The sequence below is a fragment of the Mus caroli genome, unplaced genomic scaffold, assembly GCF_978045245.1.
Source record: "Mus caroli unplaced genomic scaffold, Mus_caroli_1 scaffold_1, whole genome shotgun sequence".
Taxonomy (NCBI): Eukaryota; Metazoa; Chordata; class Mammalia; order Rodentia; family Muridae; genus Mus; species Mus caroli.
The window spans coordinates 80,064,007-80,136,095 of NW_028227256.1; the positions used below are offsets into that span (position 1 = coordinate 80,064,007).

Consider the following 72,089-nt stretch of genomic DNA (forward strand, 5'->3'; position numbering starts at 1 on the left):
TCCAGAAGCTTCTTGCTAGGGGTTCAGAGCAAGGGGCTGATCCAGATATGCAGCTGAGCTGTGCCAGGCATGCTGCAGGCTGGAGGTGAAGCTGACAGTGGATGGGGTGCTCAGAATGCCGCAGCCACACACTGTTCCAGCTTTGTGCTGAACACGTGACCATCAAATGCTTGGATGGATGTTGTTCTGAGGGCTAAAGTGTTAGCTCAATGGTCACAGCGCTTGCTGAGCAAGGATGAAGGCTTAGTCTGGAACCCTGATACCCATGTAAAAATATGAGAGTGGTGGTACACACCTGACACCCCACAGCTGGGAGACTGGAGGATCCCTGGGCACTGCTGACCAATCAGTCTAGACAAATAGGTGAGCTCCAGGTTCACTGAGAGTTCCTGTCTCAATGTGTAAGGTTGGGGATGTTTGAGGAAAATGCCCAATGGAAAACTTTGCCCCTACTTGCACACACATGCACATGTGTTTCAATACACACGAACCCATCCACATGCATGGTGTGTTCACATACATACACACAAGAAAGTTGTTTCCTCTATATGTTACATTTACCATGACAGAAACGGTGTGTAGATCCAAGGATACACATGGAAGGGGGAGGAGAGACTGGGCATAATGAATAGTCCTTTCTGTTCACCTGTAACCCATTCTTCTGTTTTATGTGTCTGTTGGGCTGGGCATGCCCTCCAATTTATCTTTTTCCTCCTTCCACACTCTTTTGTTTGTTCCCCACTACTACTGAGCAAGGAAGCTGGCTTGAACAGACGCCATGGTTAGATAGCAGCCCTGCTGTTAACATGTAGACACTGATTTCAGGTGTGTCTCCAGGAATCGTCAGAGAGCAGCACTTGGGGAAATGTAGTTTGAAGTTTGATAGCTACAGATATCCATGACTAATAGTAAAACAAAAAGGGGCTGGGAAAAGGGAGGGAAAAAGAGTAAAGCAAGACCGGGAAAGAAGTAGGCACATGGGCTACAGGTACGAGGGACAAGAGAAAATGCCATAGAGCGGAACAGGACTGCCATAAAATGTGTTCTGGAAAGATACAAGCCAACACAAAGCAAGCAACTAGAGTATAGGTGTATGCGGTGACAATTTTAGAATTTCAGTTTCTTAAAAAAAAAAACCCACAGAAATATTGTAAGATTTAACTCTCATCTTAATCCCAGGTGTGGGGATATGGGGCTGCATTGGACTGACTACAGCTATGATTTGCCTTATGCTGTAGCCAAGGTATGGCTTTGCCAGATGCAGATAGTTTCTGTGATTGTGTGATGTTTAGTATATAAATACTAGTTCCCTAAAAGGTAGTGTGGGTAGTTGTTGGTCATTTAGAGGGGATGTTGAGGTTTGATAGCAGTCATGGTCAAAGAATAAACAAAAGAAATTAGATTGAGGAATCTCTCTCTTTCTCTCTCTCTCTCTCTCTCTCTTTCTCTCTCCTTTATCCTTCTTTCTCCCTATCTAGTGTTACATAAAACTGGGGGTGGGGGTTAAAGGGTAATAAAAGAGAAGAACCCACACCACAAAGTAGCTAAAATCAACTACAGTTGTACAGATAAAAATACAAATATAAAAGAAAATAGAAAATATAAATAAGTGGAAGATATTTTTATAGCCTCAGTCATTGTCTTCCCCCACATAGTTTGAAAAGCCCAGTCTTCATTTTGCTGCTCCTAAGGAACCCCATCTAAAAGAGGAGTGCATTTCAACAGCTAGACTGACATTGTCTGGGGTCTGACATGCCATCCCTGTTGGTCTGTCTCCAGCTCTCAATTCCTGTGGCATCCATGTCTTCAAGGGGCTGACCTCAGCTCAGGGCGAGCAGTGCACCAAGCCTGGGCATTGGTTGGTCTTGTTCCTATCCTTTGGCTTCAAATGAGATTTTCCTATCAAACTCCCAATGGGGGAATTGCTGCCATTGTCAAATCTGAAGCTGGATTGAGGTTTTTGGGAACTGTGGGCTTGCCATGAGGGTGTGGCCAGCCTCTCTTCGTTGGGGCTGCCTGTGGATGTATTTTGGGTTTCTCCAGTCCACTTCTATGTCTTATCACTACTTTTGTAGATTTCTAAGGATTTTCTTCTCTTACTTTCTTTTAAGTAGTCTATTTTGTTCTGATCCTTTTTCTCTTTTATTGAGGCATAAAAGTGACAGTTTTCAGCTTATCATCTTGCCTGGAAATTCCCTTTTCTATTTTAAAAGGATTTTTCTTTTGGTTCTCTTTTTAGATAATTGTTAAACACTTTCTTTGTGTGTTTGCATGTGCGGAGTGTGCACTTGTGATGTTATTTATTGTGGTGGGCAGAGGACAACTTCAGGGATGGTTTCTCTTCTGACCATATAGACTCAAGGAACAGAACTCAGGTCATCAGGCTTGGTGGTGCCCTTACTGCTGACACAGTTCTTTTTATTTTTTGTTATTAAAACAAATTTTAAATTAAACATATTTTGATTGTATTATTTTCCTCCTCCTAGTCGTTCCAGATCCTCTCCCTACCACCCAGTTTTTTCTCTCAAAAAAAGAAAAACCCAATATAACCAATTCCCTTCAAATCAAGAAAATACAATAAAATCACACCCTCAATGAAAAAAAAAAGAGGCAAAACAATACTAGCTATGATCAAATAAAAGTAGACACACAAACACTTATGGGATCCATTCTGTGTTGGACTAATTAATTCTGAACATGTCTCAGATTGGTTGATACACCCTATTGGAGAAAACTGATTTTCCCCTCACAGTAGGTTTAATGGACAGTTCAGTTGTTAACTTTTATCCTGGTGGTTAGTTATTCATTCACTCATTCATTTAAAAAATAAAAATAAAATATAAGGTGAAACTAAAACTATCACACCAAGTTGGACAAGACAAGCTAACAGAAGGAAAAGAGCCCAAGAGAAGGCATAAAAATCAGAGACCCACTGTTTGCATGCCCATGAATCTCATAATAACACAAAATTAAAAACTGTAATATAAGCACGGAGTTCCTGGGGCAGACATGTGTAGACCCTGTGCTTGCTGCTTCAGTCTCTGTGAGTTCATATGAGCATTGCTCAGGTTGATTTAGAGACCTTGTTTTCTTGGTGTGCTCCATCTCTTTGGCTCTTATACTCTTTTTTGCCTCCTCTTCCAAGGGGTTCCCTAAATCCTAAGGGGAGGGATTTGATGGAGATATTTCACTTAAGGCTGAGACCTAGTTCTTTTTCATCTTTCAAATAATTGTTTTTAGTAGTTCTCTGGTAGAATGTGGAGTATTTTTCCTTAAGGGTAGCATTAAGTTTATAAATTGATTTAGGAATGTCTTGTATCATATTTTTTTCTTCTAAATCAAGAACAAAGGACAACTTTATTTAGATTTAGGTATAATTTCCTTAACCTTGAAGTGTGAAACCTGAAAAGGTCTATTTCTGTGCTTCATATGTTTAATAGAGGAAAGGAAATATTTACTGTTTTGTTTCAGTATAAGTGGACTTTTTACCAATCAAGTTGTAAGCACAGCTGTTGTTTGGGTGTACTCTTGTAGCTTTTTGGGCAATTTTGCTTCTTTTCCAAATTTTGACTTCTGATTTTTTTTTCTTGTCTCATTTTACTGGCTAGTATCTCTAGTAGATGTTCATTAACTAGAGCACATTCTTTGCATCTAGGTAGGTTTGTTATTAGTTTTGTGGCGGTTTGACTAGGAATGGCCCTCATAGACTCATGTGTTTGAGTGGCACTATTAGGAGGTGTGGCTTTGTTGGAGGAAATGTGTCACTGTGTGAGTAGGCTTTGATGTCTCATATGCTCAAGCTATGCCCAATGTAGCACACAGTCTCCCCCTACTGCCTACAGATCAAGATGTAGAACTCTTAGCTTCTTCTGCAGCACTCTCTCTGCCTGTTTGCTGCCATGCATCTCACCATAATAATGGACTAAACCTTTGAAACTTTAAGCCCACTCCAATCAAATGTTTTCCTTTATAAGAGTTGCTGTAGTTGTGGTGTCTCTTCACAGCAATAAAACCATGACCTCCAGTGGATGGTGAAAAAATGGATAGTAATGGAATCTGCATAGGCTATGTTTTACCCATACATACATACATACATACATACATAATACATACATACATAGTTAGTGTCTATTTTGTATCAATTCATTCCCAGCATCCCATCCAGCTTTAAGAAAAATAAGTTTCCTTGAACATCAGCACTGAAATAGAACCGCAGTTGACCTGAAGACTGGGAAGACCATGATGGAATACCATGACACATTCCACACAGGTCAGGGTGTAGAGTGAGCTTTTATCTGTTCTTGTCAGAACAGTATACAGTTTAAATTATGTATTGTTTATTTCTAGAACTTTCCCCTTGATATTTTGGACTGTGGCTGACTATAGGTACTGAAATCACAAAAACCAAAATGGCAATTAAGAAGATATTGTTTTTGGCCTATAAGATACATTTTATTTTCAATCTCATTGAATGAATTTTGCAATTTGGAATAAAATATATTTAAATTACAAATCCTAAATCAGTATTTTTTTTCTCCTGTGGCAGACTGTTCAATAAACACCCCACTGTGTTTACATGGTGGAAATTCTTGGAGAACACTCAGAGACGTTCATAAATTTGGAATTGATCCTGTCTAAAGGAAATGTAGGGAAAAAGAGTGGAGCAGAGACTGAAAAAAAGGCCATTCAGAGACCACTCCACCTAGGGATCCATCCCATCTGCAGACAACAAACCCAGACACTATTGCTGATGCCAAGAAGCACTTTGCAGACAGGAGCCTGCTATAGCTGTCCCCTGAGAGTCTCTGCCAGCATGGGGACCCCAATGGAAGAGTGAGGGGAAGGACTGAAGGAGCTGAAGAAGATTGCAACCCCATAGGAGGAACAAATATCAACTAACCAGACTCCCCATAGCTCTTAGGGACTAAACCACCATCAAGAGTACACATGAGGGACCTATGGCTCCAGCTGCCTATGTAGCAGAGGATTGCCTCATCTAGCATCAATGGGAGGGGATGCCCTTGGTCATGTGGAGGCTCTATGCCCCAGGGGGATGCTAAGGCAGTGAGGTGGGAGTGGGTGGGGGAGCACCTTTAGAGAGGCAGGGGAAGAGGGATGGGATAGGGAGTATGTGGAGAGGTAACTAGGAAGGGGGACATTTGAAATGTAAATAAATGAAATAACCAACAAAAAGAATTTTAATATTTTGTTGAACATGATCTCTGGCATTTAAAAATTAAATCCATGGGGCCAAGGATATAACGTAGTGACAGAATGTTTATCTAGTATGATCCCTGGATTTGACCTTTAGCACCAAACATATAAATAAATTAAACAATTAGTATTTAATTTCTGTAAGTGTTTTCTTATGTATCAAAGCTGCTGGAAAGCTGCGGAAGTTCCTTCAGAAGTGTTTTACATCAATGAAACACTTATCTAGGGTCATGGTGGGAAGAGGGGGAATCATCTTTCCCTGGCCACTGGGAATAGATGGGAGAGCATTCCATGGGTACACAGGAGCGTCTGGAGTGACTTCTGGAGTGACCCCTGGGGGGAGCGTCCACACAAAGTCCAGGAGGACACAGAGGATGAAAAAGATGAGAACAGTGAGACTATCCAGCAACAACCTTTGAGTAGAACGATGATCTTTTCAGGTTTGAAGAGGAACTCTCAGCAATGGGACCAAACCTAGTCATTCCTTCAGAGCACTGGAGGTTGCAACAGAAGTACACTTAGCGAAAGAGGAAGAAAATCATCCCAGGTGCTGCCTTTTTAGATCCACAAAGTACATAAGCCAATTGTAGGTCAGCTCTGTTGGTATCCGTGCTCACTTGGGGGATCGTCATCCTTAGGGAGTTTCTTTATGGCTTGTTTCGACGCCCATTGGTTGTTCTTAGAACTTGACAGAACTAGAATTTCCAAGTTATTGATATTCGTGGGGACCCCAAACAAGGGTTGTCAGCTGTTAATATTGGCGGTTAATATTGTCAACTTGACAAGATCTGGAATCTGACGATATAAGCCTCTTTGAATATGTATGAGGGATTCTCTGTATTAGGTTCACTTAGGTGGGTAGATTCACTGGAAATGTGGGCGGCACCATCCCCTTGGCTGGGGTAGTATGGTGAATACAAAGGAGAGTGATCTGAACACCAGGTTTCATTGTTCCTTACTTCTTGATTGAAGACGCAATGTGTCCAGTAGCTCCTCTGTCCTGCAGTCATGTCTTCCCTCTTGTAATGGAATGTATCCCTTCAAACTGTGAGCTAAGATATTAAGTTCCTCCATTGAGTTGCTTCTTGTTAGATATTTTGTCATAGCATCAAGAAAGTAACTAATACAGCTGCCATGGCCATATATGGAGTGCTTGCAGTTCGTTGGGCAGTTAGCCTGAGGCTGAAGTTTGGTTGTGGTTTTGGAATCTCTACTGATAGAGTGTGCCTGTGTGTGGCAAAGCACGTCTGGCTGCCCATCTTAAGATCCTGCCCATTTGTGACTGGAGTTGACGTAATTGGGTTAGAATGTTGTTGACACGTTGCTCGGCTCTTGTGGGTGTGGCTCATCAAGGCTTTGGATGGTAGCAAGGTTCTGAACTTCCTTTTGGCACTTAGCTGAGCAGAGAATGTATATGCTTCTCATTAGGAAGACCCCCGCAATGACAGTGAAGTAACTCCCATAAACTAAAAACTGGAAGAAAACAAACAATTAGCCATTTATAAAATCTGACCACGTATGTCATTGGTAATATATAACAGTCTTTCTTGTTTGATTGGACTATGGGGTAATTGAGATCCTGAACTTACCATGGGTCATTCTGACTAGAGACTACCTTCTAATATTTCAGATAAATCAAGGTGAAGAATGTAAACATGTGGAGTAGTGACTAAAGGTCTGGCTTAGCAGCAGAATGCTTAGCTTCCAATTCTAGCTATTTCAGCAATGGTAGAGAGAAACCCCAGGAGATCTCAGGGCTCTGTCCACATGTCTTTGTTTGAAGACTGGTCCAGTGTTATGTACCAGTATCTAATAATGACTTTTAAATGCAGAGTTTACTTCTTACCCACCTTCTTCAAGTAGATACGAATCTAGTTGCTGTATATTTAGTTGGTGTTATAAATAAGGGCTGTATACTTAAAATTGTTTATAATTGAAGAATTTCTAAACAGCCTTTGACATTGTTAATTGTAAGATTAAGCCATGTTGGAGGCAACCTGGTTATTCTATATTCCTAGCTACTATGTCAATAGTAGTATAAACTAGGTTAACATACTAATAGGTAGCAGAGTTAATTATTACCTATATAGAGTTAGTATATAGCTATCTATACAGAGTTAGTGCATACCTATTATGTACACACAGTTACTATAACACAGTAAGAGTTAACAGAACTTCTGCAGCTTACCTGAGTAGTGACTGGCAGTTGGAGCCCTCTTTGATCTGCCACAATCATAGTCATGATGGTCTGAATCACCAAGGCGATAAAGGTGTCTATGCCGAACACCAGGGCATAACGTTCTAAGCTCAGGTTAACTGCAATCTGAAAGCTGTCATTAAATGTTGAGTTAGCATTCAACCATAGCATACTTAAAGTTCTTATCTAAAGGATAGGAACTGAAACTGGGCAAGGTCGTGAGTTCCTATAATACCTATAATACTAGCATTCAGGAGGCAGGAGGGATTCAAGACCATTCTTAGCCACATAGCAAATTCAAGGTCATCTTGGGTTGTGCCTGAGACCAAACAAGAAACCAGAACAAAACAAAAGAGTCGAAAACAGTGTTGTTAAGGCATGTCCTACTTAACTTTTACCCAGTGCAGACAAATAAGTAGAGCAAAGAAAAAGAGGTAAATATTTCTAAATGCTGGATTCAAGGCACTGTGATAAAATCCCTCCTGTACAATCTAGTACTTTCCAGAAATTAAACTTAAATGTTAACATCTCATAACTTGAGAATATTGGATGTAAGTTGCTTTCACACATGTTTGCAATGAAGTTTTATAAAGCCACAAACATCATTCAATCTGAAGACTTTTAAAAATATATTCAGTTGGCTCTCTTTCTGCCTCCATCTTGGTTCTGTGTTCTCCGCACAAAATGCCCAGTGAAGCCACAGAAACCGTCCCTGCTACAGAGTAGGGGTTGCCACAGCCTCAGGCTGAGACAGGGTCGGAAACAGAGTCTGACAGTGATGAATCAGTGCCAGAGCTCGAGGAACAAGATTCCACACAAACAGCCACAGGAAAGCCACAGACAGCCACAGGACAAGCCCAGCTGGCAGCCGCAGCTGAGATTGACGAAGAACCTGTTAGTAAAGCCAAGCAGAGTGGGAGCGAGAAGGCAAGGAAGGCTATGTACAAACTGGGTCTTCGACAGGTCACAGGAGCTATGAGAGTCACTATCCGAAAATCTAAAAATATCCTCTTTGTCATCACAAAACCAGATGTCTACAGGAGCCCAGCTTCAGATACCTACACAGTGTTTGGGGAAGCCAAGATTGAAGATTTGTCTCAGCAAGCGCAGTTAGCAGCTGCTGAGAAATTTCAAAGTTCAAGGTGAAGCTGTTTCAAACATTCAGGAAAACACTCAGACTCCAACCGTCCAAGAGGAGAGTGAAGAGGAAGAGGTTGATGAAACGGGTATGGAAGTTAAGGACATAGAGTTGGTCATGTCACAAGCAAACATATCAAGAGCAAAGGCTGTCAGAGCCCTGAAAAACAACAGTAATGAGATTGCAAATGCTATTATGGAATTAACAATGTAACTATTTGACAGAAAGGACCCCCCCTCCCCTTTCTGCCCTTTTTGGTGTTTGAAAAGTGGTACTACAGCTTGGTTTAAAATTTGTACTGTTTCTACCATTAATAAAGTTGTGGCTTCTTGTTGGATGGAATATATATATATATATATATATATATATATATATATATATACATACATGCATATATACATACATACATATATAATTGTTGATGTCCTACAGTCAGAAGATGCAGACCATGGTTGTTTGTGCAAATGACTGAATCTATAATTAGTTTTTAACTACAGAGATTTCAAAGTCTGACTATATTTCTTAGAATGACAATAAAAAGCTTTGGATTTTGAATGCTTTTTTTAAATGCAAAGGAATAATAATAGTTCTACCTTTCAATTCTCATTATAAAAAATGAAACTAGACATTTAAGTTTGATTCATTAAACCAGGATATTTCAGTAAAAATCTTAGCTTTCTGTGATGGTTGATTTCAATTACCCATTTGATACAATTTAGAATCACCTGGGAATAGAGTCTTAAAGAGGGTCTATCTAGATTAGGTTAGCCTGTGAACATGTATATGGGGGCCTGTCTGGATTAATGTGAGTGGCACCATTCCCTAGGAAGGGGAGCTGAACAGAGGAGAAACCTATTTGAGATAGAGAAGCAAGAACACATTAGTTTTCTCTGCTCTTGACCATGGCTATGTGACTTTACCCCCAAAAAGTTGAACTATAACTTGGAATTATAAACCAAATTAATAATTTTCTAACTTCTGATGCTTTTTGCCAAAGTATCTGTCACAGCAACAGAAATGAAACCAGAATATTTGCTAACTAGTGACATCTGCATTTTCTCATGATCTTTGCCTTGGGACTTATATTTTATTGTTTACCAAACATTTTTCACAAGTTAAAAATAAAACTTGAGGGACTGGAAAGATGACATATGGGTTAAGAGCACTGGCTGCTCTATCCAAGTATCAGGATTTGATTCCCAGTACCCACATGGCTGCTCATAACCCAGTAACCCCAGTTTCAGAGCATCTCAATGAGATCTTCTGACCTCTTCAAGTACTGCATACAAGCAGGCAAAAACACTCATATATGTAAGGTTAAAACAAGATCTTAAGAGGCTGGAGAGATGGCTCAGTGGTTAAGAACATTGACTTCTCTTATAGAGGTCCTGAGTTCAATTCCCAGCAACCACATGGTGGCTCACAACCATCTGTAATGGGATCCAATGCCCTCTTTTGGTGTGTCTGAAGACAGCTACAGAGTACTCATATACATAAAGAAATTTTAAAAGTATAAAATAAAATCTTAAAAAAAAGAAACTCGATAAAGCTAGTCAGTCTTTCTCAGATGTAGCATGAAAGTAAAATGCACATCTTTTATCTCCTTTTGGCTAATAACAAAGGACACTAGCTATACTCTTCTTTTCACTTTCTCTGAGACAAGATGCATGTGGCCCAGGCTGGCTTCAAGCTTGCTATTTCGCCAAGGATAGTCTTGAACTTCTCATCCTTCTTCCTTTACCTCCCACGATCTGAATTATAGGAATGTTCTATCATGTTGGTGTACAGAGTGCTGGGAATCATGCACAAGGCCAAGCATGTTACCAACTGAGCCTCACAGCCTGTTCCCTAAGACAGTTCCTTGTAGTCAGTTTTAACTCTGTGTGTGTGTGTGTGTGTGTGTGCCACATGCTTTTAAGTAATTTCTTTCTTAAATAACAAAGCAAAACAAAACAAATTTCTTAAAAAGCAGATATAAGTATTAAAGGGAACTCTGACTTTCAGAGACCTTATCTTAAAAATTATTCAAAAGGACACAGTCCCAACTACAGGTGAAGCTGGAGTTTTCTTATAATCTTTGCTTCCTTCCCCCTCCCCACTGGTCCAACTTTTTATAACTTTCCTGAGAACGTTTTGTTCCCAGAAAAGTATGTGCTTAGACATCTTATGCGACTAAATGAGGCTACAGGTAAAATCTAAACCTATGCATTTGAAATTAAAGAACACTGGACCTTATTATGAAGAAAAAAATCATTGGAAGTAAGAAGAAATCAAAAGGAGATCATGGACCCTTGTTTTTTGGTTCCTATGGCATCCAGATTTCTTCCTTTGATGACTCAACTCTATTCAGCGAAAGGAGAAGATGGCTTCACTGAATTCCACTCAATATGTAGTTAACATTTAACACTGCAATGGACTAAAATCCTTCTGAAGTTCCCAGAGAGTCTTTTGGAATCCACAAGGAGTAGGGAGGAATGGTAGGTATACTTACACTGCGATGGTTATAAGAAACGAATAGCTAGACTTGACCAGTAGATACCCAGCATAGCACACCCAGATGCTGCGTGTGTAATTCATGAGAAACAGAGATCCTGCGATGACAGCTGAGAAGACAGCCAGACCCAGCTCTCCAAGAAGATCCCAGTTGACCTTCAGATAGCCCACTGAGAATGAAGCCAAAGCTCCTGAAAACAGACAAAGGGGAAGAATCAACCTATTGACTTTGCAGGAAGGAAATACCAACGCTCCAAGCAAGCAGACAGAACTCAGATTTCAAGCAATTCTAAAGACGAATATACCATTACACACACACACACACACACACACACACACACACACACACACACACACACACACGATCCACTTAAATGGAGATTTTTTCTAAAAGTACTCCCCCACCCCAAGTTTTCTTTTTTTCTTCTTCTCATTTCTTATTTGTTTTCAACCCAGTTTGCTATTATACTTTTAATTAGCATTAACTACATATCAGGCAAAAGGGATAGAAAGAGCCTAAACACAGCAGTGTGGGGTGAACACAGTATCCCAGTCGTTTAAATAACATACAGGATAGCATGTAAATGCCTTGGAAGTAAAGTTGCTCTGTTGTTTTAGATTGTATGTTTTGGAGCAATGGGTATCCCAATTACCTCCCTCCCTCCCTCTCTCCCTCCCTTCCTTCCTTCCCTTATTCTTATCCTTCCTAGATCTAGGGGACCTTGGAGATCTCCTTAACTCCTGGGCTCCTGATCTTCTGCTACAGCTGACCTGATTTCCTTGAGGGTTTGGAAAAAAGGATCTGTACTGATGTATATAGTTTGAAAAGTATTACCATTTAGCAACCAGGGTTTTCTTTAACTGAACAAAGGGCTCAAATTATTGACACCTGGTCAGTTATTTTCTGGTAGGTTATCTGTGATAGAACTGTCTCTAAAAATAGCTCTCCCCAAGAATTTCAGCCATAAGTGCAATAATTTCAGAGATCCAATGATTCTGCCTCAGCCTTGGCTTTCAGGGGCTAGCTGAAGCCTTCCAAGATGGAAACAAAAACACAGAGGCTACGTGCATTTCTGAAGCTTTCTGTAGAGGAAGGTGTGGAAAAATATCCCACTTCCTAAAACACATCTTCAAAGTCTTGGGTAACATTTCCATTTATGACTACATAAATATTTATTTCACAGTGTGCTTCAAAGGCAAATTTCTTTTTGATATTAGAATCCTGAGAGTAACACCATGGAATTATGTAATTTCTAAAATGTGAAAATGGTTGGTATGCAGCCTGGAGTTGTGAAAGTCCCTAGGAAGACTCTCTGGGTAAGAGTCTGGAAACCTCCATGTATTTTCTAGAGTTAAAAATAAAAATTCTGCACTTTCTCTTTCCTTTCTATGTTAGAAACAGTCTTGACTCTAGTAGCTCAGGAAATAAGGGCACAAAAGTCAACCAGTGAGGCTGTGTGAAATTCAAGGCATCTGCACGGAGAAGGGAAGCAGTTGTGTGCAGTGGATGCCTATGGAATGTGAAGAAAGGCTTTGCTGTTCTAGGGCAGATAGAGGATCTGTGTCTGCAATACACTGAATCCAAAACACTGAATGAAACATCAAACAACTAGGAAGGGAACGGAAGGGAAGGACACAGAGGCACAGGGGGAAATGTGCCCAGCACACTTGTACACAAGCTTAAAAAGACTAAAATAACCCAGCAATGCTGGTACATGCTTTTAATACTAGCACTTGGGAGGCAGAGGGATCTCAGGGTTCAAGGCCAGCCTGGTCTACAGAGTGAGTGCCAGGGTAGCCAAAGTTAAGTTGTGAAACCCTGTTTCAAAAAACAAAAACAAAAACAAAAACAAAAAAGGGCTGGGTTAATTTAGTGAGTGGAGTCCTTGCCTTGCAAGCATGAAGATCTGAGTTTAAGTCCCTGCACCTACATAAGAAGCTGGGCATGGTAATATATTGTATTCCCAGTAATGGGGCAAGTAGATCTATAGAAGAAACTGGCCAGACAGTTTGGTCTATTTGGTGAGATACAGGCCAATGGGAAACCTTGCTTTAAAAAAGGAAAAGAAAAAAAATGGATGGACCTAAAGGACAATACTTAAAGCTGTCCTTTGGCCTTCACGTGTACCTGCATGTGCAGACATGCATATAGACACATACACACACACACACACAAGAAAAAGATAAAAAAAAATTGAATGTATATTGATGCCACTCATCTTTAAACTAACAATAAAACAAATTATCAAACTTTAAAACGTGAACATAATACTGAAAGAACAGGGCACATTATTAACACTTATTTTAGTGAGATGGGATCTTACACTAGTGGTTCTAAGCTTTATTCTTGAGTTATTTGTAACTGTAATGTATAGTATAAAAATCACTGTACTCTATTTTTCCAGTGCCTTCTATTCTTGAGTGGGAAGATGGCTCAGTAGGTAAGAGGTCTTGTTATGGAAGCTTGATGACCTGAGTTCAAATCCCCAGAGAAACTGTAAACCATTGGCTGTGCTTATGCATACCTGTAAGCCCAGTGCTGAAGAGAGTGGGGACAGGAGGATCACTGGGGCTTGCTGGCCACTAGCCTAGCTCTGGGCTCAGTGAGAAACCATGTTTTAGGGGACACTTAACACCCTCCTCTGGCCTCTGCAAACACAGCCATGTACACATATGTATGGATACCCCCTCCCTCAACTAAAATCAAATCAATCTAATTTCTGGTTATAGCTGATTAACTACCATGAAGAAGTTTAGCCTCTGGAGCATCTGGAGAGAGAGAGACAGAGACAGAGAGAGAGAGACAGAGACAGACAGAGAGAGAGACAGAGAGACAGAGACAGACAGACAGACAGACACACACACACACACACACACACAGAGAGAGAGAGAGAGAGAGAGAGAGAGAGAAAGAGAGAGAGAGAGAGAGAGATGTACACTTACCTCCAAATGTTGCTATGGCCTCTACTGCTCCATTATAGATGGAAGAATCTTGGGAGGGTGCCTTGTGTTCCCATAGGACTTGAACATAGTTCAAGATTTGGTTATAACCTGCTGTGGCAAAAGCCCACCAGAGGGACCAGTAAACAAGGTGCTTAGAGGAGTAGCACTCCTTCAGATCCTGGAACCAATGCGCAAAGTGTCTCAAAGCTGAATTTTCTGGATCCAGGTTGCTCATCTCTCTGTCCTCTAAATTCTTTGAATTGGCAAACAATTCTGAGTGAGTTCTCTTGTTCTGGGCTTCCCTGAGCACAGTACATTGTTCCAGTGGCTTTGGACAATCGTCTCTATCAGACTTTGTATGGAAAAACATGCTCTTCTTAGGCATTGGTAGAAAAAGTGAGAAAAAGAAAGCCACAGAGACACAGGCCAAGGATATATAAAAAAGGCTAGAGTATGGCAGGTTCGTCAGGGATACCAGGAGCTGGGCTAACACTGAGCCTGCTGTGTAGGCCACCAGTGTGATACTCCGACAGTAGCTGCTCACTTTCTGATAGTGTTCTGGGCTGACCATGCTGTATATGTAGGCAAAGTAGGCTATCTCTGTGGCCGAGACAACCCCAAAAAAGAACTCGGCTGTTTGCATGAGCATCACACCTTGGCCAAACAAGAGAAACAGGTAGCTAGTGGCAAAGGCCACAACGTGTAGCATGATGACTGGTTTGTAGCGCAGGTAGTCGGTGAGGACAAACACGGGTGGCAGCGTTGCCAGGTAAGAATATGTCCAAACAGGAAGGATCTCATTTGTCATCTATGAATTTGATAAGTAAGTATGGTCAGAAGCACAACACATTTCAAAAGGACAAATGGTAACTGATTTGTATCTCAAAGTCATATCTAACCAGACATTCTTCACGTTATGGGGAAAAATAGAAAAACTGATCTATAGGTAAATCACTAAGAAAAACTAGTGTCTTTGTTAAATGAAAACAACAAAAATAAGCCACCATGGAGTTGTTGGGGAGGGACAGAAAAAGGAAAGAAACCAAAACTCCAAGCAACTTACATACGTAGGTATATCTCAGGAGAGTTCTAGAGAGATAATATGTCCTCTGGACTGTATAACAAAGTTAAGCAACATGTAATGGTTGACTAAATTAGTGAAAAAATTTTCAAAATAAGTTTAAACTTAAATACTCTGAACTTCTGAGATTTTCAAGTTTTTAAAAAATCCCAACTTAGCAAGCTGGAGAGATGGCTCAACAGTTAAGAACACTGTATGTTCTTCCAGAGGACACAAGTTCAGTTCCCAACACCCACATGGCAGATCACAACTCTCTGTAACTCCAGTTCTAGGGGATCCAATACTGTCATACAGACATACATGCAGGCAAAATACCAATGCACATGAATTAATAAATGAATACATTGAAAAAAAAATCCCAAACTACTCTTACAAAGATGATCAGCATTAAGTATAGGGCTCTCAATGTAAAGAGTAGAACATGTCTCTTTACTTGCTCCATCACTGCCTCCCACCTGTCTGAAATCTGGGTATACACAAACATACACAAACACACACACACACATACACTCACACACACTCACACACACTTATAGAGTGAATGGTTTTGTCAAATTAGCTTGGGCTCACAAGCTCCTCTAACCCTATCCAGGGCTATAAGATGTCACTGCTAGGTTGAGTTCAATGTGGGTCACATCACTCTTTCATGGCAAACACATGGACACTCAAGTTTCATAGGTAGATTTTTGTTTTGTTTTTGTTTTTGGATTTTGGTTTTGGTTCTGGTTTTTTCGAGAGAGGGTTTCTCTTTTAGCCCTGGCTGTCCTGGAACTCACTCTGTAGACCAGGCTATCCTCGAACTCAGAAATCCGCCTACCTCTGCCTCCCAAGTGCTGGGATTAAAGGTGTGCACCACCACGCCCGGCTAGTTTCATAGGTAGAAAGGACTCAAAAGATTGTGAATGATGGGTAAGATTCAGAGTCTTGGATTACTGAACTCTCCCTCATTGACATGTGGGCCCACCAATGTCACAGGAGGGCCCACAACTAACCTATGGTTCTGAAGGAGGGTTTACTCACTGTCCATAGTGTATACAGGCACAAACCTGGTGGGCATGTTGAGTTCATTCTGCCCCATCTCTGACCTTTGTCTTAAATGTGACAGGCTTCAGTCCAAGAAACTCTGAAGCCATTGAGGTTTGCTTGGCTTCTGTCTTTGCCAATTAACTATTGATAATCTAGCACCACTTAGTTTTCAAGTGATACTACCTTCAGTATGACAAAATCATTGTTGTGGTTGGACATAGTCAACCAGTTCAGGGTGATTTTTTTAGTTGGGTTAGTGCATTTTCCTCTTGTCTCTTTTTAGACAGAGGAAAAGACAGGAAGGGAGGGGATGCATTCCTGACAAAACTGAACAGGCTATGGAGACCAGACTGGCCTCAATGTCACAGAAATCCATCTGCCTCCTGAGTGCTGGGATTAAAGACATGTGTTGCCATGCCCAGTAAGAAGTATCTTTTTAATATTTTTATTACATATTTTCCTCAGATACATTTCCAATGCTATCCCAAAAGTCCCCCATAGCGACCCCCACTTCCCTACCCACCCATTCCCATTCTTTTGGCCCTGGCATTCCCCTATATTGGGGCATATAAAGTTTGCAAGTCCAATGGGCCTCTCTTTCTAATGATGGCCTACTAGGCCATCTTTCCATACATATGCAGCTAGAGACAAGAGCTCCGGGGTTCTGGTTAGTACATCATGTTGTTCCGACAATAGGGTTGCAGATCCCTTTAGCTCCTTGGGTACTTTCTCTAGCTTCTCCATTGGGAGCCCTGTGATACATCCAATAGCTGACTGTGAACATCCACTCCTGTGTTTGCTAGGCCCCGGCATCATCTCACAAGAGACAGCTATATTTGGGTCCTTTCAGCAAAATCTTGCTAGTGTATGCAATGGTGTCAGCGTTTAGAAGCTGATTATGGGAAGGATCCCTGGATACGGCAGTCTCTAAATGGTCCATCCTTTCATCACAGCTATGAACTTTGTCTCTGTAACTCCTTCCCTGGGTGTTTTGTTCCCAATTCTAAGAAGGTGCATAGTGTCCACACTTTGGTCTTCATTCTTCTTGAGTTTCATGCGTTTAGTAAATTGTAATGAAGTATCTTTTTAAGTAAGAGAATTTGGAAGAGAAATAGATCAGGAAGTAAATTTGTTTATATCACACCTGTTGCTAAGTAGTTTTTCAAAACTGAGTAAGAGTCATAAAAATATATAACCATGTGTTGTTGATACACTTGGCTAATTTTATTTATTGTGCAAACCTTATAGAGTGTGCATCCAGAACCATTATAGAGTGTATAACCCACTTATACAGCTCAGCTATGTGGTATGTAGTAGCGTGATAAATAGGAACATTGTAAGTAAAACATGAGGTTAACTTCAACACAAGAGAATATGACACAATTGAAAGATACAGTAACCATAGGGTGTGTGGGCTGATGCTGGTATTGTATAGTACTTCTATTTTTGTTAAGTAAAAATAAAATGATGCCTTAAGACAATGGTAAAAGTAGCAGTAAATGTGTAGACACTAACAGCCATTTATTATCATTATTGAGTTTTACATTGTATACTATATAAATGTGTATGATATAATATGTATATATACATATAATTTTAAGATTTATTTATTTTTACATGCATTTGTGTTTTGCCTGCATTTATGTCTGTGTGAGGGTGCCAGATCCCCTGGAACTGGAGTTACAGACAGTTGTGAGCTGTTATGTAGGTGCTGGGAATCAAACCCAGGTCCTCTGGAAGGGTAGCCAGTGCTCTTAAACACTCAGCTATCTCTCCAGTCTCTGAATGTTGTATTTTTAGGGTGATAGAGCAGTCGGTTTATTTACACTGATGTCACATAAACACACATATAAGTGTTGATGTGTGAGTCTATGGTGGGTGCAGTGTTACTGAGGACAGAAATTCTCTGAAATGTCATAGTTATAGTTAACTAATATACAGTCCATCATTCACCAAACATGACATGTAATTGTATTACACTTTCTTATTACATCCTGCTTATACCACAGCAGCCTACTGGTTTCCCAGAAAGCAATTGTGTGGCAGAGAACAACTTCATTTTAGGGTAAATGTGATAGAAACAATGGAGACCAGAAAAGCTCCTATCTATCTATCTATCTATCTATCTATCTATCTATCTATCTATAGATGTAGATGTAGATATATCCAGACTAATATCAAAACTCTGAAATTTAAAATATTCTTTGTACATGTTAAATAAGTGTTTGGCTTAATATTTTTTGTGTCATGGGGAAGGAGGTAGTTGTATTATGTAATAAATTCTGTGAAAATGTGGGCTCATTAGAATAATATCCCTACCACCTTGTTCAAGTTCTGAGAAATTAACCCTTATTGAGATAAGTACCCATTACCTTACCTCTGGGCTGGTGAGATTCTTACTGGGTTCAGACAGGAATGGGATTAAGAATGATTCTGAAGGCCTGAACATGGAGAAAAACCCAAACAAGCAGAGTATCACAGTGGGATAAACCCAAGAATTGCTCGGTGGAGTTCTGCAGCTGGAGTCCATGGCTGGTCAAATGGAAACAAAGCGAGAGTTAAGCCAGGCTCATCCTTCTCCAGCCCCCTCCATCAAAAGCTCGTTATTTCTACACAGTTTTGAAAATGTGACGTTTATCCCTCCATGTGCAGTGGGGCTGGAAAAGTGAGGGGTGAATTACTTACACACAATTCCAGCGTGATCCCTAAGTTTTCAGAGTCCCCTTTTCGTTATTGCTGAAGGGAATTGGATTTCTTCAGTGTTTTCTCAAACACACTCATGGGCAGCTGCTAGTAAACCATGATTAGTGGGGTAGCACATGCTAAGTAAAAGACCAGCTAATGAACCTGTGTCAAGCTGCAGTAGGGAAAGGGCTTCCAGATGAACAGACTGGATTAGGCGAGTCTTCTGTATCTGCCTGCTCCACTTTGCATGGGTTCCAGAATTTATTAACACACTGACACGTCTCTATTATAAATTTATCTTTCTAACCAGGCTGCCCCTTGTCTGGAGTCTTACTGGTTGCATAATAAACAAATGAAACATTTGTTAGGTTTCTCCATCTTTGAAGCATTTCAAATTCTTCAGTTAGAAAAATCAATTGGGAACCATTTTTGATGGCTCAGCCAAGCAATCCTGACGGTCTGAGTTTGATCTGCTTAGCTCCCCACAGCTCCCCCTGTCCCTTGGCTGTTTTTGTTGTTGTTGTTCATTTTTGTTTTTGAGACAGGGTTTCTCTGCTGGACCTGTAACTCACTCTGTAGACCGGCCTTGAACTCAGAGATCCACCAGCCTCTGCCTCCCAAACGCTCGGATTAAAGGCATGAGCTACCAAACTGCACTTGGTGGTAAACAGCTGAAACACCCAGAACTCCTACCTTGAGATAGCAAGCAGACATAGGAGAACTGAAGCTCACAGGCCAGCAAGCCTGTAGTATACAGCACAGGAGAAACAAGAGTGGCTCATCCCTAGTAAGGTGGAAGCCCAAAACTGTCCCCTTAGAGTTGGCCTCTGACCTCAAGACTCTCCAAGGGTACCATAGCATGTATGTGGCTCCCTCCTCCCCAAACCATGCTAATAATAAAATAAAATATTTAAGGAAATTAATTGGTTAAAGGTCTAACTTTCTTCCATATCTCCACCCTATCCTTCTGATTTCCATGATGCCAGTTATATTTGGGAATGGGAGGCACTGCTTCTAAGACTGTTATCCCACTTCCCCTTTGTGTGTCTGCTCTTCTCTGAATGTGTAGCTGCAGATTATTCACTGGGGAAGGACACTCATTCTTCACACAAAAAGCACAAGAAGACCTTAATCACTGCCCAGAAAGCAAACAGCTAACACAATCAGCTTTATGTTATTTTCCCCTGCCCCCGACACCTTCATGGGTAGCAGTGAGCACCGAGTTCATCATCCCTTCACATCTGAGATTAAACTTTGCTGTTGAGGGACATTCTTTGGTGGTCTCGATTTTGGTTACTTTCTAAGATGATCTTTAGGAAGGTAACTGGCTATGGGTATTGTATTAGTCAGGGTTCTCTATAGTCATAGAACCTATGATATGGCTCTCTATATTGAGGCAATTTATTGTAATGACTTACAGTCTGTAGTCCAATTCACCCAACAATGGGCAGGTGTGGATGGGAAGCCGGAGAATCCAGTAGTTGTTCAGTCCCACGATGCTAGTTCTTTAAGCTGATCTGTAGAAGTAGGTCCCAACAGATGTGTTGACTGGTAAGTGCAAGCAGGTGAAGAAAGAGTGAATCTTCCTTCTTCCAATGCCCTTATGTAGGGCTACAGCAAATAGATGTGTCCCAGATTAAAGGTGTGTACCACCATGTTTGGATCTGGGACTTGCTTGTCCCAGGCTGACCTTGAACTCAGAGAACTCCTTGCTTCAGTCTCCTGGATTAAAGGCGGGTACTACTTTGCCTAGGCCTAAGCTTTTCATGGCCACTATGCCTCAAGATCTCCATGCCAAGATCCAGGTCAGAAACTCGTGTCTTCCATCCTCAAGATCTGGATCTCAGATGAACCCTCCAATTCTGGATTGTAGTTCATTCCAAATATAGTCAAGTTGACAAACAGGAATAGCCATTACAGGTATGATGCCTTTTTTTTTTACCCTGTGTATTTTCTCATTAAAGCATCATAGTAATTGTAATTCCACGGTGACTACATGAAAAAAAAATCAATCTAACCAGTAGACTAAAATTATGTGGTCAAGACTGGAATCATGGTCTCCTAGTTCCATCAGGCCCCTTTTATCCACTCTAGTAATTATCTGTCTGTCTGTCTGTCTGTCTGTCTCCCCTTGTCCACACTCTGCCTCAGTGTGTCATGCTTCCCCCTGTGCTGCTTCATTGATCTACTGACAGTCTCTTCACAAGGAGAAACAAAGCATCGGGACAATGTAATGACAACCTTGCTGTGGCTTGAGGAACACGTTTGCAAACACAGATCCATGGCAGACACTGTGGCTTCATACATAAAACTTTCAAAAGTGAATTCTGAGTTGTCAAAACAGTTCAACTGGGCACTCACCCCAGATGGGTGGGCCACCTGAGTGGAATTTCAGCTGTCTAGGTAGAGGTGCCTATTCAGTCATACCATATTTTGTCCTCACCAGACCTTTTACAAAGTGCTCTAAACAGCTATATCACTTTTCTATTAAGTAAAGTCAATACCATTTCCATTTGTATCTACAATGCCCTGGATGTCTCAGCTTAGAAAGCATGATGATTGCATTTTGAAAAATGGTTCCAGCTGTGAGCAATGCTGACAGTATAGAAACTCTGTCCTGGGCAGACTTGAGTTAACCACTCTCAATTTATACCCTCAGCCTAGAAAACATGGGCTTTCTTTTCTCCACTTCCTGACATTCTGTCAAGTCTATTGGGAACTCCCTTCTTACCTTATTAATGGTCTCACTGGAACAGCTATTTCAAGTTGCCAATTACCAAGGCTAGACCATCTATTCAAGTCTGGTTGGAATAGTGTGCCATTTGCTGGCTACACTCAGAACATACAATCTCTACAGATCATGAATTTAGCTATTGACTCTTCTTCATGTATCTCAGAGACTTGGGACTGTATTTTTCGTTCCTGGGCTGCTAAAATGACCATGGATTCTTTATGTCTTGACTCCTTATGGTCCAACTACAGTTAGCTGGAAAGGTGGTGGAAAATATGCCCCTAAAGTGTAAAACCCACAAAGTTAGGGCATGTTGCATGGCTCATTGCTCTGTTCTAAGTGGTTAGAAAGTACCTCACAGTCAGTAAGCCTCACGGATGATAGAGAATGAATGTAACAAGATAGCAACTGTAGTCTATGTGGACAACTGCGGTGGAAAGGGAAGATGCCAAGGTAAGAGATACAGGAAATGAGAACACACACAAGTATAGTCTTGTTTTCCTGGGTATGCCACACTTTCTAGTTTTATCAGTCAAAGGCCAGATCTCTTTGCAATGATTTTTACATTAGGAAAATTAATTTTGTGGAGGGAAAGGTAATTTTGATCTCATTTAACTCAGTTTTTTTTTTTTTTTCTGAGTTTAGTTTTTGAGAGAGTCAAGTAGCCCAGGCTGGTCTTAACTGCTTATGCAGCTAAAGATAGCCTTGAACTTCTGATCCTCCTGTTTCTACACCCTGAGAGTACTATCCTGACTGGCTTTGTATGGTGTTGGGGTGTGAACTCAGAGAGTCATGCATGGCAGACAAGCACTCTACCAACTGATCTATAGCCCCAGTCTTTTGTCCTCCGTTTATAGAAGGGAAACAGAAGGCTAGAACGTGGACCTTCCAATCCCAATTTCACTAGCCTTTCCTCATCCCTGTGCTGCAAAACCACAGATACATTTTCAAAACTTCAATTTCAGTTTATTTTTGGATATTGTTTTTTCTGAACATGATATCAAGAGGAACTTAATGCTTATGAGTAGGATGTTTTTAAAAGAAGATGCAAAACTATTAAAAGCAGAGTTCACTGCAGAGTGAATGAGGGGTTTTCCCCTCTGTAGCCTTGGCTTATTTTAATAACAAACAATACAACAACAATTACGAACGTGAGACAGTCAGAGTCAGCAGTAGAAGAGCAAAGAGGAGTAAGTGTGTACACATATCTATTGGTATTCTGTCTAAACTCCATCTGCGCAGTTCCCGGCAGCAGCTGGGTATACTCCTCCCCATAGTTAGGTAGCAACAGCCAGGTAGGCTTGGCCCACTATAAAAGGGGCTGCTTGGCCCCTCCTCTCTCTCTTATGCTCTTTCTTCTCTCTTGCCTCTTGCCCCTTGCTCCCCCCTTTCCCCATTCCCTTTTCCCCTTTCTCCATGTGGCCATGGCCAGCCTCCACTTCTCTACTTTCTCCTTCTCTTTGCCTTTCTCTGCCTCTACTACCCTCTTAACTCCCCTCCCCATGACCTAAATAAACTCTATTCTATACTATACCGGTGTGTGGGTGTGTGTCTCATCTCTCAGGGGAAAGGGATGCCTCAGTATCCCTTCCCCCACAACCCGCCAGAACATATTCTTTATAGCTCTTTCTCTTTTTATGATCACAACAATATCCCTCAATAGCACAGTGGGGCAAATCATCCTAGAACACCGATGTGATTCTCGAGGGACACACTCTCTATACAGACTCTTTTATAAAACGGGGGCCTGTGAGATGGCTTACTGCATAAGGGCACTTGCCACACAAGTCTGGCATCCTAAGTTTGATCCCTGGAACCTACATAGAGGTAGAAGGAGAGAACCAACTCCACAAAAATTATCCTCTAACTTCTGTACATAGGCTGTGGGGTATATAAGTAGGAGGCATGAAAGTTCACACATGTATATACATGAGTCCATGCATACACACACACACACACACACACACACACACACACACTCATGGGAGCACACACACACAGAATAATACACAGAACTGTAGTATTCTTTCATATTTCCATTTATCATCCTCTCTGACCACCCTAGCATCCCATCCTTAAAGTACCATTTCAAGTTCTGTTTGCTTAACTCATGTGATTTGAGGACATGAACTGGTTTGCTATTATGAGGTGATACTTCTGAAAGTAATCTTACCTTCATGTGCTTTCCAAACACGCTAATCCTTTAAAGAGTTGCTCCACAGCAGGCTGTCCTCATCCATTAATCATAAACCTCACAACTCTTTTTTTTTTAAAGGTACAAGAATACTGTGTGGGCTGTAGTTGAAAAGAAAACAGGAAGCAGGAGGAGGTGGGGTGGAGGAGGAGGAGGAGGGAAGGAAAGAAGGAAGGAAGGAAGGAAGGAAGGAAGGAAGGAAGGAAGGAAGGAAAACTAAAACACTGCCCAAGCAAGATCAAGGCTCTCAGATTTAAAACATCGAGCAAACATCCCATCAGTGAAGACTCAGGGATTGCAACACACAAGATGAATTTCATCAGTCATTCCTTTTCGTTCAGTCCCAGGGCAGCTAAAGCATAGTAGAGTGTATGTGGGTAGCTGGGAAGGAAGTGGAGGACTTTACAGAAGGAGAGATGAGGCTCACAGAACAGGAGGAGGAGGTGAATGGAGCAGGAGAATAAACAGTAATAACTAGTAAGTCCCAGCCTCAGCTCCACTCCCATTGACTTGGGATACCAGCCAGTCTCACCTGTTGCACCAACCCTGATAACAAAGAGCACCCGCCTCTTACTAGAGCACAGTACATCACCATGTCTGCCTTTGCACTCTTGGCTCATACAACAAGGCAGCACGTGTGACCTTGAAAGAGTCCAGTCACACATAAACAAAACAAAACTCAAACAAACCCATACCTTTATCTCTTATTAGATGTAAGAGTTACTTGTATTTTGGCAATGATCACAGTTGGGTGAATAGCTTCTCATGAGTTTCGTTTCAGGAGCCAGAGAAAATGTCTGTTTATGCTGCCTCTTACATGGTAGCAGACTTGGATGCTGTGTTCTTAAAATCATTAATCCTGTCATCTATTTCTTCTCCTTGTAACCACTGCCTTACAATGCACTTTTCCTAAAAAGCAGGAAAGAATATTTGAAGTTCTCCAAGTTTCATGTTGACTTCAAGATGAGCTCAGCTGACATCTCAATTCCATGACCCTGCAGAAAGCAAGGTTTCCTTGTTTTAGAAATATGAAGCACCCCACCCTACCCCAGCTTCCTTGCCAGGCTCCCATCAGAAGTGGGTGTCAAGGGAAAGCTAGGAGTCACTTCCTGATTCCACAGTTGCTCTTTCAGTTAGCCAGGACTCACCTCTGCCGTAACCAGTGAATCAAACTCATGTGATGCTGGCACGCAGAGACATTTTCATGTAATATATATATAGTGTGTGTGTGTGTGTAGGCTCACTGAAATCAAAATAAAACAAAAGAAAACCAAATACGAACACACATGTGTGCGCACACACACACACACACACACACACACACACACATGCACACAAACCCAACCACTCCTACCACTCTGTCATTTCCAAGAATGACTGCAAGTGGACACTATGGTGCTGTAATGTATACTTCCTTTATTTCCTGTGTATAAACTATGTCCTCTAAGAACTCCATCTTCCAGGCTTTCAATATTACCAGTCAATCTCTTCACTGGATAGATACAAGCTAGAAGTCTGATCAGCAAAAATTGAAATATTTACTTTGAACTGATATTAGATCATAAAACCTAAGTATGTTTTTTCCTTTACTTATCACAAAGTCAGGGAGACTTTAACTTAGACAAAATCAATCAACAAAAAAAGCGAAGAACTGCCAGATTAACCAAAGGCAAACCTGCTGCAGGAGGCATGGACAAAGGCTGTCAAGCTACTGCCAACATTGTTTCGTGTGATGCAAAATCAGGATTGGTGCATGAATCTACCCATTTCTACCTTAGCTACTGTATTTTGGCTGTGACTAGTCAAACTTAAAAATGCCTTTCACTATCATTACCTCCCTGCATGTAAAAACCAACATGGTATGTAAAGTGTAACTCTATCATGAACAAACACGAAGAAAACAGATCTTCGAAACCAAGGAACTGGTAAATATTTCAAAGAAAAGGAAAAAAGAAAGAAAAGAAAGGGGGGGAAAAAGAAAAAAAAAGGGACTAACTTTGAAAATTAAAAAAAAAGGGAAAGGAATAGAATTTTGTAAAAGCAAGCAAGCAAACAAACAAACAAACAAAAATCAAAAACAAAACAAAACAAAAAACCCAAACAAAACCAGACATATTTGCTCATCCAGAGAAACTGGTCAAAAACTGGGAAGGGAAGCTTCAGATCCGAGAGAAAACACCCGTGTTTGTCAAAGGAATGGTATTCAAAAGGTGTAATAAACCTGACAACTCAGGATAAAAGATGAGCAGGTAGCTGGGCAGTGGTGGCGCACGCCTTTAATCCCAGCACTCGGGAGGCAGAGGCAGGCGGATCAATGTGAGTTCAAGGCCAGCCTGGTCTACAGAGCTAGTACGGAACAATCGAGGCTACACAAAAGAAACCCCATCTTGAAAACCAAAACGACGAGCAGGAGATCTGAGCACTTTAGAAACGTGGCTGTCTGGAAGTACAGAGTGACACTCCTCAGAAGCTCTCAGAATTCATACATCAAAACTACCCAGGATGACTCTAGGGATGGCTGAGTGAAAACTGATGAGCAAGCATTCCCAATGCTGGGAAGGAAAACAAGAAGCAGCTGAAGTGTCGACTAAATGGGGAAATGTATATGCAGCACAGAATTCCTCATCAATCAATAATAGCAACGGGCAGTCAGAAGGACCACACCAGGGCGGATTAGAATGAATAGTAAATCATGATTTACTGTTCATGGGGCCCCATCACCACACACAGAGTCTTAGGCAAGCAAGACTGATCTAAGGAGATGAGGACTAGATTGACAGACGCCTGGAGTGGGGGTGAGGGGAGGGAACAGGAGCAACAGAGAATGTGGAGGTTTGTGTGGTGAAAAGAGGACTCTCTATAGCTTGGTTGTGGTGATGGCTATAAGTTTTAAATCCCAACTTATGTCTTACAGACTCATAAAGTGTAGGTTAGCATAGGGAGGCCATACCCAAACAAAGATTCACTGATATAAGGAACAAAGTAAATTAACCTCAAATGCGATGGTCCATAAAGGGATCCAGACATGAAAAGGACAGGCTGAGCAATTTCATTCATACCTTGTCCCAAAGCAGGCAAAACTACAATACTTCATGTTGACTGAAACCAGAACTCTGAGGTCCGGGAGCTGGGAAGGGGAGGCAGCTGAGGGCAGTTTCTAGGGTATTAAATATCCTGTACCTCAAAGAGTTAATTACAAGGAGGAGTATAATTACAAACAAACTGAAATACATTCTCTGTGTTTAAAGCAAGTTGCACCTCCATAAGATGAAAGGCAGTCTCTCCTCGCTCCTTCAAAGCATTTTTACAGTGGCCCCTGAGTTTTTCTTACAGGTACAGTGACTGCGGTTATTCCAATTCACGTGAAGGCAGGGCCCCTATATGAGTGGAAAACCTGAAAACGTGTCTTTGTGTTTGTGTTTGTCCTAGAAAATGTAGAGTAGAAATCATAGCACAAGTCAAATCTAGGACAAATGAAGAAGCCTGAGTTTGGTCCCTTGACATCCTTCCGATTAATTCAGATAGGCCAAGTACCTCTCTCTTCTGAGTCCTGATTTTGAGACTGGCCTGAGACTCACTTCTGCACCTTTGAGTGAGCTGCAGAGCTCAGCCAGCCGACTGACTCCTCAGCTTGTGAGGAAGGTGGTTCCTCAAGAGTCATGCTGCCAGGACCCTGGCCCTTCCCTGAAGGCCAGACGCTCCAGAGCCCACATCCCTCACCCTCTGTGGAATCCTGGCAAATAAAACAAACATCCAGGCTCAGATCTTCCCCAAACACAATGGTTAGAAAGTTCTACAAATTCAAAACAATGCCCACTTTGCTCTGAATGGTAGTATCAAAATAGCCTATTTTCTGAAGAACACTGTATGCACCGAGAAAAACTATAGGAAGGAGCCTCAAAGTCACTGGTAAACCTTCACGCCAACTCCCAGTCTTCACTGATTCCACACAGATTCAAAAGGTATGAACTGGGCCCAGATACTCAATAAACAATATGAATAAATAAATAAGTAAATAAATAAATAACAATAAAAAATTTAAAAGCTCAATAAAATAATTGGTTCTACTTTGGTTCAAAGCCACTGTCAAATTACACGTGATACCAAAAGAACACACACACTTCCAGTTCTATTCTATCGTGTACAGTATTGCTATTTTTATTGGCTCTGGCATTTCCCCATCATATTTATTCACCACATGTCTATGGTTTGACCCAACTGCCGGGAGATATCTGACTAACAAGGCTATAAAAGGGGCGAGCAGCTTAGCTAGAAAGCCAACCAATCAAACCTCGCCATAGACGTGGCAGTGTGAGGACTTGGCGCAAACCGTGCAATGACGGTGGGGGGAAAATTGTGTTTCAGGAAAAAGAAAAAGTATAACTGGGTCCATTTGCCTTATCGATAGCTTCGTGAAAAAAAATTCTTGTCTTTAGGTACTCACATACGCTTTACCTAGGGAAGGGAAAATATTATTCTCTCATAGAAATTCGTTTCAATGATCCCAATTTGCATTTCATTACTCAAGATTCAATACCCTGCCCCGTTAGTGTACCCATCCTCTGGAGTCTCTTTCCATCTGATTCTCTCTTTTACTAGTAACCTCCCTGGTGACTCAACATCATTAACACGTTTATCTTTATTATCTTGACTTAGCATTTAATAACGAGAAGTTATTACGCCGTCTAATCTTTCTTAACTGCAACATCTCCCAAGCTGGGGCTTTTATGGTTTGTTCGGTTGCCTCCGTTTTGCATTGGGGTTGAGCGTGCTGGGGCAGTGTAGGTCAATGGGAAGAGCTTGGCTTTGAAATCTGAACCTCGTGTTTCTCCTGGCTCCAGCTATGCTTGAGTCATGTGTAGCTCCCTGGCTCCAGCTGTGCTAATCTTCTGATACAGAATAGCTCAGTGAGATGACTCAGGTAAGAGCGCTGGCCAGGGTGTATTCCTTTCAGCTCTCGGCACAGGGCAGCTAAGCCTATTTCTCATCACGGGAGCACAAATAACAGATTCTACCAGAACCGTAGGTGTTTCTGGGCTCTTACAGTTTAAGCATAGTTTTCAGAGGTTGACAGCAGAAAACTTTATGTGAATGGCTAGGGGGTTGGCGGCAGAATAAAATTCATCTTGGATTATTTATGCCTGTTAGATAAAACAAATTAGAGAAGGCCATCAGAACAAGTGCCAGCACTAGACCCCCACAGACCGGCTGATTATCAAGAGTCATTCATGCCAAAGTCCTGTGTTACTGTGGAGTAGCTAAGCTGTTAGCTAGACACCAAGTTCCCTCTGAGTTAATTCTTACAGAAAAGTAGACATCTACAGCTAACTTACCACTATTCTTCTGCCTCCGTCACTGCCACACAAAGACAATAACCCTGAAATGACCTGTACACTCTTCACTCTTTCTATAAAACTACCTCTTTTTTTTTTTTTTTTGCCCAGCCCGCGGGAGCGCTACCTTATGCAATGAAGTGTCTTCTCTAGAACCCTTTTGGAGCATTAAACTAAATTGCTCCAATCATGTCCTATGACACTGTTGAATTCTCAAGCTGTATTTTCTATTATAGAATTTGTTCCAATAGCAAAACGGACTAAACAAAGTTGATAGGTCCATTTCTGCTACTACCGAGGCAACCCGAAGAAAAACATATTTGAAAAATTAGTTAATGTCTTAGCTTAAAAATGTATGTTTAATGCAAAAAATGCCTTGAGAGACAGCAGCGCGCGTGGATCATGGCAGAATCAGACTCTTTCCAGTTTTGGAAAACACTTTTCTTACGGAGGGAACACCGACCTGATTGATAGATGCCTGGTTTTATTTTCATTTCCATTAAGATAGTTCTCAACAGTCTTGGTTCTTCTAATTTCAAAATTCACCTTTTCTTTCCTCTTTTGGAGGTAACTTCTCATTTCCTGGCTTGGGATTTGGCATTCTGTGCTAAAATAGCTTTTTAGCTAAAACCTGGGAAGCTGGGTGTGACCATGGCAGCTGCTGGCACGAGAACAGAATGGTGGTTTTTACTTAATCTGCTCTTAGGGAGGGCTGTATAGGTATCCGGGCTAGACCACGCTGGGTAGGTTTCAGCAGGCCAGGAAAGCAGCAGACAGAAGGTCCCAGAAACTGAAGCAAGCCTGTTTACAGGCTGGCGCAGGCGTACGGCGGCTGCGCAGGCTCCTCTACTGTCTCCCACCCCCACCCCGCCTCCAAATTAGAGCGGGGAGAAGAAAGGCGGGCGGCCCAGGGTTTCTGGACTTTAATTAACTACGCTCGGTGGGAGGTCTTACCTATGGAAAGCTGGTGCTGCTCACTTGCCCCGGATATGTAGCACTTTCAGCTATGTGGGTCGGCGATCTCAAGTAAAGATGGACTTGGTCACCGGGTTAGTCCCGCTGGACCAAAGGCCGCGCCCAACTTTGCATATGCTAATGAAGCCCCCAGGTCTTTGATCCGGAGGCTAGAAGCAGAGGTCCCTCAACCAGTTTGTAAAGCGCTAAAAAAGTGAAGCCAGTACCTGAAGAGAGCAACCTCAAGCAATGTGGTGACTCTCCATGTCAACGTAGTAGGGCAAGGTGAAGGGAAACCAGGTCTGATCCTCTGCTCCGTTTGTCTCTTCCTATGAATTCGTTTATTTCAACTAACAATCAGGAGAAAGGTAGACTGTGATTTCCAGTTTGCAAACGAAAAAAAAAAAAAAGGACTACTAAAGAGGCAGAGCTGTTAGGCTTAGAGAGGCATAGCTTTCAGTTAGGACATCCTGGCCTCAGAGCCAAATTTATAAGCACTGTCCCTCCAGACCCCAACGGTATGGGCGGGTGTTTTCCTGGCGCTTTAAGAGTGTTTTGGTACAAATAGTTCATATTTGGCACAAACGGTTCCCAGGTCCTTGTGCCATAGGTATGTTCCACTGAGCTATATATACCAGCTCCCAAAGTCTTTTAAATTTAACTTTACTTATTTAACATAGATTTCCTACTGGTTAAAATGGAAATACTTAAATTTTTAAAAATTAATTTAGGGAAGTAAACAATAGTCCTCCAAAGAAACACTGCTTGACTTTACAGCAACCCCGGCAAGCAGAAATGACCTTGGTTAACAGTCTTGAATCTCCTCACCTCTACTTTGGATTTTTCTCCTGCCTCCCCACTATGGTTTATGAAAAGGCTGCCTGTGAGTGTGGAGCCACGCCTTGGGTGTGGGAGAATTCTGTGCGTTGGGCAACTCTGTTTTAGCGAAACTGGCTCTCCCAGAAAGTGTGTGACATAGTTTGAAAGGTGAAAGGTAGAGTCTTGGTCTGCTCCGTACCCATCAGTGAAAGACAGATTGGGAGAAGTTCATCTGAATCCTGTGTTGAGAAGGGTGAGAGTAGCCACACAGGAGGGGCTAGCCATGCTCAGATAGTTACTGACTTGCATGTGGCTCTTGGCAAATTTCTGCACTCTTCTCTACATTTGCATGTAAGAAAACCACATTAAAAATCACTTATTAAGAAGTTATTAATTATATATAATTATATATTTTAAAAATATATAAAAGTATAATTATATATACTATGTATCTGTCAGTTACTCCTCTAGGTGGTTTAACTCTATCGATGCTAACCTTTTCTTTGTGGAAAAGATCTCCCAGGAACAAAACACCCATTGAAGGAGTTACAGAGACAAAGTTTGGAGCTGAGATGAAAGGATGGACCATCTAGAGACTATCCATCCCATAATCAGCCTCCAAACGCTGACACCATTGCATACACTAGCAAGATTTTGCTGAAAGGACCCTAATATAGCTGTCTCTTGTGAGGCTATTCTTGGGCCTAGCAAACACAGAAGTGGATGCTCACAGTCAGCTATTGGATAGATCACAGGGCCCCCAATAGAGGAGCTAGAGAAAGTACCCAAGGAGCTAAAGGGATCTGCAACCCTATAGGTGGAACAACAATATGAACTAACCAGTACTCCCGGGAGCTCGTGTCTCTAGCTGCATATGTATCAGAAGATGGCCTAGTTGGCCATCAGTGGAAAGAGAGGCCCATTGGTCTTGCAAACTTTATATGCCTCAGTACAGGGGATCGCCAGGACCAAGAAGTGGGAGTGGGTGGGTAGGGGGGTGGGTGGGTAGGGGAGTGGGGGGGAGAGGACTTTTGGGACAGCATTGGAAATGTAAATGAAGAAAATACCTAATAAAAAAAAGATCTCCCAGGAATTTACATTGTGGTTGGAGATGGGGTTTGGTGAGGGATCACCAAACATAAGCATGGTAACTATGTGAGGTTTATAGTCGGTTAGAATGTGTTCAGTTCCTTGAGTGGGGGTGCAGTTAGCGGAAAGAGGAGATCATGTGAGAATGTAGGTCTGAGGAGTTGGAGGGAGGAGAGGAGAAGCAGGTAGGGTCTGAGACTTGGTGTTCCAGTGTTGGAAGGAGAGGCCAGATAGGTTAGCAACGGGCATGAGGATAGGCACAAGGGTACAACAGCTTATTGGAAAGGATGCAGGAAGCCTGGGAAGGAAGGTTTGGGGGAAGGAGTGGTCAACTGTGCCCAGTGATCAGCTTGGTAAAACTTACTGGGGGGCCAAATGACATTTTTGTATCTAAGACGAGAAAGACAGGATGCAGTTCAGAGGGGAAAGAAAGTTTATCTCAGAATACACCTGATGGTAGCTCTCATTGGAGGAACCTAGAGAGTAAACTTCTCTCCCAGGCTAGGGTTTTTTTTTACCAGGGCTGGCCAGTGTTCACGGTTAAACTAGGATGTTGAGAACAGCATCTGTTAGATGCCTTGAGTGGGGACTATTCAGGCTGGAGTGTGATCCCAGAAGAGGGGGATGGGATGGGGCCATTTCTGAGTTGTGCTCTTGGTCTTGCATTGTGGAAAGTGTGATCAGCTCATCTAGCAAGCGAATTGAGAATCTCTTAGTGTCAGTAGTCCATAATATGGCCCTACAAAGGGCATAGAAAACCTATTTACATAGTGTGGATAGGAGTGGAGAAAATTTGATCTGTTGAAGAATAGCAGCAATTGGAGAGCTGTGAGAACTGATTCTAATGAACTCCTCTGTCTTTGCTGCTGACTCTTCTGAGGAGCGGGCTTTGTTTATCTTTGGCTATCTAGTGCTTGGTTGAACACCTGGAGTAATAATACAGCACTCACCACCTGTTTGCTGGTGTTGGTGATGATGCTGGGGGGTAAGGCTGTGACTTGTTTGATACTTAAACTGTTGGTCAGTTGCAGATAGGCCATGATAGTCCCTGCAGGAGGTGACACCGATGCCAAAGGCTGCAAATGCTCTCCTAGTTTCCATCTCTGTTGTACCCATGTATTCCAAGACAAGATAAGGACTAGACAGCCACTAGCTAAGCCTCACTCAAGTCTCAATGTCACCTTCTTTTGTTCCATTGGCCTCCCCCATGCAAGAGCACATTTTACAAATCAGACAGACACATTAGAATAGGTTAGGTTTTTTATTATTATTATTTATTTGTTGACAATGAGTTGCTTTACTTTTAAACAAAGTTATACAGGTAGGAAAGAAGTTAGTGAATACATATTATGAAAGAGTAAAAAGTTAGCCATAACTTAATTTTTTTCAACGAAGTGACCTATTAGGGATTTTCATGGTTAAGCTCATAATATAAATATATTTTCTGACACAAGCAGCTTTGCCTTTACCCATGATGTTGAGAATATATGCTAGTCAAGATTAGAAAGATCACAGCAAATATATACGTATTGAGTAATAAGTTCCAGAAGACAGGAAGAAGAAATCCTATGAGCATGGATTTTTAAAAAAAAAAAGTGAAGAAACAAGCCTGAAAATTCAGAACACAAAAATCAGAAAGAGCATTTCCAGTGGGTAGATGAGAAGGAGGGAAACCAACAGGATGGGTAGGTAAGAAGGACGGAAAGTCAACAGTGGCCAAAAAGTCTTACCAAATGCAATGAGAAAGGCCCCAAGCATTTCATAGCTTAGAACCAGAGCCAAGAACCATGCTAGCAGCAGCACTTCTTGCAGCCACACTTCTGCTGGCAGCAGCACTTCTGCTGGCAACAGCCCTTCCCACAGCCACAGCCGCAGCCACAGGAGCCACAGCCACAGGAGCGGCAGCAGGTGCGACGGCAACAGCAGACTACTGTAGGCCTGCAGCAGCCACAACAACCGCAGCAGCCACCACAGCAGCCACAGCCGCCACAGCCGCCACAGCCACAACCACCACAGCCGCCACAGCCACAGCCACCACAGCCGCCACAGCCACAGCCTCCACAGCCACCACAGCCTCCACAGCCACCACAGCCACAGCCACCACAGCCACAGCCACCACAGCCACAGCCACCACAGCCACAGCCACCACAGCCACAGCCACCACAGCCACAGCCACCACAGCCACAGCCGCCACAGCCACAGCCACCACAGCCACAGCAACCCATGTTGTCAGTAGAGAGGACTCAGGTGCAGTGAGGAGAGAGACTCAGGAGAGGAGAGAGAGATGTGATGGCCTTTGCTTCAAGGGGCCCTTAAATACACCTGTGTCCTTACATCAGCAGGTAGCTACTTCCTTGTTTCTATCAACTTCCCTGGGAGGATTCACAAGACCCTGAGTGCATTTCCTCATGGAATGTGCCTCACTCCAGACTTGTTACTTTAGTGTTTACTTCCTCCCGTGATGCTTCCAGTAAAAACACATTTCTGAAATATTTAGTCTTGTGTTGACATCAGTTTCCAAGCTCACATGTGCCCTTCCTCTGGTCTTGTTTGGGTAAAATACACTTCCTGGTCACATGTCAGGATTCCTTGACTCCTTTTTCCTGTCCCTGGGATTCAGAGGGGTCTGTCCTCCTCTCTGATCAATGGAGAGTCACTTCCATCCCCTTATCAAGAGGCAAAGCCCCTTAACCCTCCCACACTCCAGCTTCTACGTTAGGGTATCAGAACATCTCCCTTTCCCCTTGATTCACAGGAAAACCATATGGCAAGGCCGCTGTCAGTTTTGAGAACTTGTCTTGATGTATTTCAAAGTGAACTTTCCAGACTGGCTCAAAAATATCCCCCTTTCTTCTCATGGATTTCCAGGGTGGGTGGGCAACAGAGTCCAGAGTCTCTATTGCTATCTGGCTTCATGCTGCCCCCAAGTAAACTAAAATTCCTTGCAACTTGAATTCCCATGAAATATGTGAAGAAGAAGGAGGAGGAGGAAGAAGAGGAGGAGAAGAGGAAGAAGAGGAAGAGGAAGAGGAAGAAGAAGAAGAAGAAGAAGAAGAAGAAGAAGAAGAAGAAGAAGAAGAAGAAGAAGAAAGAAGAAGAAAGAAGAAGAAGACCCAGATGACAGCAGACATCAATTTCTAGAGGACACAGTCTATCTGTGAGGAAGGGATGATGGAGCCATGTACACATAAGAGATGGAGCAGTTCCCTCACCAATTTCCTCCAGACACCAAGAGTCTTAGCATTCCGAATCATGGACCCCAGGAAGCCTCATCAAATATTTAAGAAAAATAAGAAACTTTTAATACGAAATTCAAATGCATACTTCATAGGACTAAATATAAATGTCAAACCCCTCCCCCTAGGTTGCTATGATATTCGATATTCCCCTTACACATGGACAGAATGGTGGATTACAATCACAGGGGATTATTTTGCCTTCAGGATTCACTCGGCAGAGACATTGTCAGGGGCTTTACATAGGAGAGAGGTTGTTTTCCTGCCTGGCTTGTGTCAGCAATGTTGCTCAGCATCTTGCAATAGATAGAACAGTCCTCCATAAAAAGGAATTTTTCTGGCTCAAAATGTCAGTACTACCAAGGAAGAAGAAGGAGGAGGAAGAGGAGGAGAAGACAAAAGAAGAAGACAGAAGACAGAAGAAGACAGAAGACAAGAAGAAGAAGAAGAAGAAGAAGAAGAAGAAGAAGGAGAAGGAGAAGGAGAAGGAGAAGGAGAAGGAGAAGGAGAAGGAGAAGGAGAAGGAGAAGGAGAAGGAGAAGGAGAAGGAGAAGGAGAAGGAGAAGGAGAAGGAGAAGGAGAAGGAGAAGGAGAAGAAGACAACGACAAAAGTCCACAACAACAAAAATCTAAACCTTGCTGTTATGTCTCCTCACAGCATTTCCCCGTCTATTGTCTCAAAGCAGTATAGTTGGTGGAAACTCAGCCGAAAGGGAAGTGCTCCTCAAGTATGTATCCAAGATGCATGGAGTCCTCACCGTGCTCCGCTGAGAGGTCCTGAAGCTGAGCCCCATGCTCCTTGCCTGGCTTCTGTTTTAAAGCTGGATAATGGGGCTGCCTCTATCAGACCAAGTGAAGCCACACTTGTGATTTTGAACATGTCTGAAACATTAAGTAACTAAATGAGTTTATGTGTTGCCATTATTTCCATGTTCCTTCCTATCTACCACCCCATCACCCTTCACAGAAGTGGGATCATGTTGCTGCTGTTAGCTGTCTCCATGTTTCTTATTAAATTCCTCTACAGGGTTCCTTTTTGGTGGGCAATGTTAATTTATATTCACATCAGTGTCAATTTAACTTCCCGATGTGACTTTTGACATACCTGTATCACTAATTTTAGTCAAAACTGAAATTGATGATTATTTGATTTTCATAAATATTATTCACAGTAGAATTAAATAGCCTATTATGATGAAACATCTTCAAATATGATAATTTATCACCACACCCCCATGTCTGTCTAATTTATTTCTCTTGATGTGTTTACCATTGTAGACCAATAGCTTGGCATGCAGATTTTCCTTTTGGATATCAATTGATAAAACTTTAAAACACTCTAACCAAGTTTTCATTCTAAGATAAGCTCTGTGCCTATTTAAAGTTCAATAGGAATTTATAAAAAGAAAATATATCATAGGTTGTTGTGGATTCTTCATGCCTTTTAGACAATCATACAGTGTTTGTTAAGCACACTGAATATTAATACAGAGTCTCAGGCCACCATCAGGTAGGAGCAGGGAGGCAGATCTCCCATTGCTCAGTGGGTGAGCTCTGGCAGAGCTGTTTGGATTGTTTGACAGTGGCATTTGTGCCTGAGACTTTTCAGTTTTCCAGTTTTGGGTAAGAAAATGGGAAAGGAAGACTTGGGAGGTTTCACAAAGACTTTGTCTTTCTGATGTGAAACATTGCTCATGGTACTAAGTGGGCCTTCTGAGTGGGCTGATGGATGCCAGTTTTCTGTACCTTTGGGCACATGACCTAGGTAAAGAAACAAAAGAAGTTGTGCAATAAATCTAGCTGGCATTCGAAAGGGAAGTAAATAACACACTGGAGACTCTTGTGACACCAGGCTGAACAGGGAAGTGGTCATGTGTTTCCTGTGGGACTCCTCAGCATTGGTACTTAAGGGGCTCCCCCTGCAGGAGGAGCATCACATCTCCCTCTCCTCTCCCGAGTCTCCTCACTGCACCTGAATCCTCTCTACTGACAACATGGGCTGTGGCTGTGGTGGCTGTGGCTGTGGCGGCTGTGGCGGCTGTGGCAGCTGTGGAGGCTGCGGTGGCTGTGGAGGCTGCGGCTGCGGTGGCTGTGGCTGTGGCGGCTGTGGCGGCTGTGGAGGCTGTGGTGGTTGTGGAGGCTGCAACAGCTGCACCACCTGCAGGTGCTACCGGGTTGGCTGCTGCGGCTGCTGTGGTGGCTGCTGCGGCTGCTGTGGCTGCTGCAGGCCTGTGCTAGTTTGCTGCTGCCGCCGCTCCTGCTGCCGCTCCTGTGGCTGTGGCTCCTGTGGCTGCGGCTGTGGCTGTGGGAAGGGCTGTTGCCAGCAGAAGTGCTGCTGCCAGAAGCAATGCTGCTGCTGAGAGGGGTCGCTGGGAAGGTGCTGACCTGGTCGCTGGGAAGGTGCTGCAGGTAACTGTCTGCTTGGTAAGACTCTCTGCTTGCCTGCCCACTGTGATTCAAATCACAAGAGTCCATCCTGATCCCTTGGTTTCTGAGAGTTTGTCTCCAAGAAAAAAAAAAAGACCAACAAGAATCTTGCCTACAAGTAACAAAATAGCGTAATGGTTCTCAAAGTTCTGTCTTTGGAGATTTCCCGCTTCCGTGAATGTTTCCTTTTACCCCCCTTTCTCTCTCCCTGTAACTCCCACATACTGAATCTTAGCTAAAGGTTTCATCTCGGTGAAACCAAGATAGTCTTCTCCCAATAAACTACCCCAAATTGTCAACCTCTCTGTTTCTTTTCTTATTCTGGTGTATCTAATCGAAAATACAACTAACCCCAGCAGAGTAAAAACTCCTGCTGTTGGCTCAAGTCAGATATTGAGTGTGTAGTCACTACTAAAAGGTCTCCGCGTGATTGTAAGGGTCTGGTGCTCTAACCTACCCTCTTACATAAGTCAGAGAAGAGCCCCTGGTACTGTGTGTGGTGTCACATCTCATCAATGTCTCTTAGATCTTGCATTGCCCTTTCCTAGGAGATACTGACCTGTCCGAGACCCGATGAAAGGCAAATCTGAAGCGTATGCAGCCAAAACTGCCGTCTGCGTTATTGTCGCTTGGTTCCATTAACAGGTTAATGTTTGATCACATGGGTTTGGGGAGATGGTAAAGTGCTTGCTTCAGTTCGGAGCATCCATTTAAAATCGAAGCATGTATGTGTGTACATCATTTCCAGCATCTGCACAGCAGAGACAAGGGATCCCTGGGTCCTGCCGGCTAGGTCGTCTTGCGAAATCAGTGAGCTCTGAGTTCATCTAGAAATACTGTCTTTTAAAAAAAAAGATAAAAAGTGATTGAGAATGACCATGATGCTGCCCTATGGCTGATGTGTGCACATGCACACGTGTGTACACACACACACACACACACAAATGTGAACCCATATACATATCTACATATTCATATACATAAGTGCATATATAAGGTGCTGAGTGGTTGATTATGGCATGGTGCTGACCTCTGGTCTTCACATACCCATGTATACATGTACACATGTACACACACATCTACACACATAAATGCATGTATACAAGAACAAGTAGACACGCAAACACTCGATGGCAGGTTAGTGCAGATCTTTATTCCATCTCCAGTTTAACTTGTTAACTATCTCTCTGGTAGATTATGATCACAACATAGCCATAGTTAAATAAGTCAGCTAGTAAGAAGTGGAAGTTGCTAGAACAGGTTTGATTATAGCCCATGATAGGTAGAAATCATCCTGAGAAGCTCAGTGTGGCCCCTGTGTGGGAAGATCACAGGAGCCCAGGAGTTCACAGGCACCACAGTAACCCCATCAAAAGCAGCAGCAGCAGCAGCAACAACAACAAGAAAAACCAAACAAACAAATCATAAACATGAAGAGATCATGACAGGCAGCTTTTTGTACCGCATTGCTGGATCCCTGAAAGCGAAAGCATGTATACATTGTGAGACGCTGACCAACCTGTGCTCTGGATTGTGAGATGCTGACCAATCCGTGCTCTGGATTGTGAGGTGTTGACCAATCCATGCTCTATATGCACTGTTTCTTCCTTTTGTAAACTGCTAATTCTGTGTACCTCAGTGTTCCCTGGAAGAAGTGTGGGATGGGAAATGAGCGATCCAAGAGGTCAACAGCTTCAGAAGTGAGCCGCTGACACAGCTCCTGGACCATAAGTCCTATTATGCCCCTCCCACTCCCATCCCTGTCTTCCTAGAAGTGCTCTCAGAAATCGATGCTTCAGAATAATTGCATTAAAGAGCACTATACAAGAGGCCAGAGGAGTGTCCAGGCTAGAAGTACACAACAAATATGAGTGCCAAGAGGCTCCAAACAAAGGAGAAATGAATACCTTTTGCCCGATCCCAGCTCTTCTCAGACACACCCAGAAGATGAAGGACTATGATGTTGGCTCTGAGAAAGGCAGCTGCAAATACTTGGTAATTCACTGAAACCTTGGCATCACTACAGGCATCTGAAGATCCAGGCAACAATGTGAAGTAGCTGGATTTGCTTCAGTGTAAAGTTGACAATCACCTATTTCATGCTAGATATGGGTATGCACAGTGAAATGTACAAAAATGAACCATGGTTGGGATCTAGCCTTTGCCTAGGCTCATTTGGTCCATCTTCTCTTACAAAACCACTTTTGGATTCCACTTACACGTCTGTATAAATGATTACATGTATGTTTTAGCAGGCATATACAAGGATGCTCATGATGGACAGTAATGCCAAAATAGCAACAGCATCCCATCATTTAGACTGCAGATGAAGAGGTGAATTTCAGTATGCCCATAGAAAGAAATGTATGTGATTACAGTGAAACCACGTCCAGCACAAAGCATGGCAAAAGGTAATGATGATCATAGGTTAGGGTTGAGGCTGTCTTGGGAGTGGGATGTCTGAGGGATAGGCTATCTGATGGTTAGACCAATTAAATAAAGAGGACAATGCTTTAGAATTATGAAGCAACAAGACTATGCCTCATGTTTTTTTGTGCCTCTTATAAAATTATGGTAAAATGTAGCGCTGTGGGGGAGAGAAAAGCAAAGGGGTAGGAAGCTTTGTGAATATGGAGGCCTAAGAGGATTCAGGTAGAATGTGCCTTCTGAACAAACTAGGAAGGGACAAGCAAATGAACTATGCAGTCTTGAGGACAGTACAATTCTAGAAAGTGGTAAAGGAATTGAAAGAACGCAATTCTAGAGAAACCAATTGAATGCTGTGTTCTGAGTGCAGACCGGAAGGCAGAAGTAGCTTTTAGCTCATCGTAAATGGCAGCTTGAATGGAGAGAAGCTGCCGAGGCAGAAGATTTGCTGCTTTCCATGGCAAGGGCATGGCTGGGCAAGTGGCTGAAGTGGGACCTATGCCATCTATCCCAAGGAAGCCCTGGGTGAACAGGTTGGGGCCCGGCCTGTGAAGCAGGAAAGCAGGCTATGAGGTTTGCTGAGGGATCCCCTATAGGGTGAGAAGAGAATGTCGACTTGGCAGCCATTCCTTCTTGGCCCACGCAACTGCAGTGATAGCGTTATTCTTACGGGAGACTCACTGGGACGACCTTTTTAGGAAAGGAATATTCTCATGTGCCATGAGAATAGAGAGGAGCTAATGGGCCACCAGAGCTCAGTGTTTAACATGTAAAATTTGCCTCGTCAACTCCTCTCCTCTACAGGGTGTCTCTTTAGAAGCCTGGTGAGAGAGGAGAGCTTTCGTATAAAAATTAATGCAGGGTTCTGTCTTGAGTGTAGGCTTCAGTTACACCACAGGTGTGCCTCTCTTTCTGTATGACCCAGGAGGTAGGCATGAAGTTTCTATTTGGTCATGTTGATACGGAATCTATTTTTGTTGTGATGGTATGAAGCTCTGTGAATAGGCACCTCTCCTTTTTCTGCTTAGACTCAGACTTCTTGCCCGAGACAGGGGCAGTGTGGGTGTGGAGCATGGACCTCTAGGATCTGGAAAGGTATAGTAATCTGATTTATTTTTAAGAAATTTTTTGTGTGTAGAATGTTTTGCCAGCATGTCAGCTTGCCTGTGCACCTGTGCATGCCATGCCATCTGAGACAGGAGAGGGCTCAAGTCATATCACATCTCAGCCTTAAAAGTAGCTGGGACCACAGGTATTAGTCTCAATGGCCAACTGTCAAGGATGCAGTACTCATATTTTGTACACTTGATGCTTGTAACAAAATATCACAGGTGTGAAAAGATGCTAAAGCTGCTTTGTTGAATCATAAAGTGATGGTGTAGCTGTGAACTCTGACTCAAGACAAGGCCATCATGAGTAACTGCAGGCATATAGGATGGGTTTTGCCCTATAAGGATAGTAGGCTCTGTCATCTTGGATGGAGACAGATATAAGACAAGAAGAACTGAAATGTAGGAGAGCCACCTTTTATTGCATTTTAATGGTGGCCTCTGGATGGACTCCTAGGAAAGCAAAGGTTCCAGAGGGCATTCCTGTGCAAGGAAAGGGAGCCAGCTAGTTCTGAGACACTGGCATCAAAGGAGGGAAGACATGGGACAGAGGTCTCAGTCTTTGTTAGGGGAACCCCAAGATTGTTTGGCTGGGGTTTTCAATTGTTCTCTGTTTTCTTGTAATGTTAGTAGAGACTTAGCCAACAATTATAATCTAGAACCTGAATGGTCTTCAAGTATCATGAGAAAAATCCTGATTCAGCCTGTGGATGGAAAATTGGAGCTTAGGCCAATGGGCATCAGTAGAAGTGTTAGGACTTGGTCTGATGTGAAGCTGTTATTCAAAAGCAAATGCACTGTTTGGTGTTGCGATATGGCCATTTGAGGTGATACCATTAGGTTCAGACCACATGAGGCCATACTGCTTTTATGGCTAATTATGTTCACGTGCATTCATTGTTCAAATAAGTGGGTCTGCTCTGACATTTTCATGCATGTGTTTATTGTGCTCTGATCATGTCCAGCTTGCCTCTGCCCTTCCTTGTTTAAACTATCTTTGTAGTCAGAAAGCTATGGATATTTCACATTTCACAGTTGGGGTGCCCCTGTGAAGGCTGATCAAAAAACCAGAACAAAACAAAAACCAAAAAACCAGCCCCCCAATCCCCCCAAACAACAATAACAACAACAACAACAACAACAACAAAAATCAGCCAAATGAAAAGAAAAACCAGCCATCCAACAAAACAACCCAAGCATTTTGTTGTTGTCAATTAACCCATATGCTTAGAGATGGGGCCTCCAAGAGCTAATTAGGATTGGCTAAGGTCCTTAGGGCAGAGTCTAAAGAATAAGTCTGGTGGCTTTATTAAAACAGAAAGATAGACCAGATAGACATAGACAAATGTGTGCCTCCTGTTCCCTGCCCTGTGATATGTTGTGCCAAGTCATTGCTCTGCCTGCAGAAAGGACATCATACCCATCCCCGTCTTCCACTATTTTTTTAATTGAAAATAGATTTTTTAATAAATATATTCTGATTATGGTTTGCCCTCCCTCTACTCCTCCCATTTCCTCTCTGATTCCCCTCTCCTCTAAATATACAAACAAGCAGGCATCTAAGGGATAATAATAATAATAACAATAATATAATAGTAATAGTAGTAATACAAACCAGAATATGAGAAAATAACCAAACAAGAAAAAGAGCCAAAGAAAAAACACAAGAAAAGCACATACATAGAGAAATATATCTTCTCACACACAGAGACAGGAATCTCATAAAAACCCCCAAACTGGAAGCCATGTTATATATGCAAAGGACCTGTAAGATAGGAAAAAATGCCCTGATTTAACATTATGAGACAAAGAACCTACAAAGATGCCACTGAGTTCGTTTTGTGTTGGACATCTACTACTGGGCATGGGGCCTACCCTTTAGAGTGGTTTCTTCTTCCAGTGAGACTCCCTTGGAGAAAAGTAACCTTCCATAATGCAAGTGGTTATCAATAGGAGACAGGTTCTGATTACGGATAGGGGCATATGTCCACTTCTCCTTTCATATGTAGGACACATCTGATGCATACCTATGCAAGCCACGTGCATGCTGCCACAGTACGAGGCTGTGAGTTCAGACGAGTGCCTGCCCTGCTAGTGTCTAGGAGGCCTTGATTCCTTGATGTCCTCTATTCCTTCCTGCCTCCTCTTCTGTAGACTTTCCTGGTCCCCGGGGGAGGGATTTAATGGAGACAGCCCTTTAAGTTGAGTGTCCCATGCTCTTTTACTCTAATATTGTCTGGCTGTGGTTCTTTGTATTTGCCTCCATCTGCTGCAGGAGGAAGTGTCTCTGATGACAGCTAGCAATGTGTTGATCTGTGAGCATAGCAGAATGTCATCAGGAATCATTTTATGATATATTCCTTTAGCAGAACATAGCACATAGTAGTTGGTTTTACCCTAGGACCTGGCTTATCTAGTCTCAGGTTTTTGGCCACCAGAACAGTGTCAGGTATGGGCCCTCATGAAGTGAGCCTTAGATCAAATCAGATCTTGGTTGGTTACTCCTTCAAGTCACTATTGTACCAGCAGATCTTGTATCTTGTAGGTAGATCACTCTTGCAGATGGGAAGGTTTATAGCTGGGTTGTTTACATTTTTTCTTTAGTAGCATGAAAAGAATCTTCCAGGGTGATGAATATTCGTCCTTAGGGGTTAAGGCGTTAGGTAGGCCCCAGCTAACATCTCCATGTTCAATGTGTTGTGTGGGTGTTGTTTTCAGCAATAGGGTCTGACAGTCAGTTTGTGGTGAGCCTTCAATAGCCTTGGAAATAGTCTGGGTAACATTTGGAGGTACCCATAGAACCCCTTTGGACAATAACTAGATTAAAGGTAACTCATTCCTGGTGCTAGAAGCTTCATTTGGTGACAGATATCCAGTTGGGTCTCTGCCTGCATTGTTAGTTAGTGATTTCATTTATATCCCCCTCACATATCTACATATTATAGGAAGCTTCTACTGTATTTGGTTTCTGAACAACACCCCCAATGGCCCTTTCAGCTGTTCCCCTCCCCCCACCAATTTTCTCCCCCTCCCTGTTTGATCCTTCCATCTCATTTCCCACCCCATCCACCCATAATTGTCTATTCTATTTTTCCCTTCCTAGGGAGATCCATCCTTCCCTGCTAGTCTCTTATACTGCCTACCCTCTATGGTTCTATGGATTGTAGCCTCCTTATCAATGACTTAACAGCTAACATTCACATATAAGTGAATACATATATATCGCATTGGTCTTTTTGAGTTACCTCACTCAGGATGATTTTTTTCTAGTTCCAGCCATTTAACTGTAAAATTAATGAGGTTCCTTCCATTTATTTCTGGAAGCATGAGCCAGAATAATCATCTTTTCAATAAATTTATCCAATGTGGATTGGAGAGAGGGCTGAGTCAAGCCCTTCCCAAGAAAATGTGAAGACCTGAATCTATGAAGCCCACAAAGACTGGACACTGCAGCATGTGTCTGTAATTCTGGCTCCTTGGTGAGATGTGAGGGGGAGACTGGAGAGTCCCTAGAAGCTTGCAGACTGTCTAGCCTGGTCTACCCAGCAATAAACAGCAAGAGATCCAGCCTCAAACAGGATGGACAGTGAGGACTGACAGTAAAGGTTGCTGTCTTACCTTCCACATGTATGGTGTGACTCATGTGTACCCATAATTATATATGCAAATGCATAATACCCATATACAGAGATAAAACATTAAATAAAAATAAAGGTCAATCAATCAATGTCATTAGCAGCAAAAAATTAGACTAGTTCATGTTATCTTTAAAAAGTTTTATAAAAGCAAATATTTGGTAACAAGGATATTTATACATAATTTAAAGTAAGTTAAAACTCATTGAAACTATGAAACTATAGGAAATGATATGAAACTATATATTTATAGTACTTTTAACTTTGCCATATAAATATATTGAGAAAAGAACCGTATTAATTAAAACAGGAGAAAAGGCGGCTTACCAAGGGAGAAATTTAGTCAATCTGAGCATAATGTGGTGATCAAATTGAATGTCACCAGTAACAGGATGAACACACCTTTTGATTTGATGATGCCCGTGTAATAATACCTCAAACTTGTTAAACCGAAGTTTGACCTTAGAGGTCAGGGAGGGGGAGGGGCTATACCACTGCTTACCGAGGATGATTTTGCAATACAATTTTCTCACATAAAGTTAACAAACCTAGCGGACTGTTCTAGATTAAAGCAGAGTAAAAGTACAGCTTTGATTGAATGTCAGTCCTGGATGCTCTTGAGATAGTTAGGGGAAGCAAAGTGTGACCGTACAGCACATAAGGGTGCACGGCACTTTTACATTTCTTGAATCTGATCATTGCCAGGTGAGTGTAAAAAGAGTATCTCCTGGAAAATACTTGGTAGAATTTTTATAGTTGAGTGTCATTACGAACTTTTTAAAAATATCTTTTTTACATTCTTATGTTTATTCATTCATATGTATATGTAACAAAAAATGGTTAAATAAGGGAAGGCTCTAAATTTACGAGGGGGGTGGGTTTAAGGGTATAGCCATTGTAGGAGTGGGTAGAAGATGGGGGGTGTAAATGATGGAGTTACATTTTAATTAATACAAAATTAAAGATTTGCCTGTGAGTCCCTTGTTCACCGGAGACCAGGCCTTTCCCTTATTGTCTGACTCTGAAATGGGGTATAAGATATCCCAATCCCGCTCATGGTTCATGAGATTAAAATAGATTTTTTTTTTAATTTGAAAGAAGCTCATAGACAGAAACTTCCCTATACTGTAAACTGAGCCTTCCCTTGGTTGCAAAACAATTCCTACCTGTAAATCATCCCACATGTAACTTTCTTCATTTCCTATACAAGTTGAAGGCAAACACTTCCTGAGGCATTAGCCTGAACATACTCATTGCTGTGCCGATCTGGTCTTTGAAGCGTCCACGCTGAGAAGGTCTCCAGCAATTCAGATGATTATTTTGCACTATGTTGTTGCACTGATAAACAAGACGAACATAAATTGGAACCAAGGTCCAGTGCTCAGCTTCCTTTGGTGAGCTTGACTTTTCACATTCTTATTTTCCCCACATTTAAATAAGGAGTCCATCATCTTTAAGATTGAAAACCTATATACTGTAATACATAGTGTGTAAACTACATATTGTAGTTTTATTTATGCATATGAAATGGCTGAGGTCTAACTGTAAGCATTTTATTCATCCTTTTCTCCTCTGCTTCAAATATACTAGTTGTTTCATAATGTTTCTAGTTAAATGGTGTCTTAGTTAAGGTTTTACTGCTGTGAACAGATACCATGACCAAGGCAACTCTTATAAAAACAACATTTAGTTGGGGCTGGCTTACAGGTTCAGAGATTCAGTCCATTATCATTCCTCCCCTCCCCTCCCCTCCCCTCCCCTCCCCTCTCCTCCCCTCCCCTCCCCTCCTCTCCCCTCCCCTCCCCATCTTTCTTTCTTCATGACAGGTTTTCTGGAACTTTGTTGATGAGCCTGGCCTCAAAGATCTACCTACCTCTACATCCTGAGATTAAAGGTTGTGCACCCTCCAGAATAATATTCTTTTTACTATAATCTTGAGTTCCCCCATAATAACTGGGGGGAAAAGAAGGCAGAGGGAGACCATGGAATGACGCACAAGGAAACAGCACCTGTCATGGTGGCAGCTAGTCTTGATTCTTAACTTGATGGAATTTGGAAACACCCAGGAAACACCTGTGAGCATCCATGAGGTAGCAGGTGAGATTTAACTGAGGTGGGAAGATCCACCCTGAATATGGGCAACATTACTCCGCAGGAGATAGGTCCTAGACTGAGCAGCAGAGCGATGCTCTATTCATCTCCTTCTACCTCCCACTCTACCACAGTTTGAAGAGGTGAAACTTCTCAACTTCCTGTCCATGATGGACCGCGCCCTTACACTATATAAATAATGAGCAACCGTGTCTTCCCTTAGGGCTGCTTCCTTTTGCTTAGGTATTTGCTCACAATGATGAGAAAGACAATGAAGACGGTGCATGTTATCACTGTGTTTTTCTCACTCTCCTCTTCTGCATTTTAAATTAATTTCTAATAATGTATGTTATTTTAAATTCAGAGGGCTTTTTTTTTTAAGAAGAAAGAGGAGGGAGCAGCCACATGGCTTAGCAGGGAAAGGTGTTACTAAGCTTGATGACCTAAGTTTATTCCTGGGATAGTGATAAAAGAAAGAACTGACTTTTTAAAGTTGCTTTTTTTGATCGACACACACAAACCATGGTAAAACACACACACATACACACAAATACATACAGATAGACACAAACACACACACACAAACACAAAGTACACAGACATAAAAAAAGATAACACACACACACACTAAAAATATAATTTCAAAAGGCAAAAGGGAAAATCTATTTTATCTTCTCCATTATTTTCTCTTTTAATTGAAAAAACGTTTCATACAATATATTTTGGTCATATATTCGCCCTCTCCCAATTCCTTCCAAATACTTCCTCTCTCCATTCTCACCCAACTTTATATTCTTTTTAATTCTCTCTCTGTATGTCTTTAAAGTAAGCAAACAAACAAATAAAAGCAAAGAAAGAAACATACACACTAATCTCTCTCTCTCTCTCTCTCTCTCTCTCTCTCTCTCACTCACACACACACACACACACACACACACACACACACAGCCCAAATAAAGCAAAATGAGACAAAGTCTAAAAATGCCTTTGGGTTCATTTTGTGTTGACGAGCTACCCCTGGGCATGGGGCCTGCCCTGGGGTATGATTAATATACCATACAAGCTGGTTTTGTGTGTCAATGGAGTTATCACAGAGAAAGGAGGCTCTCTAGAGGAAATGCCTCCATGAGATCCAACTAAGGCATTTTCTCAATTAGTGATCAAGGGTGGGAGGACCCACTGTGGGTGGTGCCAGCCCTGAGCTGATAGCCCTGGGTTCTATAAGAAAACAAGATGAGCAAGGCAGGGGAAGCAAGCCAGTAAGCAGCACCCTCCATGACTTCTGCATCAGCTCCTGCCTCCAAGTTCCTGCCCTGTTTGAGTTCCTGTCCTGACTTCCTTTGGTGATGAACAGCAATGTGTAAGCATAAGCTGAATGTTTTTTCCTCCCCAACTTGCTTCTTGGTCTTGATGTTTTGTGCAGTAATACAAACCTTTACCAAGACATATGCCCAGGGACAATCCATTGGACAAAGTGTTTTTTTCTTTTGCTAGTGGCTATCTAGTTAGAAGTTAGGTGTGAGAACCCATGTCCACCTCCTCCTCTCAGTGCTGGAACCCCATTTGTCTTGAACCTGTGCAGGTCTTGTATGTACTGTCCCAGTCTGCGAGTTCACATGGGCATGAGTCGTGTTGCATCTGAAGACTCTGTGTCCTTGGGGTCATCCATCCCCTCTGGACCTGTGGCTCTTATTCTATGATGAAGACATTTAGGGCTGAGTTCCCCAAAGCCTCTCTGTACATTGTCTGGTCGTGGGTCTCTCTGCATTAATTCTCATGGACTTTAAGAAGAGGTGTCTCTGATAAGATCAAATCCCTTCCCATTTTTCTCTCTCAATATTGAAAGCCAATTCCTAGCACAGACAGCATAGATGACTCAGGAAAAAGGAAACAGCAGAGTTGGTGTCCAGGTCTCCTGTTGGAGTTTTCACATCTGTTGTGGACATGTCTTAGGCTAAGTATCTCTCTCCTGGTTATGCTTTCCTGAGAGTCAAAGGAATGGTCGTTCCACAGGGATATTGAGACCTTGAAGTCTTTGACTGATTGGAGGTCAGATATGATAGTGAAGACAGCCATTGGCACACTTCTGTGCTGAGACATATATCAATACTTCAGTCTTATCCCCCAAAAGGAGATTTATGATAACTGCTTTCCTTGGCTGAGGGCCTCCCATGCAACGATGACTACAATACATGGGGATGATGCCTGTGACATTTGGAAGGTTTCCATGGGCTAAAGTCATGGCCTAAGAACTTCATTCCTCAAATACTCTTCCCCCCTCCCCCAATCCTGATTTTGTATCACAGGCACATGGACAACATTCGGTGAGTTTCTCCCTGGGAATGGCTGCCCCTTGACTGTGTGTTTTAAATTCTTTAGGCAAATTTTTATTTACACAAATGATCCCATGCAAATGATCTCATGTTGTTTTTAAAACATTTCTGAGACTCAAACCATTCCTTTTGAATTCAAAGCAATCTAGGTCACTCTTTTTTTTTTTTTTTTTTTTTTTTTGACACTCTACAGTGTTCCCTTGTATGGATAAATCGTGTGATCTGACCTCATTAATAGAAGACTGACCAGTTTTCCTGGGCTTTTCACGCCATGTACTGCAATAAATACTAAATGATGAGAACTTTTTTTTAGATGTGAAAATTTGAAACTATAAGACATTTTTGTTTTGTTTTATTTTTTTTAAATATTCAAATTGGTAGATCGCTGTCCTAGGGGACAACGTCATTTCACATTCCTGCTTCTATAGTAGAAAAATGACGTTCCACATCTGTCTGTAGTTTGCCACCCATTTCCAAAAATGACTAGTGGGGACTGAAAGAAAAATGCTGAAGAAGTGAAGGATGAATTCCTTAGTTATTTGCATTTAATGCAAACTGATACCAGTGATGGTATTGTAAATGTGTGTGTGTGTGTGTATGATGTGTGTGTATTTGTGTGTGTATGTGTATGTAGACGTATACTGTCAGGCTAAAATATTTTGGGCTAAAATACAGATTTGAAATGGATAAAGGATTTGCAATTTCAATGTTAGCTAATATAGTCCTACCATTATTACACTTCAAGTCCTCAATAAATCCCAGCCATTCAGGGAGTATGCCCTCCTCCCACTCAGTGGTACCCATCCATCCTCCCTCAGAAATAACTATCAAATAAGATACTTTTGTGAGGCAAAGATCTAAGGGACATTTTATGTAGTTTATTAGACACTGAGGACATTGAAGAAAACCAACTACATCATAGCAGAAGTGACACTGGGAATCCACTGTTCCCAGAGAGAGGGAAGACAGACATTGGTGGACAACTCGGAAACATGTGATGGGAATCAAATACAGACAATGTAGCCCATGGGTCTGAGATCCTACTGATCTACGCTTTAGGCACCGAGAGATGCTCACATGCTCACATTTAACTACTGTGAGTCCAGACAGCTTTTAACTGGGAAGGCTTAGAGAGAAGATTGCACAAAGGCCAAGATTCCAAAACAATCTCATAAGCAAGGCATTGATCAGGAGTGGCAGGCAAGAGTAGCCTGAAGTACTTACCCTGATCCCAAGGGCATAGGCCAGGCCAAGTCAGCGATTTTGCCAAGAGTTGTAGCAACCAGAGAACAATCTGGAAGTTTCTATGTTAGGCCTTAGAAAACCTTGTGAGAGTTGTCCATGAGACTACTTTAAAGATCAAGGAAGAAAGTATGAGAGAGTTGGAGGGACAGAGAGCCAGCTGGAGACAGCCATGATGGGGTGTAAGAGGCCTTTAGCTATAGGAAGCAATGGGACAAAGGACTCACACAGCTCCTGAACACTCTTCTATCTAGCAGCAGCACTTCTTGCAGCCACACTTCTGCTGGCAGCAGCACTTCTGCTGGCAACAGCCCTTCCCACAGCCACAGCCACAGCCGCAGCCACAGGAGCCACAACCACAGGAGCGGCAGCAGGAGCGGCGGCAGCAGCAGACTAGCACAGGCCTGCAGCAGCGACAGCAGCCGCAGCAGCCACCACAGCAGCCGCAGCAGCCAGCCCGGTAGCACCTGCAGGTGGTGCAGCTGTTGCAGCCTCCACAGCCACCGCAGCCGCAGCCACTGCAGCCTCCACAGCCACCGCAGTCGCAGCCACCGCAGCTGCCACAGCCGCCACAGCCGCCACAGCCTCCACAGCCGCCGCAGCCGCCACAGCCGCCACAACCTCCACAGCCACAGCAACCCATGGTGTTAGTAAAGAGGACTCAGGTGCAGTGAGGAGAGAGAGTCAGGAGAGGAGAGGGAGATGTGATGCTCCTCCTTGGAAGTGGTGTTCCTTATATACCAAGTCCTTGGCACATTAAGTTTATTCTTGTTTTTCTAAACTTCCTCGTGAAAGAACTCACGAGGCTTCTGGCATCCTTCCTTGTTGACATCCTAACTCATAGTTAGCTCTAACTTTTACTTACCTCTTCAATCCTATATTTAGATCCTGGCACGAATCTGGCAGCTTTCTATGAGCTAGTACTTTCAATAAGGCCTGGCACCTTGTAAGTACTTACTGGGTACCTCTAAAATTAAATAAATGCTGAGAATATTTTGTAACACTCTCTTGCAGATATAGTCTTTTACAGCTATGAATACCAAACCTAGGTCAGATAAAAGTACTGTGTGTCTATCTCTATGTCTTAGTTATTGCAGGTCAGACCATTGTCCCTCTTTGGGAACTCTCTTTGGGAACATGCCCCTTTATGAAAATGTTCTCAGAAGAATTCATGGTACAAACTGGCGTCAAAGGGGACATGGCAGGCAGCCCTAAAATGAGCAATCTCACTTTAAAGCACAGATGTTCTCTTCACGGTCCCTGGGATTCTTAATCCACTAGAAAAACCTTTAAAGTTGTAGTAAAATAATTATGTGCTGTCTAATGTTAACAATACAATTCTGTGGCAGCCTGGCCTAAACAGCGGCAAAGGCGAAGCTCCTGTCTTTCGTTGATCTGTTGTATGATTATTTTTGAAATCCTGAAACTCCCTTAAAATGAAATGGTGACTGGAAATGTCCAGCTAACTCAGTCTGCCAGGTTTCCAGTTCTGGTCCCAAGCACCTGCCCCAGTCATGTGCAGTGGATGAGGTTACATCCTTGCTCAGTTGTCTTCACAGTAGGGTGATTTGGCTAATTTAGATGCCACCAATAAGCCACAGCAGAGATCCGTGCATGTGTTATTCATGTGCTGTGCATGTGCTGTGCATGTGGCGTGCATGTGCTGTGCATGCACTGTGCATGCACTATGCACACCACACCACTGTCTCTACTGAACTTACATGCAGGCTCTGGTCACAGATGGATGAGCTGGCTTTTCAGGGCCGTATCTACTCTGGGATGCCCATGTTCCAGGGCTTCCAACTGGGATCTCTTTATTAATCCAGTGGGAAAAGAAGGGGAACGAAAGCATCAAAATCCATTCACTTGATATGCATCTCGTCAACCAGGGGCTAGGAGGGCTGTTCCTACCCAACTGTTTGGCTGCCCAGTACCTGGAGGATCCAGCCTCATGCAGAAGACACTCATAACTGTCTCCTTAGATGCAGAAATCACTTGGGAATGCTACAACTACTTTTCTGCTGTGTTTTTATGAATCGTTTTCTTGCTCTTGGATTAGATAGGCACCATACTTTTTCACTCCCAAATGAATACTCCAAGGGTTTCCAAGATAGTAATGCTAAAAATAGCACTGCTATTGTTACACACTGACTCAAGAAGGAAGTAAATAAAGCCTTGGAAAATTCTCCATGGAAACTAGGCTAAAAATAAAGGGGGGGACAGTATAAAAGGGGGCTCCCTGCAGAAAGAGGGCATCACACTGTTGTCTCCTCTCCTGAGTCTCTCTCCTCACTGCACCTGAATCCTCTCTACTGACACCATGGGTTGCTGTGGCTGTGGAGGCTGCGGAGGCTGTGGCGGCTGTGGCTGTGGCAGCTGTGGCGGCTGTGGCGGCTGTGGCGGCTGTGGCGGCTGTGGCGGCTGTGGCGGCTGTGGCGGCTGTGGCGGCTGTGGCGGCTGTGGAGGCTGTGGAGGCTGTGGTGGCTGTGGCTGTGGCAGCTGTGGCTGTGGTGGCTGTGGCTGTGGTGGCTGTGGTTGTGGCTGTGGTGGCTGCTGTGGCTGCTGTGGCTGCTGTAAGCCTGTGGTAGTTTGCTGCTGCCGCCGCTCCTGCTGCCGCTCCTGTGGCTGTGGCTCCTGTGGCTGTGGCTGCGGCTGTGGCTGTGGGAAGGGCTGTTGCCAGCAGAAGTGCTGCTGCCAGCAGAAGTGTGGCTGCAAGAAGTGCTGCTGCTAGCTTGGGATGCCTGGCCTCTGAGCAGGTGCTACAAGTACTGATCTGTTGGTAAGTCCTGGGTGCAGGGGATGGAACAAGTCACCATGATCTCACTGCTAAGGCTTTCCTCTGCCCTAGTCTGAGTATACCCTGCTGTCTCCCCAGCGTCTGCCTCTCTAGAGTCCGGACTCTGAAACTTTGTTCCCTGATTAGAATACTCTGAATTTCAAGTAAATTTCCTTATCATTTTAAATGCAGTCATAGCCAATGTTATGAAAGGACAAAGATGCAGGACATCTTGGTTACTGATGTCAATAAAATTGTATAATGGTCCCCATTGTGTTTCCTTCTTGAATTTCTATCTATGCTTTAGGATCCTTGTGTTTAACAATGGTAATGTCTATTCTCTCTAATGGTAACGTATATTCTCTGTTTAACAATGGTAATGTATATTCTCTGTAGTCATGGAAGTCTTTCTAGAGTCCAGACAATGTGTTAATCCCCTTTAAATAAAATTACAAAATAAAACATAAAATGTCTCCTTCAGTCTTATTCATTTTGTTATTTTTGCCATATTATTGTTCATTATTATGCCCTGCAAGATATGCCTATCAAACACACACAAATAATTAAATCCCTATGCGATTTATTATCTAGATATACACAGGTGACCATGAATATGAGGCAGAAAAATAGCCTTTTAAAATATTCACATTGATGGGACATAGCATGGACAAAAGGGATTAGCATACTGTTGTGTGGACCATGGTTGTAACTCAAAAGAACGAGAGCTCAAGAAACAGGTCATTTTGGGCTGTGGTTTGAAGAGTTAGTGAGAACTAGTAGAGCTGATAGGGGTAGATGTTCCAGTCAAGACAGAAAGGTGAATAATGGGAGACTGAGACATACATGGGAGTCTGCAAAAAGGGCATTTGAGATCAAGTATATTGACATCAGCAGCTATAAATAACCAAGAAAAGGAAGGCTAAGATGCTGCTGTAGACATCTGAGGGTCATATTAAATGTAGTGAGCAATTAGACAAGGAGCCAATCACTTCTCCAAGTTTGTCCCATTCTGTAAGGGATAGAAAGATAGAGAGTTGATAGCCTAGATACGTAAGAGTTATCTAATACTTGTTCAGATCACCCTGCAGTCATGGGGAGTTTATTTCTGTTGTAGATACAACCTGGTACTGCGTCTGGAAACCTGTGAAACCTTGAACTAATGCAAACCTTTCATCAGTGAGGCTGTTTGTCACTGCAGTGCAAAGTCTAATACAGCAGGCTACAGTGTCATCTGATGGGTGAAGAGACTTGTAGACACTTAATACAACCAATGCAAAGATTCAGGAACTTTCCATATAGTGAACTTTATCTTCTGGGAAGGGGCTTGTCATTTGGTGACTTTTCATCCTGCAAAGATTATAGAATGAATTTACAGAAAACCTATATTACACACACACACACACGCACACACACACATGCACACACACCACACATGCACACACACACAGGCATAGCGGCTTTTTTTTTTTTTTTTTTTTTTTTTGCTCCAAAGATTATGGTGAAGAAAACATGAGATTCAGCCATTCCTAAAAGAGAGTTGGTAAACATGGCAGTATGAGGCTATGCCAGGATGAACGTGACACACTGGTTTAGTTTACAATCAACTTTTATAAGCATGAACATACTCCAAAATAACAATAGAGGTACAGTGTAGCAATAATATAAGCTAGCAACAGTGTTTGTTATCATTATTAAACACCACACGAAGAATGTAATTGTATATGTTGTACCTTTCTGGGAATGACAGCAAGGTAGGCTTGTTCATACCAGCAATGTCATAAATTCATGAGCAATGAGCCACCACAAATGGATAGTGGCTGCAGTGTCACTGTGTGACAGAAAATTTTCAGATATATTGCAATTTGATGGGACCACGATCATATGTGGCATGATACCGGGCCAACAGGACAGACACATGAAAGTCCTATACAAAGAATGTTATTGGGCTGTGTATTGGTGCTGGCTGGCTTGGTGGGACTGCAGGAGACTTCGTGAGGACAGTGAGAGAGGCTCACGAGACAGTGCAAAGATGAGCAGCAGTGACTGCCTTGACTCCTGGCTCTCTCATTTGTTAGCATGACCAATTTTGTTCAAGATGTTCGAAGTTTAAGAAATGAAGCCTTGTTGGGCTCCTTGTGATTTGGGTTCTCTCAGCCTAAAGGTGTATAGTCTTTGACAAGGGCCTCAGCTAACATCACAGTACATTCAGTCTTCCCTGTGTTAGCATCAAATAATCCAAACTGCCATTGCTGCTTTTATCTTTATTTAGACTCACTGAACCAGGCACAGCTAATATTGACTTTAACCCCTGGTGATAAAGAAGATAGTGCTTTTTTGTTTGTTTGTTTTGTTTCGTTTTGTTTTTGCAGTTACTAACAAGATTATTATAGAACACTAATCTCTGTCTCAGCTGGCTTTTTCTGATCTTTCATCGGCCATGGGTAACCTGGGACAGTCTTTTAGCCATCTGTAGAGAAACACCACAGACTGCCTTGCATAGAAAATGAATTAATCTTCTCATACTTCTAAAACCTGCGAGGTCAAACTCAAGCATCTGATGGGACTTTTGCCCCCAGAAGACCCTCTCCTTGTTTTGTAGATGATTCCTGTCTCTTTTTCCTCACGGCGACTTTCTTCTATATCTGTCACTCCTGGTGTTGCTTCATCTTATAAAAATACCATAGAGTGTGTGCTAGTTATTCTCAGCAGCAAAAACATCTGACATAAACAACTTCAGCTGCGGGGAGCTGTCACTCAGGACAGGGATGACATAGGAGGTGGAGCAGCTCTGTCTGTAATGGCAGGTGATTGGGACTAAGCCTGTTTTATATGGCAGCAGGCTGGGGATCAGAGCTAGACTGGAACTGGAATATCAAAGGCCTGTTTATAATGGCCTATGCCCACCAGCTATGCCTCCTGTCCCAAAGATCCCACAACCTCCCCTACCACCTGTCTAGATGGGAATCAGAGAGATAAAAAATATTCAAGTCACAAAACCATATCGTGGGCATCCCTGGGGTAAAGTCCTATAATTAGAACTACTTGAGAATTGGAACCAGGGGAAACTCAACGTCAAGGCTTACCTGGACAAGTGGTAGAATCATGTCAAGATCAACCTAGGTAACTTAGTGAAAGCCTTACTCAGAATGAAAAGAAGAAGATTGGAGCTCATTTCATTGGCAGAACACTTGCCTAGCATGTACAGGGCTGTTGTTCAGTCTAGAGTGTTGAAAATAAAGAAACAAAACTCATCAATCAAACAACTGGATGGTGGCTCGATCCCTATGACACTTGCAGAACACTTCTGTCTCCAAATGCTGCCATGTTTGGGCTTAGGGCTTTAGCAGTGAGTTTGGGGGAAGTCTAAGATTGGCCCATAGCTCTATTGCTCTGAGTTCATGAAAGTAGAGCAGTTTGAACAGTGTCAAAGGAGCGAGGAAAAGTTGCATGCATAATATCATTCCCGTCTCTTACCACCAGATGGCAGCACCACAACAGTCTTTCTAAATAATAACTAAAAACCCCTCTGCACTAAGAAACTGCTCTCTGATGCTCACAGCCACCGATTGGACTGAGCACAGAGTGTCTAATGGAGGCGCTAGCAAAAGGACCCAAGGAGCTGAAGTGGTTTGCAGCCCTATAGGAAGAACAACAATATGAACCAACCGGTACTCCCCGAGTTCCCAGGGACCAAACCACCAACCAAAGAATACACATGGAGGGATTCATGGCTCTAGCTGCATATGTAGCAGAGGATGGCCTGTGGGACATCAATGAGAGAAGAGGCCCTTGGTCCTTGGAGTCTTGATGCCCCAGTGTAGGGCAGTGCCCCAATGACAGGACAGGGATGCGGGAGTGGGTGTTGGTAAGCAGGGGGAGAGGGAAATGGGATAGGGGTTTTTCGGAGGAGGAATGAGGAAAGGGAATAACATTTGCAATGTAAATAAAGAAAATATTTTAAAAAATAATAAAAAAAAAAAGAATTGTCAAACGAGATTGCTTGAAGTTAAAAAGCTTTCTCAGAGTGAAGAAATCATCTTTAGAGGTTTAGACGTGAGGAGATCATCTTTTTTAGCTATCCATTTAGCAGGAGATTGATATCTAAAATATGCAAAGAACTTAAAAATGTAAATATCAATCCCCTGATAATCTGACCAAGAAATGGGAAGGTGAGGTGAAGAGACAGTTCTTAGAAATGAAGCACACGTGAGCACTGGGTATATGTGAGCCATTCAACAACCCTCAATTGTCCAGGAAAAGCAAATTGAAGTGGGCTGGATTCCATCCCATCCCCATCCCCAATGAGAATGGCTGTCACCATGGAAATAACTAACAGACAGTGTTGGTGAGGATATGGGGGAAAGAAACTGTACCTGCTGCTGATCAGGGATATAAGCTAGGGTGGAATTCAGTATGGGGGACCAAGGACTTCTTTTGTCTTATAAATCTCAAATCACAGTATACCACTGAGGGAATTGGAACACCATCAAGGCAGGAACCCAGAGGCAGGAACTGATGTAGAAGCCACAGAGGAACTGTGCTTACTGGCTTTCTGCTCCTGCCTTGCTTATCAGTCCTTCTTACAACACGGCGAACCACCAGCCCAGGGTTGACACTGTCCACAGTGAGCTGGGATCTCTCACATCTACCAGAAGCTTGGTCATCTGCCAGTCTGGTGAGGCCATTTTCTCAACTGAGGTTCTCTTTTCGAAGGGGTCTAGCTTGTGTCACATGGATATAAAACTAGCCAGAACACGACTTTTTCTACTGCTGTGGTCAGGAACTTTAATTTATGCTGCTAGTAGGTCTAGGTTGTAGGGTTCTGCTTAGTCTTACATGATCTCATGCAAACATGAGACTGTCAGACATTAATATCAGTTCTAGGTTTAGTTATATATTTAGTAGATCGGTGGGTGTGGCACAGGGGTCTGGGATGGCACACATCTAAATCATCTCTATAGTAGCATGCCAGGGGAAGATTATCCTACCTATGAACAATGGGTACATCTTATGACCTCAAGCTTCCAGAGGCAGACAGTGGATATAGTGCGAGGGGATGAGAAAAACTGTGATCCTCTGTCTAGTAGATCTAGTGTTTTTTATTGTGTTGATAGGCTGGAAACAATCTTACTAGGAAGGACACACAAGCAGCTAAGGGACCTGGAAGACAGAACAAGAAAGCAGTACAACTGTGTTTCCAATACCGGACAAGGATGGCATTGGAAAGTCATTATAAAGCCGTTCTGGCTGTGAGCATGGAAAGTTCCACACAAACGGGTAGCGAGCAGAACTCACTACATGCGCCATACATGATCACCAACCAGGCTTTCCCCTAAGAGTGTAAGAATAAATTATCACTTGAAACATCTATTCATGGAACGAGCTACATTAAAAGACTAGTAGAGAAAAAAATGCTCAAGGCTGTTTCAATAGATGATAAATCTCATTGCTCAAATTTCCCCGTTCACTATGTTAAAAACGTTAGGATTGGAATGTGGGAAAATGCCATATACTCGAGAAGGCACAGGTATAAACCAACAGCAGCTGTGTATTCTAGAAACTTCTGTTTAACGTTAAGGTGCTACCATCATTCTTCAACAGTGGTTAAAGCTACGAATAGAAGAAGGTAGCCAGGGAAGCCATGAACAGTATTAAGAAAATCCTTTTGGAGTGGTGCCAAACCATGGCGAGAAATACGAGCGCATGGGCATCCAGAACTTCTCTCGCTGAAGCAGCAGCATGGCCTTCTGTGCCCCCATTCACAAGGTTTTCCCAGATGCTCTTGCCTATGCAGAGCTGGACCTAACGAAGCGCAGGCACAACTTCATCCTAGTTTTCTCTACTGCAGAGAAACTAGCTGACTGAGCTCATCTGCCGGAGGGGGATGGTGTGGTGCCGCTGGCAGTGGCCTTTGCCAAGCGTGTCTGTGCTTACATCCAGGAGCCGTGCCACAGCCTTGTGCAGAGAGAGCTAGGTGAAGCCGCGTGTGTGGAGGAAGCGGGGTCCAGCTGCCATCCACGGCTTGGAGTACTTTTGTGTCACCAGGCATGATACAGGTGGCACCAGTCAAATTCTTCTCATTCCTTGTTGGTCCCCACACCCCAGCCATCCACACATGCATTTGGAGGGGAAAAATGGGTAAATCTATTGTTATTTTTATATGAAATAATTCTTTCACTAGGAAATCACAGTGAGCCTCAAACTACTGAATGAGACAGAAATGTTAGAAACAAGCCGGGCAGTGGTTGCACATGCCTTTAATCCCAGCACTTGGGAGGCGGAGGCAGGCGGATTTCTGAGTTCCAGGTCTACAGATTTCAGCCTGGTCTACAGAGTGAGTTCCAGGACAGCCAGGGCTGTACAGAGAAACTCTGCCTGGAAAAACAAAAAACAAAAAACAAACAAACAAACAAACAAAAAACAACAAAAAACCCCCAAAAACAAACCAAAAAGAAACAAATTAACATAAAATTAACTATATATTATAAACTATCCCTGTCCAACAAAAACGTAACAGGGGAAAGGACACTGCTTTCTCTTTGAACAGAGGCTATTTGCATGTAAAGATAAATTTAGTGAAAACTGTGGCGAGTCATTATTGAAGAAAACAGCCAAGTATTTAAAGAACACAAAAAGGAATCTTAGCTAATGAAGGTTAATGACTAGATAGACATTAGTCATCCATGGAATTTTGATTTTTTTTTCTTCTTGAGACAGACTCTCATGTAGCCTAGACTGGCTTTGAACTTGTTATGTAGCCGAGGATGACCGTGAACTTCGGACCTTCTGATCTTCTTGCCTCCACCTCCAGAGTTCTGGGATCACAAGAGTGTGTTTCAGCATGCCTTGTTTGACGCAGAGTTGGAGAGGGGACTGGGAGCTTTGGTTAGGCAAGGTCTCTACCAACTGGGCTAGAGCTCCCGATGAAAGGAAGAAGTGTTGTGAAGATGTCTGTTGACCCTCAAGTGAGGAAACGGATAAATACAGTTAGTGCAATTCTAAAGCAACAAAAACAGTTTTTAAGATGGATCTAGTAAGCATCTTAGTTCCCTTTCTGTGAAGAGACACCATGACCAGGGTAACTTATAAAAGAAGACATTTCATTAAATGCTTGAAACTTCAGAGAGTGAGTTTGTGATCATCATGGTGGTGATGACAGCAGGGTGATAAGCATGGGACAGCATTGGGACAGCAGCTCAGAGCACATATGTTGAGACAACAACCACAAGACAGAAGGAGGGAGAGGGGGAAAGGCAGGGGGAGGGGGAGGGAGAGGGGGAGAGAGAATTGGGATGGCCTAGGCTTTTGAAACCTTAAAGCCCACACCTGCGCCATACCTCCTCCAATAAGTCCATACCTCCTAATTCTTCTGCAAAAGTTCCACCAACTAGGATCAAGCATTCAAACTCATGAGCCACCACAAAAAGCCAATCATAAAATGTGTACAGAAGAATAAATGACCACAAAGATCCAAAACAACCAGAATGGCTGTTTGTCCTTACAGGTAGGAATGTAGCTTTGACTTCAGTAAGCCATGTGATGCTAGATCAGTAAGACAGGGAGAGCAAAGCAAATGAGACAAAATCTAGAACAATCTAGAAATAAATCTAAATGCTAAGAGACTTGGTGTGGGTACAGCAAGATTGTAATGTACTGGAAAAAACGAAGAGTTATTCAGTTCATGGTGTTGAAGCAATTGGGCTCATCACATAGGAAAAAAGAATCAGACAAGTTTATACCCCATGTCATACAGATCGTAAAAGTAAATTGAGGGTGGATTAAAGAGACAAATTTGGATAGCAAAACTGTAATTGCTCTTTAAACACTTTGAAATATGTGGTATCTTTATGACTTTGGGATTATAAAAGACTTCTTAAAGTGGAGATCAACAGCACCAATGTGAATGAAATGATAAGATTGATTACATAATAATTAACACTTTTATGAGGAAGAGCCACATATGATTAAATCGAAAGCAGTATAAGATACCAGTGACATGGGAAACAAAGGAGTGTTGGTAAAGGTCCACAAGGCCCACAGATTTAGAAATGTTTATATTCTAATGAAAAATATTTAAAGTATGAACATGGACTAGTTACAAAGGAAATTCAAATTAAATACTTCCTAGGTTTAGAGAAATGTGTGGCTATAATGATGTATTCTGTTAGCTCCATCAGATTAGGTGTGAGAGAGACAGAGACACAGAGAGACAGAGACACAGAGACAGAGAGACAGAGAAATAGGGAGAGACAGAGAGACACACAGAGAGAGACACACAGAGAGAGAAACTCTGGGGAGTATACAACCACTTGGAAATTAGACAGGCAACATCTTTTTCAACTGTGCATAAAATTCAAAGGTCATAGCTATGCCCGTCTTCTTGCTGGGCCATCTGAGCAAGCTGGACATGCCTATGACACGAAGGCAGTTGTAAATGTATCTGATGAGTCTTTCTCTTGAGTCTAGCCTAGAAGAAGCATAGAGTCGAGTTTTTATTATACTCAAGCACCAAGTGGGAGTACATTTCTTTCTCTGCTGATTTTCATAGCTGTGTGTGTCCTGTGTTCTAACCCTTCAACCCTTCCCTTCCTGCATGTGTCCTTCCTGATCTAAAATCCTTTGTGAAAACAGGGCATAATCTCCAGAAGAAAGCAAACAAATTCTAAGCTAAAACTGTCTACATTTCAGCCAAATAAGAAGAAAAAAAAATTGGTGAGCAAGATAAAGGTGGGCTCTGCGTCCTTGTTCTTGCTGCCCCACGTGGTTCTTTAGGTTGGTCCCGGTATTAGTTCCCTGGAAGTTCACTGAGATTTCACTGAGACACAAATGTTTTCTTTCTTTGTGAAAACTCACTTCCTGGCTGTGTAGCTCAGAGGTAGGGTAGCATGCACGGGGTTCTGTGTTAAAACCCTCAGTACTATGAAAACACAAGCAGAAGCTTACTAAAAGCCATGAATACATTTAGGGCAACATCCCTGGTAGATTTTCACTTACTATTTTCCTCCTAGCTGGAAACTGCTTCCCTCTGAAGGAATGTCAGCCGTGGAGACTAGTTAGCGTTGGTGTGTTTTCTATGACGCTCAGTACAAGCTGGTTCTGAGAGTGCACAGAAGAGTGCTCGTTACAGCGGCAATAATCCTGAAAAACAATGGTTGACTTGACATTGCACTAGGTAACTACCCAGCATTTTTGTGCTGACCCCTTGGCATGTAGCAACAGAACAAAGGGCACTAGATTGAAGAAGAAAATTTAGTAACTGGCTATAACATGTCTTTGTGGCCATTTTCTTAGATGCTATTTTTGAAGTGAACAGAAAGATTCCTTGAGATGTAAAGTTTGTAGCTACTACATGTTGTCTTAAGATAACTTTAAGACATTTTGTTGAATATGAGCAATTTGTGTCTGCGTGTGAATCTTAAACCACACACTGACAAAGTAACATGGAAGGGTTCTCACTTTTCTTACATCTAATCTCCTGCATCGCGTTGATCCCAATACAGAAGGAGAATCATGTTCAAAACTGTGCATGTGGTTTCGGTGATTTACACAAGATGTGTCATACATTATGTACATAAAATGTATAGATAAGCATTCTTTCCCTTTTGCGATAGCTTTTAAGACTACCTGCCAGATCTCTGCATGGAAACTAAAAGAAGTCAAGCAAAGCAGACCATACGTATGAGAAGAGTAGGGAAAGGTCAAATCAGAAAGGTCAAACCAGGCACAGAGGGAGAGAGCCCGGGAGGAGCGAGCTGGGCGTTTGGGTATGGGAGAGGGAAGGAATCTGGTCATGTCCTGCTGGGAAGAGACTCTGCAGAGACCAAAGGATGGGGCTGGGCTTTAGCATACATCTGTTTGGTTCCTATCATTTGCTTCTTACACAGGCCATAAGACATTGTGGTGGATTTTCCTAGAACAACACTGGCTTGTGATGGAGACAAACCATGTTGCAAAGGATATACGCATCTGTTTATCTATCACACTGCTTACCATAGTTTTACATTGTAAAAATAGACTCTATCTGCAGTTGCTGGCAATATAGTCAACCAGTACCCTGGATTTATGTATGGCCTCAGCAAGTTCCTGTATAAATAAATACAAGTGAACTACTATTCATGCTTGTTAGTCAACTAATATGTTGCGTTCTGAGTAGATAAGTCAGGTTGGTCCTGCTTTATGTTAAAAAGTGTTCCCATAAATTGGCACAGGAATTGCTTTATAGTCTGTAGCCATTCCACCCTAAGCACAGCCTGTCTTTTCTGACCTCAAAAACTGAACACAGGAGGATGGAAGAAAGGCCACAGGGACTTTTGTTTTGCATTTTGAGATGGGGTTTGCTCTGCAGCCCAAGCTGGCCTTGAACCCTAGCCTCTGCCTGCTGACTATGGGGATTCTTCTACTGCTCAACATCCTGGGCTTTTAGCCTCTCATTCCTTTCTATTCCTGGCTTGTACAATGGTTGAATAGAATGGGAAAAAGACTAATTTTCACAAAACCAAGAGTTATCTTTTGGGGGAGGAAATTTATCAAGTAGTAGTAGTAGTTGAATGAAATTCCTTTCATAAAGTCAGACGTCAGCACCAACAACTATGAGACAGCAAATGACTTATTTTGCCAAGAATAAAATATATTGTTGTTAAGTTTTGCCATACGTTGTACAATAAATCCTACTAATGTTTCCTATACAAGGTGTGATGAGCATAGGGAGAAGAGGTGGTTTGAGGGTGTTGGGGGACTTAGGAGGGAGAGGGAAATAGCCAAGTGTCATTCAGGACATGAACGTTGAAGAGAAGGTAGGGCTTTGCCTACCAAAGAAAGAGAGAAGTGACTTCTAGCCAGAAGCCACATCTAAGCGCCACCATAGTGAGAGAAGGTACAGAGGGTGCGAATTTGGGCAGGATTCACAGTGAGGATGTTCCAAAATTATGACCCCCATGACCATCAGGAACTTTGGTAACGTAGACAAGAGTGTTCATTCATTCTTTAACCAGGTCAACAGGGCTTTGAAGCAGGGTGTGGTGTCAGCCCTGAGCTGAAACCTTGACCCGAGGAAGAGAAATAAGAAGACCCAGGTTTTAAACAGACAAAGGGAGTTTTACAAATAGCTAGGAAACTGCCCAGAGATTCTAATAAATATGCAGCTGTAGGGATGGTGCTAAGAGACTCCCATGAAGTGCAATGGATTTTCTGCTATTCATATTTAAACATGAAAGGTTAATCACAGTCAGCTAGAGGAGGCTGACATTAAACACAGACTTAAATAACAACACGTCCCTCAAACTGAGCTTTCACTGTGGCGATTTCGGAGCTCATTTATATTGCCTCATATAATCCACACACAAATCTCGTGGAACAGATTTTGTTATCTATACTTTACAGAGAAGGAAAACAAGGCACACAGACAGAGAGAGGCAAGAGGGAAGTTAATGAGGGGCCCATTTAACTAGTTGTTTGCAGTGCCCTTTTGAATAGAGGCTGAAAAACAGCCCCGTGCTGTCACCTAATGGTCAAAAGTGGTAAGTACAATAAAGGAGGCGACTCATCACAGTGAATAGACAGTCAGTGGTTCTCTGGAAGAGGCTGAATTGGAATAGAAATGAAGGTGATTGTTCTGGAAAATGAGCAGAGGGAGCAGCTTGTGCCAAGGTACAAAGATTACAGTTTTTGAGCCACATGTAGAGCTGAGGTAATGGGCCGCGTGGGTGACATCATAGGGGCTGGTAAGGGGGCCTGTACTGTATGCTGAGCTCATGGGAACTCAATGAAGAGATTTGATCATGTAGAGAAATTTGAATTTTACATAATTTCCCTGGTGAGTGCCAGGAAAATGGACATAGGGGCACGTTATTCACTGGGTAAGCAGATGATGGGGAGTGACCTACAAGAGGTTTGGAGACCCCCTCATTCTGCAAGACAGCTTTTGTCCATAGCCCTTAGCCCAGTCTGGGAAACCTCTGCATCCTTACACATCCTTACATCTCACCGTGATCTTTGGGGGATAGTCAACCAGTGTCAGCTAGTTGGTAGTACCAAATGACTATCAAACAAATTCCTAGTGTCCCATAACTAAAGAAAAAAAAGTATATATAAGAAAGACCTATAGACAGATAAAATTGCCTATTACAAACCCTAGCAACAAAAGCTTGCATATCTTCTAGTATATTTCTTTTGCTTTGGAGCACAAACAATGGCTGATTAAAAAAAACAAAACACTTTCAACATCACACCAGCTTTAGTTGGAAAAGCAACAGAGCCCAGCTGAGATGGCTAAAACCTTAAGAAATTGGTATTCTCTAAAGACTGATAATGCGCTTTCTTTCTAGGCAATAAGACTATGAAATGTGATACAAAGCCAGACTGTGTGGGCAAAGCAGTTTGACCTCATGTTTCCTTGAAGTGAGTGTTGTGGTTTTACAGTGCTCCTTGAATCAGTTTCTCCACTGGATTCGAAACATGACAGCGTGTGATGAAACTGGAGGTGGCTTGGGAGCTTTTGAAATATTTTGCAAAAGCAAGAAGAGCAAGTGGAACAAAACGCAGACTGTCTGGCTTGTGGTGAAGTGTTATTCCTCTCTGTCAAGAAATACCAATATTTCCCTCCGCTTCCACCGCTCCTCCTGCTACATGATGCTATTTGTCTTTTCTTTAGAGAGAGAGGAGGAACTCTGTAAGCACTTTCAGACCCAATGAAGAAGAAATGGGGAGGGATGGTGTGAGGTATCATCAGTCTCTTGTTTCCTTACATGCCCTTGGCATTTTGAAGTGTTGCTGCTTAGTCCTTCATAGTTAACAATAGGGAGATGTGACAAGAGACCCGGAAGCTGAGCGATGCTCTGGGACCTTTAGACATCATCAGTCCTGCCTTCCCAGGCTGCTGCAGATGGCCAGCTCTGAAGCCAGGGTCCCAAAGCAAGGATCAGAAGTAGGAATCCGGTCAGGCACAAACCTCCTGACATGTGCAACCTGTGGTTGGCCAAGGATACCTATGAATATGATCTAATACCAAAATCATACATGTACTTAAACCATTATGAGATTTGTTTTTTGTCTTTTGGGGATTTTTTTGTAATTTTTTTTTGTAACTAGTTTGTGTATTTCTTGAAGGGTAAACACTTTGTTAATGGCAATGTTAAAAGCTTGGACATGCTTGCAAGTTCTATATCTTTGGATGACTGAAATATATAGTGTCATCTCGGGATAATCTCTCTGACACCAGGCTCTCCAGAAAAGAGCCCAGAAGCATACAGAGCAGAATAGTGTCACTCTGGAACACTACTTGCTTTGGTCTATTTGCACAGACACAACAAAATATGCACCAGCTAGCTTATAGGCAATAGATGTTTATTTCTCACAGTATTCAGGCTGCATAGTCTAAGACCAAGATACTGGTAGAGCCAGTGCCCGTGAGTTTCATTTCATGTAGACAATGACTTTTGATTAAGTCCTCATATGTCAGAAAGTACTAGCTCTCTCACCGTGGTTTCTGTTATGGGGGCACTAATTCCACTCGTGAGGGCAGAGCCCTTGTGACCTATCACCCCCAACAGGTCCATCCCTTAACTATAGCTCATTGGTAATTAGGTTTTAATAGATGAGGATTTTTTGGCTACAACCACTGGGTCATTGTCTTCCAATCCTGTTGCAGTTCATGGGAGAATCTATACTGCTGAACTGTAGATGTTTTCAAGTTGTTTGTGATTTAAAAGTGCATGTTGGTAAGAGGACACCAAGCTTCCACTAAGAAGAGGGATACATTCAAGAGATCTGCTGAACATCTTGGTGACTACAGTTGGTGGGATGAGGTCATGCACACCTGTAGTATCAGACCTGGGTGTATGAGGCAGGGGGCTTATGTTACTGAGCCACCATGAGCTACACATTGACATGATGAGACCATGTTAAAAAAGAAAAAAACGAATTCCTGCCCCCTACCTTCAAAATCCTTTCCAATCTAGGCCAAAACAAAACTGTATATATTGTATACTTGAAAACTGCTGAAATCAGGTTTTGTGTTCTTATCATAAAAAGATAAAATAAAGGTAACTGTTAAGGAAATGTATATATCTCAATAGCTTGATTTAGCCATTTTACAATGATGTGTATATCAAAACATACTGTGAGCATATCCAATTTTTATTTAACTAGAAAGAAAGCAATTAAAATGATATTAATGAAAGAGGACAGAAAATGACTTGTGTGATGGTTTGTATATCCTTGGACCAGGGAGTGGCACCATCTGAAGGTGTGGCCTTGTTGGAATAGGTGTGACCTGGTTGGAATGGGTGTGTCACTGTGGGTGTGGGTATAAGATCCTCACCCTAGTTGCCTGGAAGTCAGTCTTCCACTAGCAGCCTTTGGATGAAGACATAGAACTCTCAGCTCCTCCTGTGCCATGCCTGCCTGGATACTGCCATGCTCCCACCTTGATGATAATGGACTGAACCTCTGAACCTGTAAGCCAGTCCCAATTAAATGTTGTTTTTTATAAGACTTGCCTTGGTCATGGTGTCTGTTCACAGCAGTAAAACCCTAACTAAGACAGAAGTCTTGGAAAAAAATTCCAGAATGACTTACTTATTGCCAATAACATTAACATTACATTCTAACTTCATTCATGCGTTTTGAGGCCCGGGAAGCATGCTTAGGGTCTCTAGTGAGGTAGTGTGAGAAAAGTGCTGTGGAAACTGCTAACAGATTGAGAGTCAGGCCTCTGGGGTCAAACTAGAGGCCAGGGGCGTTCATCTATTCCACCTCCAGCATCATAGCTACTTGGATAGCTTCTATGAGATAAAATCAATCACATCTACTACCTCTGTTAATCTCCTGTTGATTCTGTGTGAACAATCACACGTTGGTGACTTAAAATGTGCTATGTTTGCTTTCTTGAGGTTCCATAAGTTAGAGGCCCTGCACTGGTCTCATGGGGGCAGAAGTCCTGTCAAAGCAGGGTTGGCCCCTCCTGCGAGCAGAATGTGTACCCTTGCTTCTTCTAGCACTTGGAGGCCTTGTGTATCCTCAACTGATAGAACGTCCCAACCTGGGCTTCCATGATCTCCTCTGCAGTGAGCTTTGCAGCTGCCTCCACCCCAGAAGGTCATTAGAGATGAAATTTTAGGGTCCATCCTGACAAACCAAGATAACCCTTAATCAGATCTTCAAAGTTCCTTCTGTTGGGTAAGGTAGCATTCATGGGTCTCAGAGGTTGATAAAACTGGACCTGTCAAGGGGTAATGGAGGGGCTAGTCTCTGGGCAGACTCAACATGTTGGCAGGACCCCAGTACCAGCAACCTCCTGATTCATAACCAGGCTGGACCATGTGCAATAGGGCAGAAATCTACCAGCTCCATGCTGTGCTACTTAAGAAGAAAGAGGAGGTGGGGTTTGCAGAGGCATATGTTTGTTTGTTGGTTGGTTTGTTTGGGGGGATTTTTTGAGTGAAATTTGTTGTTGTTGTTGTTGTTCTTGGGTTTTTTTCTAATAAAAGCATTTTGGAAAGATTGGAATTGTAATTAAATCTGTAAACATCTCTGGGATGGTCTGGGGAAGAGCCTGCTAAGTTTCTCCAATACTTAAGGCAAGGTGTCTTTAGTAGCCATCCTATGTCAGCCCACAGCACCTTTCCATTTAACATAGGTCCTACTGCTGACTCAGAGGTTTGTGTTTAGTCAGGGGAAAATCTTACAAGATCAGAACCTATTTGCAAACTGTGTGGCTGACATAACCACCCTAAGAGCCAAGATTAGGTGCTGGGAACTGTTATCTTCTCAAGGCAAAGGTCCCATTGAAAATTCTTGAAGTGGTCAACCTGTTAGCAAATAAAGTATTTGTTTATTAAGCAAAGCTCAATTTCACATAATGATTTTTTGTCTCATTTATATGATTCTGTTCATTTGTCCTTATGGTAAACACAGCTGTGATGCTATCCCATAATTCCACCCAGCATTATGTTATGGATGGTTATGGGTATTTTCCTCAGAGTGTCTTCATTTCTAGAATTTTCTTTTCCTTGTTTAACTGCTCCTAGATCTACCCATCGGTGTGTTGTCCTTCAGTTGTTTTGCCCAGATGAATGCCTTTGGAGAAGATGAATTCCAGGCTCTACTGAGCAAGATGGTGGTTGGATTTCAGAGGACATCTTCTTCCTTCCAAGTGGGAGAATTAACATTCTGGAAAATGTGGTGTGGCACTAAGTCAGGCACAAGTGGATTTTTTAAGTGGTTAATTTTGAATTTCTTTTGCATGGACCTGAAAAACAGGATATTTGAGTCACATTTTAACTAGCTGATTTATGTGGGGCTAGACACTTGCTTGCTCATTACATACTGAAAGATTTCCCTAGATTCAGGTCCCCTTTCCTCTGTTGTATGAACTGTGACCTATAAGTTAAGTCTACATAAATTTGGAGGTCCTTATTGAACCCTCCTTTAGGTACCATACCTTTTGAGATCTTTTAAGAAACGATAATGGCACTCAATACACAGAAAGACTAAAGAACAGAAGATGAAGCGGGCAGGGAGTGAGAGGGGTGGAGATTGCATTTGGAAACGAAGGAGTCATACTCATTTGCTCCTTGCCTCTTCAAGTCCTGTCAAACACACAGTCATCTGCAGTGACTGCTGAACCACCATTCACTTCCCCATGCTGTGTGTGCATCTGGGGCAAAGCTCTGTTTCTTAGGATTCCAACAGTGCTAACTAGCCACCATAAAATTAGTTCTTTACTGCTTCACAATTGTATTTTGCTACTGTTATGAATCATGATGTAAAAATCTGATAAGCAGAATATCTCATATGCAACCCCAAGAGGTTGAGACCTGTGGGTTGAGGACTGCTGCTGCCTTAGATGCTTGTGAGGTGGACAAACACAGCCACTGCTGTTTCTGATCATGAAACGGAAGTCAGATGCCATGAAGAACTTTAGTTCCCTAGAAAAGCAGGGGACCAGACCTTCACTCCAGGATGTCTAATCCTATAGCTAACCCTTCCTGCTGATTTTACAGGGCAGGTGGGGACCTGTTATGCCTGCTGTCTTTCTTCCTATGTGTTTGATGGTGTCTGAGACACCTGTTACAGGAGCTTCTAGTACGGCCGTCCATCTCCCCCAACTTTCTCATCACAGTCACATTTTAGTTGCTTTTGAAATACAAAACCCCTTAGAGCTCTCTCTCCATCCTCTGCCTGCTCTTGCTCCTGGTGACTTTCCCTACTTATAATGTTTTGCTTAAAATATCAGTTGCCTCTCTGAACGTATTTCTGGCACCAGTGACATGTGTATTCTTTGTAGAATTAATTATCATTGAGTATTCAAAGGCTAGGGGTGGGAGGCTAATGGGGCAGAGGATCTTGAGCTGTAAGATAAATAAAAAGCATAGCATTTCTCTGAACCCAATGATGTGAAAAACCTGTCCATATCATTACAATTAAGTAGTTATTTCCAAGAACGGATAGCTGTTATCTCCAGTTTTTCCTTTGGTGTTCCCTCTTCTTCTGATTGTGAATGTATTTTTTTTTTAAAGTGAAGGATAATTTTATGCTTTTCTTATATTCTAACATTTTATGTTTTATCTAAAGTAAAATCAGAAGTAAGTGTTAGCTATAGTTTTTAAAGATTTATTTATTTATTTATTTATTTACTTACTTATTTTATATGGGTACACTGTTGCTGTCTTCAGACACACCAAAAGAGAGCATCAGATTCCATTACAGATGGTTGTGAGCCACCATGTGGTTGCTGGGAATTGAACTCAGGACCTCTAGAAGAGCAGTCAGTGCTCTTAACCACTGAGCCATCTCTCTAGCTCCACAAGTTAATCCAGGAACTCCAGCCTCATCATGAGCAAGCAGCTTGGCTATATTTGCTAGATTCCTCCTTCACTGTATATGCACAGTATATATTACATATATGTATAATATTATATAATATCAGATACCCCTATTTCTTTCATTGCAAATGTCCAAGTGCTATGATCCTTTGCCTGGATAGTTTACTGTCAGCTAGTACAACTTTCAAATTTACTGGTCTCAACGTGGCCATATGTGAGAGAGAACAAAGAGTGCCTTTCTGGATCTCTTGAGCCTGGAGGCTATGCAACACTGGAAATGCAGCATAGCAGCACCAATGTGTTCATCCCTCTAAGCTCAGTTCTGTTGCTGAATGAATATGAGTTCTAGAGCCAGGCAGACTTAGGTTTTCATCTTGATTTATTTATTATCTAAGTTTGGACTTCATCTCTGAAAATGGGTCTAATACACAATCCTCCACAATTATGAAGATAGACTCAGAACACAGATTAGACAATTTTGTTTAAATAAGAATCCCTAGACATAGGTTTGAAAAATTTCCAAATATTTCTGAGAAACTGGAGACTAAACTGTGAATATAAAATCCTCAGGGCTGGGAACATGGCTCTCAGGAAGAGTGCTCACCTCCAAATCCCAGAGCCTGGAAGCTTTGTGTTTCACAAGTTAATATTTAAAGATCACTTAGGACTGGATTTGCTACTAGAGGAATGTAAGCACCGTGTGTTTGCTAGACTAGAAAAGAAAAGTCCCTCCTTTTTCTTCCTTCTAGAAATTAATAACCCATGAGCCATTGGGTGAGGCTTCAATGATAAGAGGCTAGAATAAGAGTTTATATGAATTGCTTGTCATGCTAGGAGTTTGCATAGCACTTGCTTAGATTGTTCTTAGGCTCATGGGACACTGAGAAAAACTAACTAACTAACTAACTAACTAACTAACTAACTAACTAACTAAAAACAGCAGCAACGACATCCAAACTCAAACTCCTATCAGACAGTTAAGAGCTCATTAACTATGTTAATAGAGTATGGGATTTCTTTATATTCCACAAGAATTTATCTTACATAAAGGAAAAGTGATTTTCAAACTACATGGTGATTCTAATGTATGTCCA

The 72,089-nt window shown here is 42.4% G+C and overlaps 1 protein-coding gene and 1 pseudogene across 5 annotated transcripts; one reads left to right on the forward strand and one right to left on the reverse strand.

Annotated features, from left to right (window-relative positions):
- Window positions 1-5,226: 5,226 nt before the first annotated feature.
- On the reverse strand, window positions 5,227-30,090 carry Slc19a3 (solute carrier family 19 member 3). Of its 5 annotated transcripts, none has more exons than XM_029481290.2 (8): window positions 29,990-30,090; window positions 24,398-24,697; window positions 20,196-20,294; window positions 18,470-18,624; window positions 13,986-14,793; window positions 11,041-11,233; window positions 7,403-7,544; window positions 5,227-6,687 (listed from the first exon to the last, which is right to left on the reverse strand). In XM_029481290.2, the coding sequence occupies exons 4-8, from the start codon at window positions 18,620-18,622 to the stop codon at window positions 6,517-6,519; spliced, it is 1,467 nt and encodes a 488-aa protein (XP_029337150.1). In that variant the 5' UTR covers window positions 18,623-18,624; window positions 20,196-20,294; window positions 24,398-24,697; window positions 29,990-30,090; the 3' UTR covers window positions 5,227-6,516. The 5 variants fall into 5 exon arrangements, with proteins under 5 accessions (XP_029337150.1, XP_029337187.1, XP_029337219.1 ...); XM_029481327.2 differs by having other exon boundaries at window positions 20,196-20,325; XM_029481359.2 differs by lacking the exon at window positions 24,398-24,697.
- Window positions 8,096-8,762, forward strand: LOC110297917 (nascent polypeptide-associated complex subunit alpha pseudogene; annotated as a pseudogene).
- Window positions 30,091-72,089: the final 41,999 nt, after the last annotated feature.

Bases quoted from the DNA above. Each gene is read 5' to 3' on its own strand.
- Slc19a3 (XM_029481359.2), bottom strand. From the start codon at position 18,622: ATGGACTCCAGCTGCAGAACTCCACCGAGCAATTCTTGGGTTTATCCC. The intron at 14,794-18,469 runs GTAAGGTAATGG...TCAAATTCATAG, and splicing joins AGAATCTCACCAGCCCAGAG to ATGACAAATGAGATCCTTCC. The intron at 11,234-13,985 runs GTAAGTGTACAT...GTCTGTTTTCAG, and splicing joins GGCCATAGCAACATTTGGAG to GAGCTTTGGCTTCATTCTCA.